The sequence below is a fragment of the Poecilia reticulata genome, chromosome 7 (assembly GCF_904066995.2).
Source record: "Poecilia reticulata chromosome 7, P_reticulata-male-v2, whole genome shotgun sequence".
Lineage (NCBI taxonomy): Eukaryota > Metazoa > Chordata > Actinopteri > Cyprinodontiformes > Poeciliidae > Poecilia > Poecilia reticulata.
In genome coordinates, this window is record NC_088836.1 from 1,502,498 (window position 1) to 1,574,586 (window position 72,089).

Consider the following 72,089-nt stretch of genomic DNA (forward strand, 5'->3'; position numbering starts at 1 on the left):
ATTTTAGCTACGCTGGTAGATGCAGAAAGTCCAAAAGGCAGACTGAGAGATGGAAGTAGGGACTGAGGGGCCTGATGATAAAAAAAGATGGGAGGAGGGGGCTGTTTTGAATTTTTTCCCAGCCTGTTGCATGTGGTGACTGTGCAATTACTGTAGGTTTAGTTTAAGTACTGTATTGCTGCACAAAATGAAGGATAGATATTTATTGTGTCCAGAAGGAGCGTTTTTATCGCTTACTTACTCGATATCAGGTATTAAAGAGTCTAAAAGCATTCCAGCCTATGTATTGATCAGTATTTAAAGACCAATGGCATGCCATTTCACTTGTTTTTTTTAGATGTACTTGCTTGTGTTTCGTTTTATTTAATTGTGTGGAATTCAATTATGTCAGTAATTGTTTCATTGATAATCAGGGCATGTAAGGGATGGAGTAACTAAAGCTAGCTAATGCAAATCAGGTGAAAATGTAGACAGACACCAAGTCACAGCATTAAGTACTGAATCACTTAAAATAATAATATATATTAATTAATCCAAAGGTTGAAAGTTTGCCTTGTATTTTCTGAAATCTGACTTTTAAATTGGCTCTTTGTTTGTTTGCTGTGTGTTCTAATAGAAATACAGTGATTGGTCCATTCAGTGTTACACAAAGTACTGTAATCAGTTTGAGGATAACAAAACAAACAAAAGGGATTGTTTTGAGAATTGAAACACAGTAACATTAGTTTACTGGAGATTTTATTTTCTTGTAAATAATACGTAACATTGTCAAAGCAGAAGATTGTTCAGGCGTTACAGAATAATGCTATAAATCATATTGGATTATTTTTATGGAAGTAATATAGTATATAAAACATATTTTGTATTGGTGACTGTGCATTTGAAGAGATGCTGCCTGCCTGTTTCCAGCATCGCCGAATCTTCAGCTTGGATTTTTGGTTGTTAAAAATGTTCTTCATCTAGAACCTGTGTAAACAGAAACCTTTAAACCTTTACACAGGTTTCTGTTTACAGCCTGGTTCCATATTGGCATGTTGTTATAATCTCACCTCTTTACCTGGAGCTCGACTCATCCATCAGTTTACATAATCAGACATGGAGATTTTTGTATCGACGTATTTTCCTGTATGATCTCTGCTGAGTAAAAACCATTCAGTGATCGTAAAGTGGTCTGTTAGCACTGCAGGTTGCTAATGAGTGCAGCATGTTGCTATATCTGGACAAACTATTGTCTAATTCTGATGTTTTCTTTTGTATATATACTTCTGCAATTTTATGTTTGTTGAAAATAACTGTACAAAGAAATTCTTTTTGTTGAATCTTTCTAAAATTATTGTAAATGGAATCTTAACAAGTTAGTAAATAAAATGTTCTTGCCATGACAGTTTGTCTTTTCTGCTGGAGCTCTGTCTCCGTTTTCCTTCAGTGTCCCACCCATTTAAACTAATACCCATTACTGAACTCTGAAGGGAATCAGGATGGCTACATCTCTGCACTTACTATATGATGCTGAGTGAGTGCTGCTGGCCTGACGTGGTTTCTTCTTTCACCTCTTCTGCTGAAGCATTCTCTATTCTCCCTGTCTATATTTTACATTGTATGTTTAAAGTAGGTTAGCAGCACATTGTTCATCAGTGGGATGTTTGTAAGACTGACTTTTGTTCTTGTTAAATAGTACTCTTTCCACTCAGTTATTTGTGGTTTTAATACCACAGATTCAACGGATTTTATTGGGATTTATTTTTGTAGACCAACAAAAAGTAGCACATATTACAAAAAGGAGAAAAAACTGATATGCTTTTCTGTGGTTGATTATTTTCCACAAATCTGAAAAGTGTGGCATTTGTGATCATCTTCCTTAACTCTAATTCCCCTAAAAAAACAGCATCCATTTGCCTCCCGAATGTCACAACATTACTAACTAATTGATTAATCTCATTAAAGGGTGTCGGCATGTCATTAAAAAGTCTTAAATTCACACATCTAAAGCTAACGCCTGGAAATCTCCATTAAAACAGGTAAACTGCCCTTAAATGTGTTAATCACTTTTGGTGATGGCGGGTTATTTAACATTGTGTTCTATGTAGTCTATTTTTTCTTGTGAAACATTTTTGTCAAATATTTCAGTCACTTCATTGTTTTGTGACTTGAGGCCGTTGAGGCTAACATAGCAGAAACCATTGGTTCTGGTTTCTGCAGTGGAAACGGAAGAACTAGAAATTATGAGGGGCCGTTTAGGACAAAATCTATGTTTTGTCTCTCACACAAGACTAAAGACTCATGCTCGCACACAAATATATAAAAATTGCACATATATACTAGTAAAATGTCACACACGCATACAATTTTTCTCTCACACGCATAAGGCCGCTTACTTCGGCTCTAAAGTCGGAGTAGAGCCCTTAGTGAACCGACGAGCCCTTGAGAAGGGAGTGGTAGAGAACGGCTGGCCGAAATTAGCGTTCATAAATCGGATTAACCTTGAACTAAACGGCTCACACCGTGGAGCTCCAATATCCAACTTGAAGCTAACTTCACTGTGGTATTACAAAAAATGTAGTCCCTCTCACATACAAAAAAATGAGTCTATATTTTATAAGTTTATATGTGCAATCTTGGTTTTATGTATGCGTGTGAGAAAAAAAATGTTTGCGTGTGTGATATTTTAGTTGTGTGTACAGTATGTGAGCAATTTTTGTATTTTGTGTATGTGTGAGAGAAAAATTGTATGCGTGTGACATTTTACTAATATGTGCAATTTTCATATTTTGTGTGTGCGCGCATAAGTCTTTAGTCTTGTGTGAGAAACAAAACATAGATTTTGTCCTAAACGGCCCCTCATAAGAAATATTAGCTTGCTAAAACAAAAACTAGCTAGTTAGCAAGCTCTGGTTTTTTGCATCTATCATAAAATATAATTAATAAAATATAAGTGCTTAAAATAATCTATTGAAATGTTATTTTCCGTGCTCATCTTTCTAATTGGCTGCCAGTCAAATTCTCCAAGCTGCTTGCACCTCAAGTTAGCAAAAGATACTTAATCTTTACATGCAAGGGCGTAGGAACGAGTCTGTCATTGGGGGGGATGCATATTGGAAACCTGACAGATCAGTAAATAGCTTGAGCAGAAATATCAAACGTTTGCGCCATCAACACGTCAGTAATGCGTTACTCTAATCTGACTCTTGTTTCAGTAACAAGTATTCTAACACGTTACTATTTACAATCCAATAATCAGATTAAAGTTATGCGTAGTATAATGACTGTCATTCCAGGATGAACACTCACTTTAGCATTTGCCTCACAACCAGCAAGATAAACACTCTGGTAGCACAGACAGGCTAACAGATTCTGATATATCTTATTGGTCAAAATGCATTGATATAAATTGACTGATAATTGAATTGGTTCTACCTCTTTCTGAAGCCAAAGTAGAAAACAGCTCGTAAAATAGGACTCAACCATTTTAAACTCAATACAGCAGTATGACCAACAAAAATAAAGTCTAAAAAACAAGTTTTGTTCTTCTTGAACATCTCTCTACATCAGTGCAACAATTTGATCTACAAAATAAATCAAAATGATACTTTTCATGTCTAACAGACCTTTAGCTCCTCACTGTTAACTCAGTCTCACTTCCAGCTCTGCATTAAGTAACTTACCAAACATGAGCCATAAAAACACTGAAGCAAAAAAAACTAAATGTTTTTTTTCCCTGTCATTTTCAGCCACAAACATTTAACTAAAATATCTAGTTATGTGTTTCTGTCTCTGCCTCCCTCTGACTCTCTGCAGCCTGATGTTGGATTCATGGATTTACAACAGACACTACAGTGATGTACTGTAATGTCAGAATGTGAACTAAATATAAAAAGTATGTTTTTATCATACAGAATGAGAATTTAAACAACGTAATTTTCAGATGTTTACATTATTATACATCTCAACTTTATTTACTGTGTAGCAAAAATTTTCACTAATTTATTTTTAAACCTCTCCTCAAGCACTTTTCTTATTGTCTCCATTAACCTTATAGTGTGGAAATAATGAAAATAATATTGAAACTTTGAAAGAAATCAACCTGACATCAGTCTTCACCTGTTCTCATTTCTGGTTTTATTGAAATTAATATAATTTTTATATCTTCATACTCTGAAACTGTGAAGGGGGGGGGTGGGGGGGGGGCTCTGGGGGGGCTTGAGCACCTGCCCCTTTAAGTGCCCTTTTGGTCAAATCTTTTTTATTTTTGGTATTATTATTTCCTAAGCCCTCTTCTGACACACAATAACATGTACTAAAATTATTTGTTTTTTGTTGGGGGTTTTTTTTGTACAACATAATACCTTGTTACCTTTGACCTGTGATGCATGACGCAGTTGCCTCTCGTGCAGTGAGATGAGGCGGCTAACTGGAGCTCAACGTAGCGAACGTTACAGATTACAGAACAGTTTTTGGTGAATTAAAAACAAAAAACGTTTTTGGTGAATAAAGTGAAGTAGACTTGCTGCTTGTCAGATGACGGAAAACGTTGAAGTATCGTTTCTGCTTCAGCTCGGAGTCGCACTTTAAGATTTGCCCGTGATGCATGACCCAAAATTGGGTTGAAACTCATAACCCAACATAAGGGTTATTGTACCACTATAGTTGGGTTAAAATAATTTAAAAAAAGATTTATTTTAAATTTCGCTATATAAAAACAGGATTAAAAACCATATGAATTTAAAGCTTCTTTTATTTCCACGTGATATATAGAGTCAGCAGATTTCACTTACAAAAGTTACAAAACATAAGTTGTTTTAAAAGTATATAGTTAAATCACTTTAACTCATTTGGCTACGACTCCAGAAGTATCTGTTACTACACATTAGACAACATTGCAAGTAAAAAGTCTGTTTTAAAGAAAACGACAAGTAAAACTTTCAGCCATTAAACAAGGAGCATTTTTAACGACACTTTAGCATTTTTTCTGTCTCCCTGCATGAGGACATACGGGTTCCATGTTGTCATATTTTGTAGATGCCTCACCAGGTTTGTCCCAACCTGATGGAGAGAGAAGACAGAAAAAACAGGCAAGATATATATATATATATATATGTTTTTAACTTGCATTGTTTCAAAATGAGCTTCATGTAGCACTGAGGCTTAAATACAATTTAATGTACTATAGTTAATTATTTTCACATCTTTCGTACTCCTGCTAATTTATATGCTTTACTGATATGCATATCAATTGACATGCATTGTGTCCAGAAAACCATTTTATCCCAATACAGGACAAGGAGAAATCTGTCACAAAAATATTAGTAGCGCCATCATTTGTTATTGGATATATCTATTAAATACGACTTAAAATAAAGATTAGAAAACTGATGTTTGATAAATTCTCCATGATACAAATCTATAAACAGTTTAGTTTCTGTTAGTTCTGTCAAGATACAAGAAAGGGTGAATATCTACTTATATTGGTCAATCGTTTTATTTAAATATGCTGTAGGAGCCGTAGTTTGACAACTGTTATAAATATCACCATGTTTTTAGAACACAGGGGATTAGCTCAGTTTTTGTCTCTTGTTTTAGGAATTGCAGCGGTTGCAGTGGCGCCACAATAAAGGTACAATAAAGCTGATAAACAGGTGAAGAACCAAACAGAACCACTTCTGACTGTTCGCAAAGCCAAACATCCAATAAAAGTTCCACCAAGACACTACTGAGGCACTGGGGTCATGATCCTAGACACAGGCAAAAGAATCAAATGTATTGATTGTTCTTGATTGTTTTCCTCTTTCACCAAACAATTACAGAGATCAAACTTTCATTTGTTCTCATGCTACCACTCTTAAAAACCATCGGCCCCAAACCCAAATGCCTGCTGGTCCTTCTCCTGGCCCCTGCACTTATAGGAAGTGGACTGACCCACATTACTTCCTGTCTGAATTTAGAAAATAAATAAGAAAATAATAAAACAAAAAAAATCAAAGCAACAACTACCGTCAACTATCATTCCTTTTAAAACTAAATCGATTTTTAAACATTTGAACATGTTAAGTTACGAACAAATATGATTGAGGTTATATTAAACAACTGAATTTAATTTACTTGACAAATTGGGCCCTTCATCTTTTTTTTCCAACAGCCGTATTGTAGCAACATCGAAGCTCTCTGTCAGAGCAAGCTACCGTAATAAACATTTTAAATAACCATAAAAATAAATATCAAACATCCATCCATCCATCTATTTTCTTCCGCTTATCCGGGGTCGGGTCACGGGGGCAGCAGCTTCAGAAGGGAGGCCCAGACTTCCCTCTCCCCAGCCACTTCTTCCAGCTCCTCCGGGGGAATCCCAAGGCGTTCCCAGGCCAGCCGAGAGACGTAATCCCTCCAGCGTGTCCTGGGTCTTCCCCGAGGCCTCCTCCCGGTGGGACGTGCCCGGAACACCTCACCAGGGAGGCATCCAGGAGGCATCCTGACCAGATGCCCGAGCCACCTCAACTGGCTCCTCTCGACGTGGAGGAGCAGCGGCTCTACTCTGAGTCCCTCCCGGATGACCGAGCTTCTCACCCTATCTCTAAGGGAGAGCCCAGCCACCCTGCGGAGGAAACCCATTTCGGCCGCTTGTACCCGTGATCTCGTTCTTTCGGTCATGACCCAAAGCTCATGACCATAGATGAGGGTGGGAACGTAGATCTACCGGTAAGTCGAGAGCTTTGCTTTTTGACTCAGCTCTCTCTTCACCACGACGGACCGGTACAGCGCCCGCTTCACAGTAGACGCTGCCCCAATCCGCCTGTCGATCTCCCGCTCCCTTCTTCCCTCATTCGTGAACAAGATCCCCAGATACTTAAACTCCTCCACTTGAGGCAGGACGACCCCCCTGACCCGGAGAAGGCACTCTACCCTTTTCCGGCTCAAGACCATGGCCTCGGATTTGGAGGCACTGAGCCTCATCCCGGCCGCTTCACACTCGGCTGCGAACCGCTCTAGCCAGAGCTGCAGATCACGTTCCAATGAAGCCAACAGGACCACATCACCCGCAAAAAGCAGAGATGCGATCCTAAGGCCACCAAAACGGATCCCCTCAACACCTCGGCTGCGCCTAGAAATTCTGTCCATAAAAGTAATGAACAGAATCGGTGACAAAGGGCAGCCTTGGCGGAGTCCAACTCTCACCGGAAACGAGCCCGACTTACTGCCGGCAATGCGGATCAGACTCTGACACCCGGGCCCTTTGACAGTCCGTATCAAAGGGCCCGGTACCCCATACTCCCGGAGTACCCCCCAAAGAGCCCCCCGAGGGACACGGTTGAACGCCTTCTCCAAGTCCACAAAACACATATAGACTGGTTGGGCGAACTCCCATGCACCCTCCAGGACCCCGCTGAGGGTGTAGAGCTGGTCCAGTGTTCCACGACCAGGACGAAAACCACACTGCTCTTCCTGAATCCAAGGTTCGACTATCCGACGGACCCTCCTCTCCAGGACCCCTGAATAGACCTTACCAGGGAGGCTTAAGAGTGTGATCCCCCTGTAATTGGAGCACACCCTCCGGTCCCCCTTTTTAAACAGGGGGACCACCACCCCAGTCTGCCAGTCCAGGGGAACTGCCCCCGATGTCCATGCGATATTGCAGAGTCGCGTTAGCAAACACAACCCCGCAACATCCAGAGCCTTAAGGAACTCCGGGCGGATCTCATCCACCCCCGGGGCCCTGCCACCGAGGAGCTTTTTGACCACCTCGGCGACCTCGTCCCCAGAGATTGGAGAGCCCAGCCCAGAGTCCCCATGCTCAGCTTCCTCAACAGAAGGCATGTTGGTGGGATTGAGGAGGTCTTCGAAGTATTCCGCCCACCGGCCCACAACGTCCCGAGTTGAGGTCAGCAGCGCACCATCCCCACTATAAACAGTGTTGGTGCTGCACTGCTTCCCCCTCCTGAGACGCCGGATGGTGGACCAGAATCGCCTCGAAGCCGTACGGAAGTCTGTCTCCATGGCCTCTCCAAACTCCTCCCACGCCCGAGTTTTTGCCTCAGCGACAACCCGAGCCGCATGCCGTTTCGCCCGCTGGTACCCATCAGCTGCTTCTGGAGTCCCACAGGCCAAAAAGGCCCGGTAGGACTCCTTCTTTAGCTTGACAGCATCCCTCACCGAAGGTGTCCACCAACGGGTTCGAGGGTTGCCGCCGCGACAGGCACCAACAACCTTGCGGCCGCAGCTCCGATAGGCCACCTTGGCAATGGAGGTACAGAACATGGTCCACTCAGACTCAATGTCCCCCACCTCGTTCCCAGCAGACCCTCACTACACGTTTGGGCCTGCCAGGTCTGACCGGCTTCCTCCCCCACCACCGGAGCCAACTCGTCACCAGGTAGTGGTCAGTGGACAGCTGCGCACCTCTCTTCACCCGAGTGTCCAAGACATACGGCCGCAAATCCGATGAGACGATGACAAAGTCAATCATCGAACTGCGGCCTAGGGCGTCCTGGTGCCAAGTGCACATATGGACGCCCTTATGCCTGAACATGGTGTTCGTGATGGACAATCCGTGACGAGCACAGAAGTCCAACAACAGAACACCGCTTGGGTTCAGATCGGGGGGGCCGTTCCTCCCAACCACGCCTCTCCAGGTCTCACTGTCATTGCCCACGTGAGCGTTGAAGTCTCCCAGTAGAACAAGGGAGTCCCCAGGAGGGGCACTCTCCAGTACCCCCTCTAAGGACTCCAAGAAGGGTGGGTAATCTGAACTGCCATTCGGCCCGTAGGCACAAACAACAGTCAGAACCCGTCCCCCCACCCGTAGGCGGAGGGAGGCTACCCTCTCGTTCACCGGGGTGAACCCCAACGTACAGGCGCCCAAATGGGGGGCAACAAGTATGCCCACTCCAGCCCAGCGCCTCTCACCGTGGCAACTCCAGAGTGGAAGTACGTCCAGCCCCTCTCAAGGAGACTGGTTCCAGAACCAGAGCCATGCGTCGAGGTGAGGCCGACTATTTCTAGCCGGAACCTCTCAGCCGCGCACACTAGCTCCGGCTCCTTCCCCACCAGAGAGGTGACGTTCCACGTCCCAAGAGCCAGCTTCTGCAGCCGAGGATCAGACCGCCAGGGTCCCCTCCCTTGGCTGCCGCCCATAGCACAATGCACCCGACCCCTTTGGCCCCTCGGACAGGTGGTGAGCCCATCGGAAGGGGGACCCACGTCTCCTCTTCGGGCTGAGCCCGGCCGGGCTCCATGGGTAAAAGCCCGGCCACCAGGCGCTCGCCATCGTGCCCCACCTCCAGGCCTGGCTCCAGAGTGGGGCCCCGGTGACCCGCATCCGGGCGAGGGAAAACGCAGTCCAAAGTTCGTATTCATCAGAAGGGGTCTTCGGGCTGCACTTTGTCTGGTTCCTCACCTAGGACCTGTCTGCCTTGGGTGACCCTACCAGGGGCATAAAGCCCCAGACAGCATAGCTCCTAGGATCATTGGGACACTCAAACCCCTCCACCACGATAAGGTGGCAGCCCAAGGAGAGGAATATCAAACATGTTTTTAAAAAAATCAATTTATTTTTAAAATCCTATTTACGTTGAAACTTTATCTTCTTTTTACTTACCATGTCTTATTTCAAAGTAGAGAAGCCCGATATGCAACGTCTTGTTAAAAATGGAGGCTTGTGAAGAGGGGCGTGGCTTCTTCCAAGTTTCGTCTTTAACCCAACCGATTGGTTAAATCTACCGAACCCCTGACCCGACAGACGTGTTCAAGCTGTAAACCTCCGGTAAATTTCTGACCCAACTCTTGCGTTATGAATTTTGACCCAATATTTGGTCAAACTAACCCAACCACCCAACAGCTTCAACCCAGAAATTGGGTTATGAAAATAACCCAGCATTTTTTACTGTGTAAAATGTGTAAATTGGTGTTCGAAGAGGACATATTTTTAAGCGTTTGCATGGATGTTTGTTTCATTATTATTTCCAGTGAAATCCAGTCCTAATTCATCCTGACATACCTTCTGGTATCTATTTCTCATAGTGTAGAAGCTGCACATATGAATATTGCATAGCGGTGCATCATTCAGTAAAAGCTTTTATTGTAGCGGCTCTGAAGTTGAGTAGAGAGAAGCGGGGGTTACACCAGGCTGTGTTTTTAAGACCAGAGCAGATTCTTTTAAAAAGTAGACTAAAGTAGACTGATTTCCTTCATATTGACAACTTGTAATGATTTATTTTGACAATTTTCTGCATCAGCAACCAGAACAGAAAGGCTGCTCTGCATGTTGGGTTTGAATTTATATCCTAATGCACGTTTTGGTCATTAAAACCATTACTTCTAGTTTGATCATGACTGTATTTCATGTGCATGCCCCCTGCTGTGCCCGTCAGGCTGCCGGAAGGGAAGATAAGTAGACAGGAGGACACACATTGGGTTTCTGCAGGGACCGACACGGACCGCATCCGGCAGCAGCAGCAGCAGCAGCAGCAGCAGCTCCAGCAGCAGCAGCAGCAGCAGCAGCAGCAGCTCACACCCCTCAGCCGGTGATGCATCCCCGCGGCAAGGACACCGACAACTCCTCCTCAGAGTCGTCTCGACTTTAGGATGGTGCAGAAATCTCTCAACGGCGGGGTTTACCCAGCTGAAGGCGGAGAGAAAAAGCACAAAGTCGGCTTTGTCGGATTGGACCCCGGCGCTCCGGAATCGACCAGGGACGGGGCGCTGCTCATTGCGGGCTCGGAGAGCACCAAGCGGGGCGGCATCCTCAGCAGACCCAGGTCCAGTATCTCCTGCGGGAGACCCAGACCGTCGAAGAAAAATGCCAGCTACCGGAAACTACAGAGTTTTCTCTACAACGCGTTGGAGAGACCGCGGGGATGGGCGTTCATCTACCACGCTTACGTGTAAGTGCTGTTCCAGTTTTATTCGGCTTTTTTTAAATGATTCTTTTTTGTGTCGGTTATCGTGGCCTTTCTGACTGATTCGGGGGGGGAAGCTTGGTGGAGTTTGGGGAGTCCATGGCGCATATCAGGTTAAGTGCAGCCAGTCAGTCTGTTCGCTGTTTCAGCCTCCAGTTCTGCTCCTTCATGCTGATTGTCCTGATGCGGCAGCTTTCAGCACCGCTCTGTGCGGCAGCTTTCAGCACCGCTCTGTGCGGCAGCTTTCAGCACCGCTCTGTGCGGCAGCTTTCAGCACCGCTCTGTGCGGCAGCTTTCAGCACCGCTCTGTGCGGCAGCTTTCAGCACCGCTCTGTGCGGCAGCTTTCAGCACCGCTCTGTGCGGACAGCTCCGGGCCGCCGGTGCTTCTGTCCGAACATCGCAGAGGTTCTGCTCCGGCATGACTCACTTCTCCAGCTGCCGCTTTCTGCAGGCAACCTGAAGCTTTGTGGGGTTTAAACGGCTACAAGCACTTTAGTTCTTGTCTTTGTGATAAAGTTGGTGTGGGATCTTATTTCCTGTTTATGGTTTGTTCTGATCATGAAGAAGACAAGGCTGTTTATTTATGTACCTCCATTCAGTATTAGTGGCTGTTAGGGATTAGAGTTTTAAAAAAAAGTTTGACACTGCAGGTAAAGAAAGAAAATGTTGTTTTGAACAAAGAAAATAACTCATTAAACAAACAGTTGGAAAAAAACATTAAACGGTAAAATTCTGCACATTTTAGGTTCCCAGGGTGGATCTTGGCTCAAGGAGCAAAGAAACTAAATCTTTCTCCTCACAGCTTAGATCTGCTGCTGAGAACATTTATTAGCTACCAGATCCCTGATGACCTGAGTGTCATGATCCGTGTTTCTGTGTGTTTATTTTTGAGTTTTTCTGTGTGATCCTGTTCCCCGTTGATTGTCTCCCAGGTGTGTCTCGTTCCCTTGATTACCCCATGTGTGTATTTAGTCCCACCCAGGCACGTGCAGAGGGGGGGCAGGGGGTGCTTGAGCACCTGCCATTTTTGCTCCTTGCCCCCAAGTGCCCTTTTGGTCAATTTTTATTTTCTTTTATTTTTTATTTTTTTTGTATTATTATTTTCTAAGCCCTCTTGTGACACATAACATGTACTCAAATTATTATTATTATTATTATTATTATTATTATTATTATTATTATTATTATTATTATTATTATTTATTTTTAATTTTTTTTGTACAACATAATAAGCCCTCTGGTCACCTTGTTACCTTTGACCTTTTGCCCGTGACGCATGACGCAGTTGCCTCTCACGCAGTGAGATAAGGCGGCTAACTGGAGCTCAACGTAGCGAACGTTCCAGATTACAGAACAGTTTTTGGTGAATTATAAAAAACATTTTTGGTGAATAAAGTGGAGTAGACTTGCTGCTTGTCAGATGACAGAAAACGTTGAAGTATCGTTTCTGCTTCAGTTCGGAGTCGCGGTTTAAGCAGAGAGGTAATGAAATACAACAGACACTGACAGGCCTCTGCGTCTGCCTTTCTCTGAAGAACTACTGAGCAGGAGGAGACAGCCAGGTGAGGAGGAACTGTTCTTATCTATCGATTCACTATTTTTATCATACAGACATTAGGCTGTTGTTGGTGTGCTATTAGCTAGCTGCTAGCTAACGACTTTGTTAGCAAAGCTAGATAACTAAAAAGCTTCATCCCTGTATCATTAATGATATCAGTCATTCTTTAGTATTTATTATGCAATAAGGGCACATCGCCCGTTCTAAACCGATCATCTCCATAATGGATATATGTCCGATCATCTCATTTCCTTTGCTGCATAATGTACATTGCATTTATTCCAGCGTTGGGTAAATGTATCTAGAAGGAAAATAACACTTAAATAAAAGTCCAACAAGGTTATTCATTTAGAATTAAAAATAACTCACCCTGAATTACCATGATAGATATAATGAATGTAATAAAAGTGTGTAATTAATGAAGGGGAAAAAACTCATCCAGACTTTAAGTTTAGGCTTCACAGAGTATGAAGTTATATTTTTTCCCAATTATTCAATGGGGGGAAATTTTATTTTACTGAACCTCAGTAAAATAAACTTGTAATCAAAACTTTTGGAATTGTTATGATTTCTTTTTTTTTTTTAAAAAACAAATCGTTTTGTTTAAAAAACTTTTTTAAATTAAATAACTCATTTTTGTCTTGTGAACATAAAGTTATTTGCCAAACAAACTTTTATTTGCACACATCAGAAATCTTTTGTTGTGATTTTAGGCCCCGCCCACAACATCATGTGAGAATCACAAGCAAAACTTTGAGTCACAAACAAAAACTTAGAATATTAAGAAAAGATTTCTGACATGCAAAATAAGTTTGTTTTGCAAAAAACATGCACTTCATCAGACGAATGTGATTTAAATGTTTACAAAAGTTTTTTTAAGCAAAACTCAGGTTTTCTCATGGTGACATGCATTAACAATTGATTTTTTTTTCTGCAGTTCCACGTTAAAGTTTGATGCAGCTCTTCTTTCCTGAATGGACCATCTTCATCTCCACTGCAGCAAACAGGCAGATCTTTTGATAGATTACAGTCACTAAAAGGTTGCTTTGTGCTGTTGTTTATATTTTTAATAGTGTAATTCTGTAAAGACAAAATATGTAAATCAGAGCTAGACCACCAGCTCTAATTTACATATCTTGCTAAATTGCCGGTTTGAATATTGCAAAACTTTCCCATAACAAAATGCAGAAAGAAATTACTAATAAAATATCTTACATAGGCATAGTGTTATGCTCTATGTAGAGATTCCCCTTAGCTTTGATTGTATATTTCACAATTTTGTAATTTATCATTGTTTATTAAACTTTGAAAGCTGAGAGGCTTTGTTAATATTTTGTCCTAAAATACGGTTGGATGTGCCCTTTTTTTTTTTGAGCACCTGCCCCCTAGTTTATTTTCTTCCAGTTCACAAACATGCATTACTTTATGTGGCCAATCACAAAATTTCCTCATAAAATACATCACAGTTTGTTTGTGATATAAGAAAATATAAAAAGCTCCTGAGTGTCTTCATGTTTAAACCTCCTGTGGTTTGTATTTGTACAGAGCTCAGATGAACACATGCTGGGATTTGTTTCAAAGCGTCCGCCGCTTTTTGCTTTGGTCAGATACTGAACTGTGATCGGCAACCAGCAGAGAAAATGGCCACAGCAGAAATCAGGCTCCCTTGGGATCCTGGAGACCCCACGCGCACAGACACACACACACACACACACACACACACACACACACACACACACACACACACACACACACGCACTACTGGGGGACTTTTGAAATATTAACGGTTTTCTGCTCCAGTAGCAGCAAACAGCATTTTAACAGCTGCTTTGCTCTCTGGCAGACCGTTGCTGACCAGTGTTGTTCTTTGTTTGAATGTTTCTGTTTCTAATGGGATTCAGGTGACTAAAATTTGATCTTACTGGTAAATGTAACTGAACAAAGCAGCGCTGTCACAAAGTGAAGCTCCACACAGAAAACATTCAATCTCAGTCTTATTCCAAAGGATTTCTGCACAGCAAACCACAACTTTGTGCGTTTGTTTTATGAATTATTCATAGCTTTCACACTTCATTTAATCTTCCGACTTGCTGCTTCAGCCCCGATGATTTATAAAGCTAGTGATGGGTCCGGCAACACCGATGCGTCGGCGCATGCATCAAGGACCAAAACCCGTGTCGGTGCGCGTATTGGTTTCAGCAAGTCATGTGACCGATACAGGAACCATTTTGAAATGACATTAAAGCAGGGGTGTCCAAAGTGGGTCCTCGAGGGCCGGCATCCTGCATGTTTTAGTTCTCTCCCTAGTGGTTGTAACAACCTCCTCATTAAGTCAGTGTTCTGCTTAGGCCTCTAATGAGAAATCATTTGATGCAGGTGTGTAAAACCAGGGAGAGAGGATGCCGGGCCTCGAGGACCCACTTTGGACACCCCTGCATTAAAGCGTCAAACTGTGTTTATAAGGAAGCGAATCTGTCAAAAGCATTTGCCAAACAAATTCTTGATCTTTTACATTGTCATCTACGGAGCAGCTTCAAAGGAAATGTTTCGGCAGTTTGGGACCATTTTGATCTTATATTGGAAAATAAATTTGTTTTCATTTTTGTCGTTTGATCCGGTTCTTGTCAGTTTCTACTTGATCTATCTGAACCCAAATTCAGCTGAAACTGACTTTTAGTTTACTTTCATATTATGTTCTGCAGGTTAAGTGTCACATATGTTTAACTAAACTGTCTTATTTAAATAAATCCACCTTTTTAATGTTGAGGCATTATGAGGCCAGGCATGAGAATGAAGTCTCAGATACACCCAGATAAACTTAGAAATACAGCCAGTCTACAAATGACTCAGTTGCTTTTTATAAATCGTTTCATATACAGTGAACCATCGCTGTAACGCGGTTCACTTTTCACGGTTTCGCTCCTTCGCAGATTGTTTTATGCAGTTTTTTTTCCACAGTGTTCTTCGTCCTGATTGACCATATGATTGGTAAAAACAGTCTCCGCGCTACCTGAGTGCCAATAACGTTACGGTGTTTAATACAGATTGGCCACTCAGGAGATGGAAACTGAAACTTTCAATGTCTGCTGGAAAAAAAAACTGTGGCCAGAGGCAGAACAAAACCCAACCAGAGGCTCGTTTGACGAGATCCATCGATCTGCCGTAGATCCAGCTGTAAATCTGGCGGGGCGGGTTGGAGGAGACGCTTTAATGACATGACTGCGGATCACATGGACCTTACCAAGCTCCGCCCAGAAACGCCCCTCGAAAGTCTCACGTGACTGCATGTCTCACAAAGAAAGCCTCGCTGTGCTTAGTTTCTATGTGTAATGTCATTTCGACTGACTCTCTGCAGAGTATTTCTGAGTCGATTAGTTTAGCATTTCTGTCGGATTTTCAAAAAATATCAGCCACAGCAATGGACAAGGGAACCAACAAGTTCATGTCATCTTTTTTGGACGACATCAAGGTATTTGAGCCACTCGATACCTCTAACATTGTGCGCGTCACAGCTAAATGCTACCGGTCGATGAGGAAAACAGCAGATCCTCACACCCTCAGCATAAATACTGTATAGCCATGGACAAGATCACTGACAAGATCACTGACTGACTATTGTTCTTGCAAGGCTGGGTAAGTCGGACATTCATGGTTTTGAGGGTGATTTCTGTTGGCAAATGTTCGTATGTGCCTAGGCCTGATACATGGTACTCGGAGGCTAACACGATTAGCGTGGCTAACACAATTACAGTTTAGTAAAAAGCCTTTTCAGGTAAAATAAAATCTTTAATGCATGTCAGATACGGTATACATTGCATATTGATCTGTTCACCTAACGTAAGGTTGTGTAACAGACAGGCTTCAGGATATAGAAGTTGTATCGGTACTGCCATTATGCTGTACTTGGCTAAAAGGTTTTCATAATGGATGTGTTTATTATTGACTTTCTTTTTTTTCATTCACTAAACACAAAGAAAGCAAAGCAATAATACTTACACCAGCAGACACTCCTTTGTTCTTATTGATCCTACACAGTTGAGCTGCAAATGCGGTCGTGCACAAGCTTTGATCCAAGCAAGGCTTTCTGTTTCAGATTTTGGAAATCTGTGAATTTTAGTTCCACAAACACGATCAGGATACCTGACATCGCCTGAACAGATACCCCACTGACGGTGGAGAACCATTTTTTTTCAAGTCCTGACGCAAAAACTTTCTGCCGGTCTGCTAGTCCACAATGTACATTAGCATGAGTTTACTACTGTAGCTTGTGTTTGTGAGACGGTCACGCACGTGGTAGCTGCGCTGTGATGTAAAATGGCATTAGCCAATGAAACGCGGTCCCTGTGGTAAGGTCCATTAAGGCCCGATTGATGCACACGCACATCCCCTGACCTGAAAACAGGTTTTGTTCTTTGGTTTCAATGTAGAGTATTTATTTATGCTGTGTAATAACTGTAAAAAATAAAGGTAACTACTTCACGGTTATTTTCTGAACGCAACCCCTAAGAAAAACAAGGGTTCGCTGTAAAAGTAATGTTTACTTCATTTTTTTCTACAGCAGGAGAAGTTTTGTCAAAAAAACGTAACAGGCTAAATTTCATAATGTTATAAAAACGTTATTTAAAAAAAAATAAAAGTCTGGGGGGGGGACAGTCCACAAGCATCCTCATTCCAAACACATGTACCATAAATTTTCACTTTATGGTTCATGTTCACATTATTTATTGACTGTATATTAAATATATTTTAAATTTAACTGAAGATATAACATAATACAATATATAATATTCAATAAAATACGAATACTTAAATCTTATTGTATAGACTTGGTCATCAAATCTGTTTTCTCATTTTAAAGTCTGTGACGTCCCACTAAGTGGAGCACTGGTTTGGTACAAACTCCATTCTTGTTGCTTTGTGTGTCTGTAGCTTGTAGTTTTTTTTCTTTTCTTTTTTTTTTGTTGTGTTTTGTCATCTTTTCTGAGAGCCAGCCTATAACTCCCTCCAGGCAGAAAATGGACACAAGGCGTTCTTCGATAGTTACTGGCATTTAATAACTATGTCGTGAGAACTGTACAAAGCATAAATACATTTTTACACAAAGACATTTACATAAAGAAAACATTTACAATAAAGTGGCTTGACTTACAAAAAACAGACTCATTACGTCATTAAAAACACGTGGCTAACAAACTCGACACATTCTTAAAATAAACATTCTATTTACAAACAAAATGTGATATCTTCACTTCCAAGAAGTAGAGTCACTCTCAGCAGTTGTCTTTAACTTCTTTATTTGGCCTTGAACACAATCTACACACTACCGGTGCTAGCTCATTCTGCCCTAGCCTTTCTTGCTCTCTCTGCTTCTATCTTTCCACTGCTCCCTCTAGTGGTCTGGGGGGTAATCCAACGAACCTTAATGAGGAACTACCTCAGTATACTACAAAAACTAAAATACAAACCTCATTGGCCGCTTCAACATGAAAGGGTTAACACAGAAACTCCGTGTAGCCTCTTCTTGCAATCCAGCTACACGAGCCTTAGTGCCTCACCAAATCTCTCCATCAATTAAGAAATAAATAAAGCATGCTGCCCTCTACCGAGTGCGGCGTGTAACTAAAAATATGTGCCTAAATGAAACGACAAATTAAACATTGGTTCCACTCCGGTAACCTTTGCACAACTTATAATAAACATAAAATATTTTATATCACTTTGTCTACACCAACTTAAAATCATGAAATTAAACCAAACTGTATAACTGCCGCCGATGGCAGCCACACAGCCTCTTTTTTCTGCCAGGATGTAACACTAACTTTACAAGCAGCAGCAGCAGCAAATATCAGGTTTTGTTTGATAAGCAGAGCCGTAGCACTGTTAATAATAATTCATGTTTTCAGCTTATGTACAAACTAATGGTAGCACTGCAGCAAAGCTAGCTGCCATGGGAAGTTAGAACAGGAGTACTTATACAGTCTGGAAGAAGGTGGAATTTGTTTTTATTCATTTCTAGATACAGAAAAATATGTGTGTTTCCTGACATATGTCTTGACTTTCCCCCTCTGAAATGTACAAATTCGTTTCTAGAATTCAGTTGCTTGGGCAGCTTTGAATCTGAAATCAAATGTGATTTTTAAACAACAGTTTAACAAAAGTTGTTCAAATTTATGTTGAATTTTATTTTTGTAAACAAGTTAATCTTAGAATGCTTCTATAGTGTCACATAATCTGAAACAGAACTGATGTATTTTAGATCAGATGCTAAAAGAAAAGCACTGAAAAAGCTTTTTCTAACCTGAAACCAAGCTTCTTCAGCATAAACGAGATAAAACCTCAAATCTCATGTTCTAAAAACTGTTGGAAAAATCTAGAAATCTTGGTCTGGATGAAAAAACATTGAAAACCTAACTGCTTCAAGAGTTATGTTTATGTTTGTGTTTTCTGGTTATGCGGGAACCATTTTGGTAGATATTTCTCATTCCTCAGTCAAGCCCCGCCTCCTGCTGGTGATGCTGTGTATTACACCGAGGCGCCCTTAATGTCAAAGTCAAAATCAGGTTTTATTGTCATCTACAGAAGCTCAACGAAGTTCGTCTCAGTAGCCCATCCAAAGACAAGACAAATAAACACCATAACTCATGGGTAGACGTGTTTCCCTTTAAACCAGGGGTCCCCAAACTATGGCCCGCGGGCCGGATCCGGCCCGCCTCCACATTTGGTCCGGCCCCCTGAACAATACCAGAGAGCATTCAGATTTGTTTTCATTACCGTATTTTCCGGACTATAAACCGTTTATATGTGGATTTTTTATTCAACCACCAGGGGGCTCTTCAGCAGGAAGTGAATCATTGGAAGTCACGGTTACTTGCACGCCAACATTGAGCCCACAAGCAACAAAATGAGTAAGAAACAGATCAGATGTCTTTGGAAAGTTTCTTTGCAAAGGAGAAAAGGCCCAGAGAAGAGACAGGAGAATGGATTTATCCCGGACCGGTAGGTGAGTCCCACATTACAAGCCGCTCTGTGTAACATGCGGCGACCGGCTGCTAATGAGGCAATGAAGCTTCAAGCTGCTTCGCCACGTAGAGACCAAGCAGGCTGTGGATATCAGCAACACGTCGGGTGTTATTGTCTCCCATCACTCCCAGATGGGACCGTCTCATTGCAGTGAAACAATCTCAGGGCTCCGTTAGTCAGTATCGTGAGTTAAAATTTTCAAGAAAGTAAAATGTTCATTTTTATGGCGCTTCTGTTATTTTGAAGGGATATATAAACGTTACCATGGCGAACAGAGTGAGCGTTTGGGCAGTGGTCGAGAGGAGATGAGTAGAGCTTGTGAGTCTTAAGTCTGGTTTAGACGGAAAGATTTAAGAATTATCGGCTGATTCTCCAAACCTCTGTGACCACAGAGCTGATAAAAGTCCAACAGGTTCGATCGGTTCTTGTCTCCAAGGCAGGAGCAACACGAACCGATTCCAGTCACAAACATCCCGATTCCAGACGATAATCCAGTAAAACCCCCAACATAGCGGGAATTTAGAATAACCAAACACGGATGACGATGTAGAAGCAATAGTGATAGTTTGTGGAGTCATTTTAAGAAATAAAAGATGTAACAAAAAGAAAAGGCGGTGGATAAAAGACAACAGGAGCAGCCGCTCTATTTACTACACTATGATTTGGAGGTGACTATGTTTTTTCATAGTTAACATTTTTAACTGAATATACATAATAATGACCTTTACATATAATAATAAACATTTCCACATATCATCTCCTATATCCACCGGACTCTCAGTTGCGTGATATGTCAGCTGTTTGGGATTCTCCTCTGTTCTGACGTCACCGCGCTTTCTGATTGGCTACCTGTCACATTCAGCAGGTCGTATTTTCGTTCCAAGTCAGGGAAAACCCCAAGGCTGCGATAAAAACTCCAAAACAATCCAAATTGGGCAGAAGCCTTATCTGACTGTTAACCCCTCCCCCCGGGACGCAACAAAATGTCCACGTCTTGACCGGTCCGCGGCAATAAAAAGGTTGGAACCACTGATTTAGCACATGCTAGTAGCAACACGAAGGATCAGAACTTTTACTGTTACAGTTACCGTTCGGAAACTAATCAGTTCAGTTAAATCTAATCTTGGCAACTTTCAACCATAATAAATGTGATATTCAGTTGACCTGTTATGACTCAGATTTTGGGTGTCCGCCCCCCGCTGCTGCTGCATCGTTGTGGAAAACCGGCAGAGATATCTGTGGCTTATAAGTGTATGTTTACTGGTTAAAAAAAAAAAAAAAAAACTTTGGGGTTGTGGCTTATAGTCCGGTGTGGCTCATAGTTCGGAAAATATGAACTATGATCCTTCCTGGATTTTTTCTGTGAAGAACCCAGAGGGGGTTATTTGATTTTGCTTTCTGGAAAACAATATATATTTACATTTAGGCGCTCCTGCAATTGTCACACTTTTTCTGTTACAAACTGACTCCGGCCCCCAACCAGAGAAGGGAAAAGTTATGTGGCCATCACAGGAAAAAGTTTGGGGACCCCTGCTTGACTGTCAGATTATTGATCTGGTCAGTGAGTGTACTTAGCTCCTTTTTTTGTATATTTCTGTGCAAAAAACTAAATTTGATCAAATAAATTAGAAGTTTGGTTGTATAGCACGTGTCTGTATACTGGAGTAGAGAATCCATTAAATCTTTGTTGTAGTTGATTCCGAAGCTGTGGTTCTGGATTCCACTCAGGGCCGTCAGACATCACATGAGATCATCTGTGTTGCTCTGTGTGTGTGTGTGTGTGTGTGTGTGTGTGTGTGTGTGTGTGTGTGTGTGTGTGTGTGTGTGTGTGTGTGTGTGTGTGTGTGTGTGTGTGTGTGTGCGTGTGCGCGCACGCGTGAGTGTGTAAATAAATCTGTTGTTGTGCATTTACACATTTTCAGCCATCGCTCTGATTCTGTCTTGGCCGGTTTGTTTTGAACTCCATGACTGTTTGCTTTGTTAAGATTCTTATACTGAAACCGTCTGCATTTATTTGTAAAGAGAGCCATGGGTTGCGTTAGAGGTTAGAGGTCACGGCTGTTAAAGCTGATGCATTAAGGTTCATAAAGTCATATTTTAGGAGAATCTGGATTCTAATTCTCCTCAGGAAATGTCTTCTTCTGCTTCTTTTCCTGTCATTATGTCATAGATTAGAATCTATTTAAGAGAAAACAAACTGATCCAGAAAGTCAGAAAGTTTAATCTGAATCTAAATCTTGACCTTAATATTTTCTTTTTTTTACTGAAAAAATTCCATTCATAAAAATCTGAAGACTATATTTGCATCTGAAATCTCTCCAGTTCAGTTTCCTGCTCTGATTTCCTTCCTGATTGCTGAGTGGGAGAAAAACTTCAGCAAAACCAGATTATCTCAGGTCTTCATCAGAGCTCAACGGAAGAACATGATGGAAACAGACGGTAAGGAGGAGGCGAACTGAGACTGCAGTTTGTGATCAATCAGTGGCAGCAGAATCATGTTGTGTTTAGTGAATGTGGGAGGCAGATTGAGGACGTGATCCAGTTCTACGTTTTGCTGAGCTGGCGATCTGAAGAAGAACTGGGGGAAGAAATAAAGGCGAGGACAAACAGGAGACAGATGTTGGCTGTCATAGGCCGAGGGTTTGACTGAGTGTTTCACAGGACAGAGGTCGGCTGTGAGGAGCTCTAGTCCTGCTGCTCTGCTGGTCCTAATAAAATAAATTATATTATCTAGTCTTTTTATTTTAAAAAAATTCTACAAAATTTGCATTTTCTCGGTACAGTAGTTGAGTATTAAAACTAATATATCCTTATGTATTTGATTTTTTTTTTGGTGGGGGGACAATTTAGACTTTTCCAACATCGGGGGGTTAGAATCCCTGAGTTTTCTGCCCATGCTTTACCAAACCAACTTTATTTATAAAGCACTTTAAAACAACCACAGCTGATACAAAGTGCTGTACATTAAAACACAGCATAATAATAAAAAACAAATAAAAAAAACTAAAAAATAAAAAAAAACTCACAGATTCAAAACAAAAAACACAATTTAAAACTAGATCCCGCTGGAGTTGAAAGCCAAGTAAAATAGATGAGTTTTAAGACGAGCTTTAAAAGTGGACAGTGAAGGGGCCTCTCTGACCTGCAAAGGCAAGTCGTTCCATAACTTAGGGCCCATGACAGAGAAGCCCTGACCCCTCTGAGCTTCCTCCTGGATCTCGGTACCTCCAAGAGCAGCTGATCTGCTGACCTGAGAGACCGATAGGGCATGTAGGGGTGAAGAAGCTCAGAGAGGTAAGGCGGGGCAAAATTATGTAGAGATTTAAAAACAAACATAAGAATTTTAAAATGAATCCTAAAATATACAGGCAGCCAGTGAAGTGAGGCCAGGACAGGGGTCACATGCTCCCTCTTTTGAGTTCCTGTCAAAAGTGGTGCAGCAGCATCTGAACCAGCTGCAGACGACTGACTGACTCCCAGATAAAGTGCGTTACAGTAATCCAATCGAGTTGAAATAAAAGCGTGGATCACTGTTTCAAAATGCTGCCTGGAAAGAAAAGATTTCACTGACGCCAATCGCCTTAAATGATAAAAGCTGGACTTAACCACAGCTCTGATTTGGCTGTCCAGTTTGAAATCACTGTCCACCTTAAAACCAAGATCTGTAATAACAGGTTTAAAATATGCCCCCAGGGTCTCAGGTCAACAGAGGAGGACTCACAGGAGCCACTGGGTCCAAACACCATCACCTCTGTTTTGTTTTCATTAAAATTTAAAAATTTCAAGGCCAACCAAGCTTTAATATCACCCAGGAGATGTTTGATGGAATGGACATCCTTCTGCTTCAGGGGCAAATAAATCTGACAATCATCAGCAGGCACGTGCATAGGGGGGGCTGTGGGGGCTTGAGCACCTGCTCTTTTTGCTCCTTGCCCCCAAGTGCCCTTTTGGTCAATTATTATTTTTTTAAATTTTTAATTTTTTTTTGTATTATTATCTTCTAAGCCCTCTAAGCCTTGCCTCTAACGCAGTGAAATAAAGCGGCTAACTGGAGCTCAACGTAGCGAACGTTCCAGATTACAGAACAGTTTTTGGTGAATTAAAAAAAAAAAACGTTATTGTTGAATAAAGTGAAGTAGACTTGCTACTTGTCAGATGACAGAAAACGTTGAAGTATCGTTTCTGCTTCAGCTCGGAGTCGCGGTTTAAGCAGAGAGGTAATGAAATACAACAGACACTGACAGGCCTCTGCGTCTGCCTTTCTCTGAAGAACTACTGAGCAGGAGGAGACAGCCAGGTGAGGAGAAACTGTTCGTTTCTATCGATTCAGTATTTTTATCATACAGACATTAGGCTGTTGTTGTTGTGCTATTAGCTAGCTGCTAGCTAACGACTTTGTTAGCAAAGCTAGATAACTAAAAAGCTTCTTCCTTGTATCTTTAATGATATCAGTCATTCTTTAGTATTTATTATGCAATAAGGGCACATCGCCTGTTCTAAACCGATCATCTCCATAATGGATATATGTCCGATCATCTAATTTCCTTTGCTGCATAATGTCCATTGCATTTATTCCAGCATTAGGTAAATGTATCTAGAAGGAGAATAACACTTAAATAAAAGTCCAACAAGGTTATTCATTTAGAATTAAAAATAACTCACCCTGAATTACCATGATATATATAATGAATGTAATAAAAGTGACATTAATGAAGGGGAAAAAACTCATCCAGACTTTAAGTTTAGGCTTCACAGAGTATGAAGTTAAATTTTTTTCCAATTATTCAATGGAGGAAAAAATTTACCTCAGTTAAGTAAAATAAAATTGTAATCAAAACTTTTGGAATTAATGATTTCTTTTTTAAAAAACAAATCGTTTTGTTTAAAAAACTTTTTTAAATTAAATAACTATTTTTTTGTCTTGTGAACATAAAAAGTTATTTGCCAAACATAAACTTTTATTTGCACATATCAGAAATCTTTTGTTGTGATTTTAGGCCCCGCCCACAACGTCATGTGAGAATCACAAGCAAAACTTTGAGTCACAAATGTAACCCGTAATTAGTCAATTAGTCAGACTTTTATTTTTACGGGCCCACTTCCTGTCTTGCCCCCAAACTCTTCAACTTATTTAAAGCCCCGCCTCAGCGCAGTTTAAAACACCACCTGTTCCACTGTGATTGTGACTGACTGGCTGTTGGCGTCTTGCTGATCATCTCTCCTTGGAAAATTCACCCAAATCTCTGAAACTGATTTGAACTATTGAACTGTGGCAGTTGTTACCTGGGCTGTCACTGAGATTCACAGCTGATCGCAGTCTAGCACTCTCTGCTCAAAGGTCGGGTTTTTGTGATGGATCAGATTCTCAGATCCTCTTCTGAGCAAAGGATGGCGAGCAAAGGACAAGAACGATCTTTTGAATTGATTTATTTTGAATTAATTTGACCCTCATTGTGTATTTGTAAATGTTTGTTGTTGTTTTTTCCCCCTATCATCAATACAAAAACACCAAAACTAAAACAGTGATTGTGTCTTCATTCACACCTCAGGGTCCTTCAAGAACCATCTTCTGATGCTGCTTTTGTAGCCGCAGTTAGCTGCGTAGCCCATAACTGTTACACAAACAAAAACTTAGAATATTAAGAAAAGATTTCTGACATGCAAAATAAGTTTGTTTTGCAAAAAACATGCACTTCATCAGACGAATGTGATTTAAATGTTTACAAAAGTTTTTTTAAGCAAAACTCAGTAGGTTTTTCTCATGGTGACATGCATTAACAATTCAATTTTTTTTTTTTTTTTCTGCAGTTCCACGTTAAAGTTTGATGCAGCTCTGCTTTCCTGAATGAACCATCTTCATCTCCACTGCAGCAAACAGGCAGATCTTTTTATAGATTACAGTCACTAAAAGGTTGCTTTGTGCCCTTGTTTATATTTTTAATAGTGTAATTCTGTAAAGACAAAATATGTAAATCAGAGCTAGACCACCAGCTCTAATTTACATATCTTGCTAAATTGCCGGTTTGAATATTGCAAAACTTTCCCATAACAAAATGCAGAAAGAAATTACTAATAAAATATCTTACATAGGCATAGTGTTATGCTCTATATGGAGATGTTTGTTAGCTTTGATTGTATATGTCACCATTTTGTAATTTATCATTGTTTATTAAACTCTGAAAGCTGAGAGGCTTTGTTAATATTCTGTCCTAGAATATGGTTGGATGTGCCCTTTTTTTTTTGAGCACCTGCCCCTTTAGTGGTCTCTGCACGGGCCTGATCATCAGCATAACAATGAAATGAGATCCCATGTTTCCTAAGTATAGAACCCAGAGGCAGTAAATAAAGAGAGAAAAGCAGAGGGCCCAGAATTAAGCCATGTGGGACACCATATGGCACTGAAGCAGCAGATGATTCAGAGTCACTAATCTTCACTGAAATTGTTCTCTCCTCCAGGTAAGACTGGAACCATTTAAGAACAGTGCCATCAATACCTACAACGAGCTGTAATCGCGATATTAAAATGTCATGGTCTACTGTGTCAAAGGCAGCAGTTAAGTCAAGTAAAATCAGAACAACATGGTGACCAGAATCACATGCAAGAAGGATGTCATTAAAAACTCTTATTAAAGCAGATTCTGTGCTATGAAGAGTTTTAAAACCTGACTGGAAAACCTCTAAAACCTTTAAAAGAAATAAGTTTTCCTTTAACAGATAAAACCAGTCAGTGGCTGGTTTTATTAAATAATTTCTGTGTTATCACTGCTGTGTCATTTATGCAGAAATAATCCCTCAGAAAGTCATGAGTTAACCCGACGCCGTTGCTGCATGTTTGTGTGTGTGGTCAGTAGAAACCTTCTCCATATAGTCCTGCTGGGTTTGTTGCAGTCTACATTTAGTGATAAGGCCGTTTGGCCCGGCGACGTTGTGCTGAGCGCCACAGATCGATGTTTCACTATGTGCAGCCCAGAAGGAAAAGCAAACGGTTCAGCAGCAACAGCAACCCTTCGCCCTGACCAGCCTACCGTCACATTCCTGAGGTTCGGACAACAAGTTGATGTTCATGTTTGCTGCAGAATTTTTTAGCTGGACAGACGAATGAGACGTTTTTATGTTTAAGTTCGTTTTTGTTTGAAATGCTGTTGGCATAGGATTTACTGTTTTTTAAGCAAAACTGAACTTATAATGATATTAATGTTAATGAGATTTTTATCATCAATCCATTTTCAACACCAGTTCATCCTCTTCAGCACGCTTCACCCACATTGATAATTCAGAAACTATAAAAACCCATAAAAAGTTGGAATTTTCTGTACTGATAATTTTACAAATTATTCTTACTATACTGATGATACTTTAACAATTATTTTCCTTAAATAAGGTGTTTTAAAAACAAAATTGATTACTTAAGATATATTATTATATTTTTTGGTCGTGCTCAAGTTACCATGGAGCTGGAATGCTAAATCCTCTTGCCGAGCTAGCATCCTGTGCTAATGCTAACACTCACATATAAATATGCAATCGAAACTAAATAAATAACTTAGGTAATGCAAAAACATTACCTAAGTGGGACACCACAAGCACCATACACCAACCATAAAAGATGGTCCCTGTTACCCAAGGTGGTTCTTGATCTCGAGTGAGAGTTCATACCCTTTGAGGTACCTAAAGGGGCTGAGAACCATTCATGGGGAGCCCACAGTCTTTAAGAGTGAATCACCAACTTAACACATTAAGACCTATTTATGTGCTAAAAGCCAGGCTAACTTTTTCCCTGTTCCTAGTGCTATGTGAAACAGCTAGCTGTAGCTACAAACCCAACAGGGATTTATCAAAGTGTTGCCGCAAAAATATCTTTCTAGTTCACTTCAAACAATTTTTCAAGACTTTGATTTGACTCCGCTTTCCACTTAACGATGACTCCAATCTTTTGGAGCCGTGCTCAGCTGACGGTAGCCTGATGGATAGTCGGGGTGTGTGGAGGCGCTGGAGGTAGGTTGTCCCTCTCCACTATCTGCAGGCTTCCTCATTAGCAGCTGCTAATGAACTCAGCAAGGTCGAGGTAGGAACAATTTTCATCTTGCAGCCAGCCGCGTCTTCTGCTGCATTTCATAACGCCTTCCTCCCTGGCACTTGTTGCAATTTAAGTGTTTCACAAACTGAATGTTGATTTTTCTGCTGACTTTATGAAATGTCTGCCTGGTGACATCATAGATACTCAGATAATGAGTATCTTATGTATTTACAGTATCACAAAGTGCAAGGCAGCAGTCTGACAGCAGTGATATCACTCTACAAAGCAGTGTTTGGTTTTAGGGAAGTCATAGTGACAAGTCTGAGTACTGGAAATGAAAGGCTGTGTTTCCAGACTGCAAAACAAAAAGTCAGGACCAGCAGACAACTCAAGGGATTCAGAGAATATACACAGCAGCAAATTCAGTCAATTTAACACCACAAAGCATGTTTCTTTTATTAGCAAGCTTACTGTGCCCATTTCTTTAGCTGAATTTATGAGAATACCTTGAATGACACAGTTTGACATACATACTGTTAATTTTAATCAGAAGAAGAATTAAAATCTTATGACTCGTTTTATTCTCTCTTCTGCCCGGATTCCTTGATGCCGTCATTGTATCAGCTGAACCATAAAGACAAAGACAAAGGTTTTCCCAAGTCCAAACATAAACAACACTTATTAGACAAACAACTAATGAAACTGACAAAACTCAATAAAATCACAAACCAGCATCCAATTCAATATTTACCTCACTCCACAGACATCCACACACCAAACTTCGGGGAACCATTTCACCGACGCACCGTTCCCCGGAGACAGCATCACAAGTAACCCCGGAGTGATCTGAAGTTAAGGTTCCGGGTCCTATACTTTTAAAGGGAGGGCGTGTCTCCCTTCTCTGCTGTATTCTAATTTAGGGGACTGTCTTTAGCTAAGTTCATTTAAATCTAGTTGACTATGTTCCAGTAAAAAACAGTTTTTAAGATCAAAGAAGTGTTCTTTTCTTTTGAATGAAAACAGATGTTTTTTATGACCCTGTCCTGAGAGGAAGCTCTACTCTGTTGGCAGGACCAGATTGTTTTACACCAGCTATTCAATCTTATCAAAGTGGTCAAAAGGTTAAACTCACCCATAGAGCCACGACCCCCTGTGAATGCCTGCTGAGTCCACAAAGAGACTAGCTGTGTTTTAAATTATAGAGAAATACAAGCTAAATTATTTAAATTCAACTTAGTGTAATATGTTTCAATAGAACTATCCTACTTAAGAGATTACGCTGATTGAACCATGGATATAATTTGGAGTGAATTTCCTTATTTAAAATACTATTAATTTGATCTAATATTGAACATATGGTTAAGTTTTTACAACTAGCTTATTTTAAATGTAATAATAATAATAATCAATTTAATTTGTACCGCTCTTTTCATTAGAAAAAATCTCAAAGTGCTACACAGTGCAACTAAAATCGTAGATAAAATCAACATCATAAAAATCATGTGGAGGCAGAATAGGTTTGCTTAAATAAAAAAGTCTATAAGCCTCTTTTGAAGTCATCCAGTGGTTGTGGAGCTCTCAAATAATCCGGGAGAGAGTTCCAGAGACGGGGGGCAGCCACAGCGAATGCCCGATCTCCCATGGTCCTTAATCTGGATCGAGGAAGGTGGAGGAAGTTGCAGTCTTGTGATCGTAGAGATCTGCTGGATGAATGTGGAACGAGAAGGTCCTTCAGATAATCCGGTGAAGTTCTGTATAAACACTGATGGGTAACGAGAGCAATTTTATACTGAATTCTGTAGGTGACAGGAAGCCAGTGAAGATCATGGAGAATCGGTGTAATATGGGCAGATTTATGGTCCCTCAATCAAATCCTGGCTGTGCTGTTTTGAATGTATTGAAGCTTCTGAAGATGTTTTTTATGGATTCCAACGAACAGAGAGTTGCAGTAGTCGAGCCTGGAAGAGACAAAGGCATGACGAGAGTCTCTGCATCAGAGAAAGAAAGAGATGGATGAATTTTGGAGATATTACGAAGATGAAAGAAACAGATTTTAAATAGATGCTTAATATGATTTTCAAATGTAAGATGAAAATCCATTCTAACTCCAAGATTTGTAACTGTGGTGGAAAGGGGGACGTCTTGTCCAGAAAAGAAAATAGTCGTCAAAGTTGAAGATTGAACCTGGTGAGGTGTTCCGATCAACATGGCCTCAGTTTTGGAGCAGTTTAACTGAAGAAAGTTCTGATTCATCCACGTCCTCATCTCTTCCAGGCAGGTGGTGAAGGCAGTGATTGAAAATGGTGATGATGATGCTCCAGTTCTAATGTAAAGTTGTATATTGTCGGCATTTCAGTGGAAGAAGATGTTGTGCCGATTAATGATTTGACCCAAAGGCAGCATGTAGAGGGAAAATAGCAGGGGCCCCAGGACTGACCCTTGTGGGACACCACAGGAGACAAAGACAGCCTGGGACTTGGCCTTGCCAAGGCTAACACATTCCAGCCGATTGGAGAGGAAAGATTTAAACCAGTCCAGAACAGTGTCACAGAGACCGACCTCCACATGAAGACGGTGTAGGAGGATATTATGGTCCACAGTGTCAAAGGCTGCAGTAAGATCTAGGAGGACAAGGAGAGAAGTAGAACCAGTATCAGCTGCCATGAGGACGTCGTTGGTAACTCTCAGCAAAGCGGTCTCAGTGCTGTGAGCAGAACGGAACCCAGACTGAAATTTCTCATACAGAGAGTTTTGTTGTAGGTGGAGCTGCAGCTGAGCAGCAACAGCCTTTTCCAGCACTTTTGACAGGAAAGGGAGGTGAGAGATTGGACGGTAATTGGAAAGAACATCTGGATCCAAGGTAGATTCCTTTAGAAGAGGTTTGATGATAGCTGTTTTAAGAGGCAATGGAACATGACCAGATTTCAGGGATTTGTTTATTATTTGTATGATTAGTGGGCTTATTGCAGCATGATTAGATTTTATGAGTGATGAGGGGAAGGGATCCAGGGCACATGATGATGGCTTCATTTTCTTGAAGATAGTCTCCACTTCACTCTGAGCAACATCGTCAAAGCAGCTCAGGGACCCATGATGTTCCAGGGTAGATGCCGGTCGTAGATCAGGGAGGCTGTGGAGCTGAGATCTAATAGAGTTAACTTTGTTTTTGAAGAATGAGAGAAACAGGTTGCATTTTTGAGTCGAATCCTCAGCATAAGTTTGTTGAATGGGATTGAGGAGATGGTTTATTGTAGAGAAAAGCTGTTTAGAATTTCCCGGACAGCTGTTGATGATGTTGGAATAATACTTAGATCGTGCTTCCTAAAGAGAAAAGGCATAAGCTTTCTGATGTTCCTTATATGCCTGCTTGTGTATAGAGAGACCTGATTTTTTTACACGTCTCTCGATAGCACGACCAACAGCTTTCATGTTCCGCAGCTCATCAGTGTACCAAGGGGCTGAGTGGGAGAATGACACCAGCCTCGACTTCAAAGGAGCATGGAGCTCCAAAAGCTCCTGGAGAGATTGATTAGTAATCCACAGAGTCGTTTGCAGATGAATGATTGACAGCAGTCAAGGAGTGAAGAGCAGAAGACAAAGCAACAGGGGAAACTGGAACTGAATAAGACGTTTAGGATTTGGAGCAGACAAAGTTGAAGGCACTTCTAGAGAGATGACACTGTGGTCCGAGACACCCAGGTCATATACAGATAAGTTGTTGATAGTTACAGTGTCTGTGATCACCAGGTCCAGAGTATGGCCCCCTGTTGTGTGTAGGGGCGTCAACAAGCTTGATCAATATGGATATTTAAATCTCCAAGAACGATATTTTTCACAGAACGGGCACAGAAAGAAGTGAGGAGTTCATGCATCTCTAAGTTAAATGAAACATGTGGTTTTGGAGGCCGATAAAGCAATACAATATTCATCTGGAGAGGGGCTTTGAGATTGAAGGCCTAACATTCAAAAGAAGAAAAGTCCCGAAGAGCCAGATGGACCATTTTAAATTACTGCGGTAAATGACGGCCAGACCACCACCGTGGCCCGTGCAGCGAGCTCTCTGCAGATAGCTGTATCCAGAGGGACAGGCTGCATTCAGGGAACTGTACACATCCGGTTGGTGCCGTGTTTCAGGAAGGCACATGAGGTCCAAATTCTTTTCCAGAATATGGTTATGAATACGACAGGATTTGTTGGACAATGATTGAACATTGAAAAGTTTCAATGTATGGACAAGGTGGAGAAAATGTATTTTCTTAACAATACTTTAGTAGTAGTATAGTATATTTCCTTTTTTTTTTTTTTTTTGCAAAAATAATAAGGAAATAAAAGCTTGGTGTACAGTAGATAATCAGATGATTTCACCTCACAAGTCCGATCTTACATCTTTACTGAAGCTTTCCCCTGTTTCATATATATCAGATTCTGTTCATCTAATGTAGATAAATGTTTATTTATTTTGTATTTTTTAAAGCTTGCTCTGGTTGACATGATGTCATGGAACACACTGAAAAAAGTGAGAAAAGAGCTCAAGTTGAAAGAAAAGCTTAAAATAGACTGGATAAAGTTTGATATAAAGTACCTTTATATTTTTGTATATTCTGCCTTTAATGTTACAGAAGATGCATGTTGCCTATTCTAACCTTAATGTTTTAATTGAGGTGTCATAAGAACCTTCATTATCACCAAAAGCTTAGAGGTTTACTAAGTCTTTTCCTACAGGCTAATAGTGACAGCATATCTAACTACATTGTTGCTATTAGAACTACAGTACCATCTCAAAAACATTTTAAGTTGATTTGATCGGTGGAGATATTTGCAGAGTCAGAGAACAAAGCTAAAGGTTTCATATCAGAAAGTGTAAGACAAAAATAAACTCTTCCATACTGTGGAGGTTGCCACAATCCGGCACAACAATCCGGTCACAGAGCCTTATGAGAAAAACACTTTTGGAGCCTTGCTAACTACAGAACTCAAAAGCAGCAGCTGTTTTTCATTCTTTCAAACATGATCATCAATCACAGCCTCTCCCAGAGTTTAATTTACAAAATAGAAACCATTCACTGAAAACAGAGGTTTTGATACTGGAATTTCTTCTAGAAATTTGTGTTGTATCTCTTGGTAGAAAGCTTTAAACAAATTGCAAATATTTTCTTGTATGTGCTAATCTGATGAGTAGAAAATCCCTTGAGCCGCCTTGTTGAAGCAAACTGTGTTTCCTGTGGTTGAACTAACTAATTAAGTCTTCTCTCTGTCATCTTTTGCAGTTTCTTCTTGGTCTTCTCCTGCCTTATCCTGTCAGTGTTTGCCACCATCAGCGAATATAAAGACAACTCAGAAAACGCTTTGTACATCTTGGTATGTGCCGCTTTGTGTTTTGACCCTTAGCTACAGAAACTTTCAAAGTCTAACTGCTGTAACTGATTCTTGAGAATAGGGACAAAACAGGTCCGATGGATAAAGCACAAAATTTGAATAAAATATACACAAAATATAATTTTTTCAAATATCTTACTAAACTAACCTGGATCAAGTGAGCACAACAATGTATATTTTTCTGGTGTTTGCTGAATATTTTTTATTTTAAACATTGTAGTCGGTGAATGATGCCTGTAAAAGCTCTTGTCCAGGAGCAGAACTCAATACATTATAATAGTTTAAAATAATTAAAGAAATACTAAAATTATATATTATGACAATTAAGTATAAGTAGTCATATAAATACAGTAATTATAAAGGTATCAATAAATTGAATTAAAAATCATTTTTATATATTTTCCAACTCAGTTGAAATTTGTCCCTAGTTTTTGTCAACACCGTCAGACATGAAAAGAATGTAGAAAAAATCAGGCATTATTGGGGGGCACCAGAACTTCTGAGGACCCCATGACCTCTTCCTTTCTCTTCTTTTGCTAAGAGGGCTAGTTAGCTCAGGTTAGCTTATGTTATTCTTAAGTTTATTCTTCTGTTTTATTCCTAAGTTGCTCGTCACAACCATGATGTGTCAACACCATAACTGACAATTTACAAAACTTGGATTAAATTTTGTGAAACAAAAGCTTAATTTTGGAATAATGTAAAGATTTCATGGACCTGATGAGCTACAATATGGCCTCCTTCAGAATAACATCATATAAATTGAGGTAGTTTGGTATTTGGTCAACTCAGTCAGAGTTTCTGAGACTCCTTCAGTGCAATTGTTGACAATCTCGCTTAAATGTGCAATTAATTCATTTTAATGTATTTTACATAAATTGCATTACTTCACATGTATCAAGTATTTCTTTTTACTCACTAGTTTGTCACCACCTTCAGCTCTATGTCAACTCCATCAGATGGACTTTTTGTTGTTTTTTGTTTTAAATATTTTTTTTGTTTCTTGAGAACCAATTGTATGTAAAATGAGTAAAAATATCACTAATAAGGTATTTTTAGAATAATTTTATATTTATTTTTGTCATATGGTGATGCCAAAGTTCTGGGTCAGGTCGATTAAAAATGTAATTTAAAACAAAATGTTGCTACTGGGAGCCTGCACCTTAGCATCTTTACATTTCCAAAACATTTTTTGTCATATTTGCATACATAAGGTTGAGAAAAAATTTTTAAAAAAATTGGGGAACATTAAAACCCATTTTGTCCCTATTCTCAAGAATCACTGTGTAAATACTGTGAAAAGCTGCTCCCTCCCTCACTTCTGAGTCTGTTCTCTATTATAGAATGACAACTTATGTAATCTGATCTCATGGATACTCAGCAGGAAACCTAAATAAGAGTAAGACCTGTATCACTGATGTAAAGTCTCATCATAAAAACTAATAAAAGGTGACCTATTATGCTTCCATTGAAAAAAATATACAGTATATATATATATATATATATATATATATATATATATATATATATATATATATATATATATATATATATATATATATATATAAATTCCCTTCTCATCCTCCGCGGGTGGTCGTCACTCTCTCTCTCTCTCTCTCTCTCACTCCCTCCCTCTACCAGAGGCCTGGGAGCTTGAGGTTCTCCTCCAGTATCTTTTCTGTGCCTAGAACTGCACATTTCTGGACTGAGATGTCTGATATTGTTCCTGGGATCTGTTTTAGTCATTGCTCCAGTTTGGGGGTGACTGCCCCGAGGGCCCCGATGACCACAGGCACCACTGTGGTCTTCACCTTCCAGGTCTTTTCCAGTTCCTCCCTGAGGCCCTGGTATTTCTCCAGTTTCTCCTGCTCCTTTTTCCCGATGTTGTAGTCACTTGGTATTGCTACATCCACCACAGCGGCTTTCCTCTGTTCTTTATCCACCACTACAATGTCCAGTTGGTTCGCCATTACCATTTAGTTATAGCATTGAGGCCAATCATTGCCGATCAGCTGGATTGACTGTTTATTTTTTGCATTAGTTATAAATGCTACTATGTGATCTGGCAAAATTAAAAAATGATCTGGCAATAAATTCACCTAATTAACGTAAACATGCAAAATACTTGCAGGCACAATACAGCAGCTACACAGTCAAAAGAACAACTGAGAAACCTGCAATCAGTAAAACAATATTTAACCGTAGGACCAGTGGTGAAAGTAGGGGGGTACAGTTGGGTACCGCTACCCCTAAAAGATTTAGCGGGGGTATGCAGTACCTGCAAGAGAGGGGAGCGGCTGTCTGCTGTAAAGAATCAATGGGTTCACTGTGCAGCCGTGACTGATTAGTTTTTCAAGAACAATCTAAAACACGACTTAATCAGTTAATAAGTAGGATTCCCCCGCCCCCCATTTCATATTATTTCGGAACTGATGAAGGTTCCAAAAGTAGTTTGGAATCTTGGCATCTTGCTTTGAGCTTAGAGTCTGAGAGGCTTTTCCTCTATCAAACTATTATTTTTTTGCTTCTTATTTAGTGGAAATATTGATGTTGATGAGACTTTCTCCAAAATAACACTTTTCAACCTTTATAGCTCCACTGTTGAAAATGAGGCTCTAAAGTTCACAAATGACAGTGAAATAAAATCCAGTCCAATATCTGGTTTGAGGTGATTCCTCTGGAACCTGTTGGAAGAAAAACATCCCAACTTCAGAAGATGTGCTTTTAACTTAACAGAGCTCTGTGGTTCCTCCTATCAGCATGAGAGTCAGGGTGAGGAGGCGCCATGTTAGGAAGATGAAGTGGAAGCTGGAGGATCTTCAGAACAAACAGGTCACGATGCTGGGCTACTGATTATCTCTCTGTCTGGACACAGGATCAATAGAACCAGTTTAAAAGCTAAAATGAATGGTTATATGCCAGACATGGAAAACTGGGATGCATCCATGCCATGATGTTCAGGATTTAGGTTTCATGGCATCTCAAGGTGTCAACATTGCAGCCAGTGGGCTGAGGGAGGAAATACAGCTTTATTGTGCAAGAGCTACCAGCTTTTATCGCTTCACAAAAAAATTCATCAGCACAGAAACTTCAAAGCACACAAAAAAGCTTATTATGGAACCCTCCAGGGGACATGGGGAATTTTTTTTTTCTTTTGCGTTACCTCTTAATAATCTACTGATCAGTTCATGCGGCATAATTTAACACTGTAAGCCCTACTTATGGTGGTCGCCGTACGTTCTGCTTTAATATAAAGTCATGTAAAGTTTTTCCATAAATATTAATATCTCATGAAATATCTGACGTTTTATATCTTTTTCTTTAGTATAGAAATGCACCACAAACCTATGACATAAACAGAAACTTTACGTAAGTAGGAAAGAAATAAAAATACATCCAAACTATTTGGACTATTTCTGAGTTATTATCACAGGGTAATCAGTCATCTGATTGTGTCTATTGTTTTCGTCTGAATGGTTTAAAGAGCTGCTTTCAGTGCCGTTCCATTTTAGCCTTAACAGACATAAACATGCAGTAAATGAATCGATTTTCAATCAGTTTTTTTGCACCAAAGCGTTAATAATAATAAACACGTTTTCACTGAGACTCTGTAAGAGCCATATGAATGAAATAAGTTATTGATCTGACACACCCACCACCCAGGTGTCCCTGGCTGCTGGCTCTGTGTGTATGAGGAAGCGGGTGATCGGTGGTCAGTCCTCGCAAAGTTTGGAGCATGATAATAAAAATTTAATAAATCGATAATTGTGACAGAACAAAGAAGAGATTTGGAGTTGATTGATACACGGACAGATGAGATTTTCTGTGTTTTATAGTAACAAAACGTGTTCATTTCTATAAACACGTTTAACACAAAATCATTCTTAGATAAGGGGACGTTCCTCTGCTCAGTCCAGCATATTTTGAGCTCAATTGTACATCTGTGAAAAGCATAAGTTGTCATGTCGGGTGTGATACGGTTAACCCACATGCAAGAACACAGGCAGGAGAAACAGAAAGGTTTAACAGGTTTATTGTGAGCTGGAAAAAAGGACTGGTTCGAGCGGCGGGCAGCGGCACCAACAGCACACTAAGAACAAGAACAGGGAAGATGGTGAGTTTGAGGCAGCGGATGTCCAGATCCGGGTGCTCGGGTAGTTTCTGCAAAAAACAGAGGTCAAAAAAGGTCGGATTACTAAGCAGAACTAGGAAGACACAGGTTCAACGAGGGCTAGAGGGCCACGAGAATACCATAATAGTCAACAAACTGGCGTCCAAGTGTTGGTAACCGCCTCTCTTAAGCTGCCGGTTAGGGTGTAATTGCCGACCGGTGTGTCGGTGATGTAAAAGGTCTGTCCCCCATGCAGCCATCTCCAGGACTCCATCTAGAGGAGAAAAACAAACCTGACCTCCACCCAGAACCTAACATAAGTGGAGCCTCCTGCACAACCAACAAGGTTTGTGGAATGTAAACCTACAACAGAACATTTGTCTTTTCCAGCAGCCTTCAAACACAACAGTAAAACCAGCTGACCAAACGTGCTGGAGCTCCGCTTGGGTTGTTAGGTTACAGGCAGGGCTTGGCTGGGGTTGCTAGGTAACAGCACAGTGTAACTCAACAATCAGGAGGTTTTTGAAATGGCAAATTTTTCAGACATTAAAAACACTAACTTGTTGCTAAAAAATTATTTAATGTATTTTTAATGCTCTTGGTCAGTTTTTAGAAGCAGTTGAGACTAAAATTGAAATATAAAAACATGCAAAATGTGAATACTGCTCAACAAATCCTCTTTAAAATGAAAGCCTCATAAAATACAGAAAGGGCATTTCTGTATTTTATGACCATGGGAAACGGTCCTCCTCAACACTTCTTAAGAAATTGCAAATAAACTCAGATTTATTTGCAAATTACATTTTTTTATTATTAAAATATGTAATTTTTAATAATAAAAATTACATATTTATTAAGTAATTTTGATAATTACATAATAAATGAGCATTAAACTCTATAGCAGTCTGGTAGACGAGCTCATTTCTCTTTTCACCTTCATATTCACATCACAGACTTCATGCTGTTCCCTGGTTTTTCATTTGCTTTGCAGGAGATTGTGACTATTGTGGTTTTTGGAGTTGAGTATATTGTGCGGATATGGGCCGCTGGATGTTGCTGTCGCTACAGAGGATGGAGGGGGAGGTTAAAGTTTGCCAGAAAGCCTTTCTGTGTCATAGGTGAGGAATCAAGTTTGTTTTGCCATTTATTTTACCCTGAACATAACTCTGACTTTTTGTTTTTTTATTTTAATGTTCCTCTCAATGAATCCTCGAAGAACGTTCACAATAGTCTTTTGTTTTATAGAAGAGGATTAATTATTATACACTGATATCATCTTGTGGTTGTCTCCTCAGATATAATGGTGCTGATTGCCTCCGTGTCGGTGCTGGCAGCCGGATCTCAGGGGAATGTCTTTGCCACCTCGGCCATCAGGAGTTTGAGATTCCTGCAGATCCTGCGTATGCTTCGGATGGACCGCCGTGGAGGCACCTGGAAGCTCCTCGGATCTGTCGTTTATGCCCACAGCAAGGTGAGCTAGGTGTTGAAGCTGCAGTACATAACTTTATAAAATGTTTTTTACATATTTGTTCAAACTGTCACCATGTCCTGACAGTTTGTTATGAGAGGTAATCTGTGAAAACATCGGTCTCCTCCACCTCCTCCCTGAGCTGCTATTGCAATCTGAAGAAATGCACCAAAAACAATCAATCAGACCCAAGTGGAGAGTCTTAGCGCTGTCAATCATCTTCATGCACTTGCTGCTCAAGGTGGAGAAACGATTCTTTTTCCACTGACATCACTGGCCATGCTAACTAACCTTAGCATTCACAACAGACTATGCTAGCTGCAGGCTAGCATAGAGCAAGAGGATAAGGGGAGGGGAGATGATCAGCCACATGAGATTGTGATTAACAGCGCTAAGACCCGCCTCCTGGCTATGAATGGTTGTTTGATCAGTTAGCACGGGAAGAAGGCTGAGGAGCTTGATTTTATTTTATTCTTTTTTTTTACAGAGTAACAAACGGTCACGACATGGTGACAGTTTCAGCAAATATGTAACAAAATATATTTTTTACAGACATTAGCTGTAAGTGTACAAAAGGATTTGTTTTTATGTATTGAAGTTTTGTATTGAAGTCAAAAGAAGCTGAGCAAAGAATGTCCTTCAAATATAGTTTTGTTTTTGAAGATAAGGCGTTGTTTCTCCAGATATTCATCAATTTATTTGATTCATCATGTTGAGAAAAAGTTTGTTAAATGAACACATTGTCTGGAAATAGTGGCTCAGGTAGCTGGACCTTTGCCGGAGTCTGTTTCGTTTGAACCCTGTCGTATTGGGATTTGGGTCTGATTTTACAGTAATACTGGTTTTATTTTCTCAACATAAAGAGGGCAGCTGGTATTCAGAGGAGTTAGGAACTAAACTAAATGCCTGTGAATAGCTAATCCATGATTACTTGAGACACCTTCAAAAAATACTTACAACTGTCTATTTTAATGGTTCAAACACCAAATATACCGTAACATACGTTAGCACTAGCACAGACGCTAATACCTGCTGTCTTCCTTATCTCCTCTCTTTGAGGTTCAGCCAATCAGTCTCCAAGGAAATGAATGGATTTTCTGCTTGGTAAATACCAGCCAATAGCAGCACTGCACCAATATATTTCAGTTTCCTAAACCAGTGTTTCCCAACCCTGGTCCTCAAGGTCCTACATATTTTAGAGGTTTCCCTGCTTTAATGTGCCTGATTCAGCTGATTGCAGTTCAACAAACGCCTGTTAATCAGTCATTGATTGAAATCAGCTGGGATGAAGGAAGGAAATACCTAAAACATGCAGGACGCTGCTGCTATTTCTATGGGAGGCGACAAGTTGAAGCAGGATGTGTGTGACCAAGGGAAATAAAAGGGCTTTGGGCTCACATCATTGTGTCCAATATTATCATGTGCTGATTGTTTTACCAGTTTACAGTAGCCTCCTGTCTTGATGCCACTTTATTGCTTTATGTCCCCTGATGCTCACCGTACCGTTTCCCCCTGCAGGAGCTCATCACAGCCTGGTATATTGGTTTCCTGTGCCTCATCCTGGCTTCCTTCTTGGTCTATTCTGTGGAAAAAGAGTCCAATGAGGAGTTTGAGACGTACGCTGATGCTCTGTGGTGGGGACTGGTAAGGCAGAATAACTGTGCTGTTATTATAGAGCGAAATGGGGCCATGACGTTTGTTCAAAAGAAAAAAAAGAAATTGAAACTGAAAACAGTTTGAAACAAAGAAACTGGAACTGAAAAATGTTTTGAAGCAGAAAAAATGTGAATGATGTTTTACAAAGAGATCTCTTGATCAATATACCTGAATTAGATTAATATCTTTTGTCCATCAGATCACGCTCACCACCATTGGTTACGGTGATAAAGTTCCCAAAACGTGGAATGGACGCTTGCTGGGAGCTGCATTCAGCATGATAGGCGTGGCTTTCTTTGCCCTTCCTGCAGTGAGTGTGTTGGTTTGTGGGGAAAGCTTTAAACCCAAACGCTGACTGAGTTCCTGTTGATGTGATGCTGCTGCTTTATGTCTTCATTAGAGACCGAAGATCTAGTTCTGTCAAGGGCATTTCTCTGGATGTGCTTTCATGAAGGTTGAATTTCTCCCCAGAGTAAATCACCTACAGTTTCACTCCTTTCAGTCCAGTACTTCAACATTTTTAGTATTCAGTTAAATTCTATTTGTTTTGGTTTTTTTTTTATCAACATGGACCCTTTTTCTTGACTAGTGTTCCTTCTCAAACCTTCTGATCTTACAGAATGAATTCATTTATATTTATTACACTGAGGCAGATGTTACAGGTCCCGGGTGTCAGGACTGCTGTAACAGTGATGACACACAATCTGAAGAGAAAATAAAGAAAAGTCAGCAATGACGACCAAGCCCTGCTATTGACATGCAGATTGAGCTTTTTTTTCAACAGACAAACCTTTCACAGTGTTTAATGTTAATGTTTTACATTGCCATGATCTCATAAATTTGGTGTATTCCCCTCACAGGCAACAATGAACCTCACATCACCCGCTTTACTGCATCTAGTAACTGATTTTAACAGAATAACATTAAAAGAAAACAAAATAAAACTTGTCCAGCATGGAGACGTTAAGATTTAACAGCCCTCAGAGCGAGCCAACGTTAACCTCGCCTGAGAAAACTGGCCAAACAAACAGTGCACAAAAACCTAACTAAGCGACATATTCTGGTCAATTAGGATGTTAAGTATCTTACACGATGGTTTTGGTGTTTTCTTTTAACCATATACTGACCTGAAGAGAAAATAAACAAAAGTCAGCAATGACGACCAAGCGCTGCTGTTGACATCCAGATTGCGTTTGATGCAAACCGGAATCCATCATAAAACCAACCTGGAAGCTTAAAATGTAATTTAATTGTTTTAGAAAATACAATAAATACATATTTTTATGTATATAAAAATATTTCAACATTATAAAAAAAACAAAATACTGTGGTGGCATTTTTTTAGGTGCACCACACGGACTAACCCAAAAATAATAACCTTTTTCAACCTTTATAGCTCCACTGTTGAAAATGAGGCTCTAACATTCACAAATGACATTGGAATAAAATCCAGTCCAACATCTGGTTTGAGGTGATTCCTCTGGAACCTGTTGGAAGAAAAATATCCCAACTTCAGAAGATGAGCTTTAACCTAACAGAGCTCTGTGGTTCCTCCTATCAGTATGAGAGTCAGGGTGAGGAGGCACCATGTTAGGAAGAGAAGTGGAAGCTGGAGGATCTTCAGAACAAACAGGTCATGATGCTAGGCTACTGATTATCCCTCTGTCTGGACACAGGATCAATAGAACCAGTTTAAAAGCTAAAATTAATGGTTATATGCCAGACATGGAAAACTGAGATGCATCCATGCCATGATGTTAGGAATTTAGGTCTCATGGCATCTCAAGGTGTCAACATTGCAGCCAGTGGGCTGAGGGAGGAAATACAGCTTTATTTTGTAGCAATTCAAGAGCTACCAGCTTTTATCGTTTCACAAAAAAATTAATCAGCACAGAAACTCCAAAGCACACAAAGAAGCTATATATATATATATATATATATATATATATTATATATTTGTTTTGTTTTGTTTTTTTGTTTTTTGTTTTGTCATAGTACCCCTAAGAATTTAAAACTACTTTCACCCCTGAGTACAGCTGATTATTTTAGGGTGTAACATACTTTTTCTTTCAGATTAAACTCTACCTTTTTCTTATTAGGGCATCCTGGGCTCTGGCTTCGCCCTCAAAGTTCAGGAGCAGCACAGGCAGAAACACTTTGAGAAGCGCCGTAACCCTGCAGCGGGCCTCATCCAGGTATCTGTCAAAGAAAAACTTCATCACAACATATTCAGACCAAATTCTGTGTTTTCTGCTTTTGATTGAACGCTGAAGTAAAACTATTTCCCTGCAGGCTGCCTGGAGGTTTTATGCCACTAACCTCTCCCGTACAGATCTGCTGTGCACTTGGGATTTTTACGAGCAGACTGTCGCTGTTCCCATGTATAGGTAAGAGATGGCTTACAAGCGCAGCTTGCTTACTCAGCGTTTTCTGAAAATCCTGTTGTTTTACTGTATCACATTCTGCTACCATTATTGGTGTTGTAAGCACAGAGGAACGCAGACTATCCTTTTCCCATTCAGAGTCTTTCTGTGGGGTCAGGTGTGGCTGTCTGTTTGCCCAGCGGAGCCTTGGCAGAGATATCTGTCTGAAAGACATTTTAAAAGACGATTCTCCCTGCAGCCACTTTGAGAAATTAATTTGATGTCCAGTGCTGCAATGACTCAGCAAAAAAAGCATTTAGCTTCACTTTCACACAACAGATTTATGACTTTGAAGGTGTGTTGAAAATATCTTGTGCTGCTTCTCACTTTAAATCGTAATTTGAGGTGAAAGGTGATGGTTAGACTCCAGATTTGATGTGATAAGCTTGAAAGGACCCTGAAGCCAAGCTTTAAATTGGTTAAACCATCTTAACAGATTGATGCAATCCTATTTCTGTGTTCCCAGAATCATCCCACCACTGAATCAACTGGACCTGCTGAGGAATCTGAAGGGAAAGTCATTCAGGTAGAAATATAATTTATGTATAATATATGTTAACCTGCCAGTCATGTTTCTGGACTGTGAGAAAAGCATTTGAACAGTGACAACATGCTAACTCCATGCAGTAAACACATTTAATCTAATTATGATATTTGGCAAATCTCATGTTTAGAAATGTACATTTCTGTCATTGTCACCCATTTATTTATTTATTTATTTATTCATTTTATTTTATTTTTTATAGTTTTGGTTAACTACATCAGACTATACTTATTCACTTTTTCCAAAAATACAAACCAAAATGCTGTAAGCAGATATGAAAGTTGTACTCCTGGCATACTATATTTCACGTTTAGTTTTTTCTTTATATTTGTAAACAAAGATGTTTTCTCAATAAAAAAAAATTCTTGCAGATCCACATGTTGTGCTGTAACTGCGGGAGTTAAAATTTCCCTGGTCCAATAATTTGTGTCCTCTTCATTTGTTTTTTCATTTGTAGCTCTAAAGAAACTCCACCCTAACATCATGGAGTGATGCTGATCAATCATTTACTAATGCAGAGAAGCTGCAGCTGATAGCTTGTGCCTTTCTCTCCTTACAGGAAAGATTCTCAGGCAGAAACCTCACCCAGGTTTGTGAAATGATTCCTTTCTATTCCCCTCTTTCACCTTCCTTTGGCTTCACTTCAATTTGGCTCTTAGATGCTGCTGAGGCACTCTTCTTGGGGGGGCAGTGTGTGAAGTATATCTGTGTGTGTGTGTGTGTGTGTGTGTGTGTGTGTGTGTGTGTGCGTGTGTGTGTGTGTGTGTGTGTGTGTGCGTGTGTGCGTGTGCACGCGCGCGCGCGTGTGTGTGTGTGTGTGTGTGTCAGACACGATCGTGGCTGAGCGATAAGTGCCTCCTTCAAGAATGGTCTTGCTGCATTTGCTCTCTCGCTCAAAGATCAGCTCACTCTGGCCTCTCACAGCTTTACGAGATATTCACAGGGTGACCAGATCCCAAAGAACTCTGTGAGACTTTGTGTATGGAGGATGGGTGAGCAAGGCAAGGCAAGGAAAGTCTGAGAAAAAATTTGTCTAATAGCGCCACAGTGTGTTGCAGTTTGGCAATGACTTCAGCTACTACTACTGAAGCAGCAGTTATGTTGTCAGTTATAGACAAATGGCATCATGGGTAACAATTTTTTATCTGTAGTTTGAAAATAATACTGAGCTCCTTTTATTGGGCTGCGGATATGACTGTCACTGCTGTCTGCTTGGCACCTTGTTGAATCAACATGTTTACGACTTATTTTGAAGAGAGGAAGCAGATGCCTCTGTTGTTAGGCAGAGTCGACTAGTAAAGACCTCTGGCTGTTGTCAGCTAGCTTCTTAGCTAGCTTCTTAGCTAGCTGACAAGAGTTTGTTACCAAAACACAGAAGTTCCCACCACTTCAAACATTTTGATCTTGATCAAATAAAACCAGTGAGAGACAAGATACAAATGATTTTTTAGCGCTATTAGAATATGGTTACAGACTAGCTGCTTGCAATGCTGCAGTTAGCATTTGATTTTTAACTTAAAGCTAAATTAGAAGGCTACTTTGCTATACTCTCCCTTGAAGAAGAGATTCTTAATCCAATGGTAACTTCCCATTAACGTCAGTTTTTATATAGTCAGAACTTCATAGATCATAAACTTCATAGACTTCATAGATCTAGAGCAAAATATTCCACAGTGATTACAGATTACCATGTAAAAGAGTTTGTTGGTTTGTGAAATCTCTGATCAAACATGAAAATTTAACAACATTGCTAAAATCTTATCTTCTTCATGATGTGAATACAATTCATTATCTCCCTTTATTAGTGGGTGCAAAACACCTTATTTAAAAAAAAATTAGCAAACAAAAACCAGAACGTGTGGCGTGTATGCAGTCCTCTGTAATCTGACACCCCTCAATAAATTCTTGTTTGTAAGTGTCGTCTTGCTGCGTTGCTTCTGAAAGGTGGAAAATGTTGATCATTTCTGAAATTGTATGAGAAGGTATTAAACTGTTTTTCAGTCTCACATAAGAGGGGCACCTGGCCACCCTAAATATTCACAAGGAAGCTGCTCTTTGACCCCCGCCCCTCCAGCTTCCAGCATTGCCTCAGCACTATTTCTTTGGATCACTTTAAGAGCTGCGCTTGAACTGTACATTAGTGGTCCCCAACCCCCGGCCCGTGGACCGGTACTGGTCCGTGGACCAATTCGCACCGGGCCGCGCAAGAAATAATTAAATATTTCCGTTTTATGTATTATTTGAGTCTGGAGGATCTTTTATTTTGAAAATCCTTTAACCGGATTCTCTCGGTTACTTGCGCGCAAACATTGAGCCACAAGCAGCAAAAGGAGTAAGAAACAGATCAGATGTCTTTGGAAAGTTTCTTTGCAAAGGGAAATAGGCCCAGAGAAGAGACAGGAGAATGGATTTATCCCGGACCGGTAGGTGAGTCCCCACATTACAAGCCGCTCTGCGTAACATGTGGCGACCAGCTGCTAATGAGGCAATGAAGCTTCAAGCTGCTTCACCACGTAGAGACCAAGCAGGCTGTGGATATAAGCAACACTTCGGGTGTCATTGTCTCCCATCACTCCCAGATGGGACCGTCTCGTTGCAGAGAAACAAGCTCAGGGCTCCGTTAGTCATTAGCGTGAGTTAAAATTTTTACGAGAGTAAAATGTTCGTTTTTGTGGCGCATCTGTATCTTATTTTGAAGAGATATGTAAACGTTACCATAGCGACCAGAGTCAGAGAGGGTTTAGGCTGTGGTCGAGAGGAGATGAGTAGAGCTTGTGAGTCTTAAGTCTGGTTTAGACGGAAAGATTTAAGAATTGTCGGCCGATTCTCCAAACCTCTGTGACCACAGAGCTGATAAAAGTCCAACAGGTTCGATCGGTTCTTGTCTCCAAGGCAGGAGCAACACGAACCGATTCCAGTCACGAACATCCCGATTCCAGAGGATAATCCAGTAAAACCCCCAACATAGCGGGAATTTAGAATAACCGGACACGGATGACGATGTAGAAGCAATAGTGATAGTTTGTGGAGTCATTTTAAGAGATAAAAGACGTAACAAAAAGAAAAGGCGGTGGATAAAAGGCGACAGAGCAGCCGCTCTATTTGCTACACTATGATTTGGAGGTGACTGTTTTTTCATAGTTAACATTTTTAACTGAATAAACATAATAATGACCTTTAGATTTAATAATAAACATTTCCACATATCATCTCCTATATCCACCGGACTCTCAGTTGGGTGATATGTCAGCTGTTTGGGATTCTCCTCTGTTCTTACGTCACCGCGCTTTTTGATTGGCTACCTGTCACATTCAGGCTGTATTCCGTTCCTAATCAAGGAAAACCCCACAGGCTGTGATAAAAGGACCAAGACCACCCAAATTGGGTATATGCAGAAGCCTTATCTGACAGTTCACAACCCCCCCCCCCACCCGGGCCACAGCAAAATTTCCAAGTCTTGACCGGTCCGCGGTAATAAAAAGGTTGGGGACCACTGCTGTACATCACTGTTTTTGGTCAAGAAAACATGTGAAATAATTGACGATGTAGTAACACTTTATCATAGCTAACCCCTTAGTTAGATAATTCCAATTTTGTTGAATACTGGAACGTAATAATAATAATAAAAAAAACAATAATGAAAATCATTTAAAAAAGGATAGTGAATTAAATTGAATTTCACACTGTGGTTATAGTAAAGTGTTACTGGCATCATATTATGGCACACTCTGGTGTTTCTGTGACTGTCTCCACTGCTGTTGTATCTTTTTGTGTCTCCTCTACTGCCCACCACTCCAGTAATGAAAATGCACACAAAGACAGACTTTGTGGGTGCTGCCCAAGAACTCTTAGGTATAGTTGCTGCACAGATTATAACAAGCTGCACTGCAAGTTCTTGTGTTTCCTTCATTCCCCACCTTGTTTCCTTCTTTCTTTGAACTAAAGCTAAACCGAGATGGCTCAATGATGAGTACATGTGTTTTTAGGTCAAGATTACTAGATGACTAGATGATGATAAGGATGTAGAAGTGCTGTCAGCGATCTGTACATAAGAATCAAAAGCTACTCTCCCTCAACCTTTCACGTGTTTTTTCCCTCTCAGAGACCATGCAGATATTCACCCCCTGTTTAGGTCCCTGCCACTGTTGATTTATGGTTTTGTTTAGTAATGTCTTTATGCAGTTAATTTGCTTGCTGCCTTTTTTTGCCAGATCAGCCACTGTGAAACTCTGTTCAGCAGGCAGCTGCACACTGCTGAGTGCCTAACAGCTCCAGAGTATCTGACAGAGCATACAGTATCAGGGTGATTTATTTTTATTTTTTGCATGATTAGTGTTCACTTTTTTTTGTTTTGCGTAGAGTGAGACCACAGCTGCAACTTTGCTTCACATGCATGCCTGCTTGTAGCTTTCTTGCTGCTTGCCTGACCCACTCAATGCTCCACTATGCTCGTATGTGGACATGGCTCCTTCTGCTGTAGGACTTTGGCCTTTTTGAGTTTCTTCAGAGGTAAGAAAAATTATCGCAAGTGCTAATTTATCAAAGGTTTTGCAAAAAAACAACAAAGATAAATACATTTTGTATCGTGATTTCATTTGGGTGTGATGTACAGCAATAACTCAGTCACATTCATTGAATATTCCTTCCTTGCTCTGCGTAGTCGGAAAGCCAGTCTGAAGGACAAGGTGTTTCCCAGTCCTTCCAAAGCCCCAGTGGCTAAGGGGAAAGCCCCCTCTCCAGGGGCAGAAGACGGCGCTGAAGCCAGCCCGAGCAAAAGCACCAAGAGCTGGAGCAGAGTCCGAGGAGGCGCCTCTCGCCAAAACTCAGATGGTAAGAAAACAAAATGCAGTAAAACTGAATAACAAAGAGTGCTAAAGTGCAGCTGAGATGAATATAGTGTGCAAGATTTTCAGTGATTTTTATTTAGATCAGGGGACAAAAAGTTATTGGTACTTTTTATATGTTAAGCATGACTGATCTCATGTCACGCTTGAAACAATAGACTGTAGGTCTGTTTGATTGAAATGGTAATTCCGCTTCAATAGAATTTGAATTTGTATAAATTGGTAATTTTCCAGAAGAGTTATGGATTCAACACATTCAAATGACACAACTTTTTATGAACCGTGATGCTGGAGGGACGATGTCTCTCAGCTGGCCTGGGAACGCCTTGGGGTTCCTGGAGGAGCTGGAAGAAGTGGCTGGGGAGAGGGAAGTCTGGGCCTCCCTTCTGAAGCCGCTGCCCCTGCGACCCGAGGATGGATGGATGGATGGATGGATGGATGGATGGATGGATGGATGGATGGATGGATGGATGGATGGATGGATGGATGGATGGATGGATGGATGGATGGATGGATGGATGGATGGATGGATGGATGGATGGCTGTGAGAGCTGGTGGAGCCGGCTGCACGCTGTCTGAAAAACAAAAACAAACTGTCACTTCCTGTCGTCTTCTCCTGCACAATTTACCCCAGTAATAACTGCGATACGAAGAAAATGTTTTGATCTTACTGAAAAATGCTTTATCGAAAAAAGGTAATTGCCGTGTTCCCACAAAGCAGATTTATTTTCAGAATTTCAGTTTGCTTAGTTTCATGGTCAATGGAAACGCAGCTACTGATGTTGGAGGAACTGGTTCAGGTGAAGAACATGTGGAGGCCAGACAACACCAAACCCATTCAGATGCTCCTCTGGTGCAATAATTCATATTGAAACAGGAAAGTCCATCCCTGCCCTGTCTTAAGAGTCATAAAACTGTCTAAAACGACTGTGAAGAAACATTAAAATTGTTCCTTGTAATGGAACCAAGCGGCCAACCCAACTTCTGAAAACACGTCTACGTAAAAAAAAAAAATTCTACTTTTTCGTCTTTTCTTGAATTTTTGAAATAAAAAAAGTTTATTGTTTATTAATGACTGAATAATAATAATAAAAACGCATACATTTGGATTTATTTTTCTTGATTGAAGTATACCAAAGTTGTACTAAACTGGCATGAATGCTTATGTAACCCTGGTTTTTAATATCATTACATCACTAATAGTATATGTTAGATTGTAAAAGTCACGAAATCACTGAATGGACATGCAGAAAAACTATTGAGAAAATTTGTCATTTTAATGTATTCAATTTTTTCCGTTGAGCACTCATGCCGCCCCACTGGCCTTTCTGCCCTGAGTGTTCAGCCATATCAGAGTCAACAGCAGTTCAGCGTTTTACCAGCTCAAACCAGGAAGCTGTGGACATGGCTAACGGGTTAGATTATTCTGTCTGTTTAGACCTGAAACCCCATTAGAAAAAGCCATCTTCCTTTAAATTAGACATCAAATATTAATTATATTATTCAATTATATTTTAAGCTTGATGGTTTCAAAATTCACAGCTTCAGAAAAATGTTTTCCAGGTTAAAGGCTAAAATGGCTGTTTGCTACACTTTACATCCATGCATCATCCAGGACACTGTCCACAAATCTAGAAAGATTCTTCATCATCTCTTTACATTTTCTGTTGAACAGTTTGTACCAACTCTCATCAGCTGTATGTTTTCTTCTTTCACCTCATGACATGTTAAAGTGCTGATTGAAATGCAGGATGAAGACTTTGGACTGAAGAGTTCTCCAGGTTAGACAAGTCACCACGACATGGCTTGAGTTTTTACCTCTGATTTAATCTGTAAATTTCTTTAGTGTGTAGTGTTTTGTAAATTTATACCAACCAGTTGATCGCCATTAAGACAAGAGGCAATTTAAACCTGAATCAGAAACTATTTAATGGATCCACTTGCATCCATGTTTACCACAGATTAGTCTACCATTGTCATCCAGCTACGGAATCCATAACAAATCTTTTCCCCTCATGTCTCTCCTCTTTTTCTCTTTGCAGCAATTGAAGGTTTAATAAGTAAGATATTGGAAGTATTTTTATTGGTTGGCTTCTACAGAGAAACTATTAAAAAAAAACAAGAAAAAAATTTGGCTTTACCCATTTCTGAGAAAACTGCATGCTGAAATTTGTTGACTTGACCTGAACCCCTCTATAATTTTCTATTATGTTTATTTTCTCCTTGTTTTGACTGGAGGCTGTAAAGCATGAGTATAACTGAGAGCATGGTATGATTTTAATACCTCTTCACAATATTGGAAAACACATAATTATGAAGCTTGTTTTCCCCCCCAGCAAACTGAGGCTAAGCTAACAGTGGGTTCAAGTCAAGCATTAAGACAAACTCACACAGATATGTTGTAGTCAAAAATTCTGCTTTATTTTGCATGAAAAAGGCCCCATTTTCACCACAAAAGTTTCAACTTATTTCTGCAGTTAGGTCTCGACACCTTTATGACACCTTTAGCATGTTTATTTTAGCCTAGTGACTAAGCTAAACATGTGAAATCCAATGCTGACTGTGCTAATCCAATAATTGGTGGCGGGAAGAGAGTAATTGTCATTAAAGGTCTCAGTAGCTTCCTTTATCACTCCAGCTCTATCCTTCAATTCTGCTCCACATAATCCTTTACTCTGTGGTTCTCCTCAAAGCTCGCTCATTGCATTTACAGCAGGCTTACTGGCTTAACACCAAAGTGTAACCTGTAAGGATAAAAGCAAGAGCCACGCTTTGCTTCTGTTGCTCATAGTTCACATACGAGAAAAGGTAAAAATATTCCCTTTTTGTCTTTGCTTTCCAGAGGCGAGCCTCCCTGGAGAGGAAATCGGTGATGATAAGAGCTGCCACTGTGAGTTTTTCACTCAGGAATTACCTCCAGGACTCAAGATTACTGTTAGGGCTATTTGGTAAGGATTATCTTTCCACAGCATTTTATTTTGACTTTTTACTAATGCTAATAAAATGGGCTAATAGTAGTTGTGGTGGGATGAGATAAAAAAAAAATTATTGAGTTAATGGCAAGATCTGTAATTCATTGATCAGCAATTAATTGCATTTTAGTCAAAAAACATATATTGACAAAGTAAGCAATGTTTTCACTTTATTGAATAAATAACAATAATTATGAATAAAATAACAAAGATGTTTATTGTTTTTAATCTGTTATATTTAGATTATTTAGCCACCAAATTAGTTCTGTTCAGATTTCAGGAAGTGTGATCATTCATGTAACTTCTTTGAAAAAGTACTTCTTTGTAAATGTGTGCTGCCGATGCTGACATTAGTGTTGGGGACGTTTGTGCCACTGCAACATGTTTAGCATCGAGTATTTAATGCTTGAATAGTTTTGTAGGCCAGCTCCTTTTATCAGAACCTGTACACAGTAACAGTCTTCTCCAGCGTTCCATCAGATTGTCTTTTAAAGCAAAAATTAACCTCAGTGAGTCAATCAAAGCGGTGCAACAGATTTACAGGCGTACTAGAAACAAGTGAATACAAGGGTTCTACCACTTCACTTTTGTACATAAAAATAAATGTCATTAATTTCATTTAAAATTTTTACGTGTTAAGATGTATGTGATGAATTGATACATATTAACACATTAGAGTGCTAGCCTTAAATATTAGACATTGGTAGATTCCTATCACCAGCCTGACGTCCCTCCCAGTTCAGCCCTGTCCATCTAAAACCCAGTCTGAACCTGGTGGTCTCTGCTCTAGTTAGTTTTTTTCATGTTTGAAATAAATGGCTTCTTTCAGTCCAAACACAAACAAAAGTCCAATCACACCTTTAAAGCTGGTCTCTTTAAATACATTGATATTTTGAATAGCAAATAAATTCACGTGGTTTGTGAAAACAAGGTGTCATCCCCCACAGTGTCATGAAGTTCCTGGTGTCAAAGAGGAGGTTCAAGGAGTGTCTGCGGCCTTATGATGTGATGGACGTGATTGAGCAGTACTCTGCAGGCCATCTGGACATGCTGTGTCGCATTAAGAACCTGCAGTCCAGGCAAGTACTCTGTGGACGGCTTGGTGTGAACACGGTTGAAATCTGGACTTTACAGCGGATACACACATGTTGTGATACACACGCCATTGACCTGCCTGTTTCATTTGTCCAGCTACATGTGCTGTATTCAGATCTATATCTGCAGCTTTTATCCAGCACCACAGTAGTTCACTCCTTCACAAAAGTATCCAGTGTAACATTGTCGTCTTTTTGTTTTGTATCAGTTTTATCAGCCTCCTCAAAACGCCCCGAAGGTCTAACATGCACAAAAAATATATTCCAGCAGTGAAATGCATACACTTCATCCATGCAGCAAGTCAGATTCACTGTGTCCCTGTGTGTGTGCGCGCGCGTGTGTCAGAGGAATATATTGAAACTTGTTCTTCAAAGCTGATGTGATTCACACGTTGCTTCACTTTGCATTGCACTCATATCGTCTCTGTGTGCCTTACCAGGATAGATATGATTGTGGGGCCCCCTCCCCCAACAACACCGCGCCATAAGAAGTCCACTGAAGGTCCTAGGTTAGGTTAATAGACTGCACCTTTTGACCATTTATCAGCATTTACTCTCTGTGTACCATAGCTCAAATATTGGAGCAGTTACGTGCTGCATTATCATTTTGACTGATGAACCCCTTTTGAGCTTCAGCCCCTTGATTTGTCTCATTACATTCCCAAGATAACAAATGTTATTTATTTTTATTTTTTATAAGGTCAAATGTACAGTTTTCTTTGTTAAATTATACTCTTTAACAACCTGCCACCAATAAGAAGAGGAGATACAAACCAATTAGTTAAAACTAATACTTACATATGTTAATGAGCCAATGGCCTCACTCAACAGGGGTTTGAAGTGCTAGATGCTTGTTCTCCCAACGGAGAGACAGATGAATAGATTCCCCCCTTAGGATGCAATGGAAATGAAGCATGACCAGCCCGGCAGAGGCATGCCCAGTGATGCACTTTGGCCTCAGACTGAATATGTCTTTCAGGCTTTGTTCATACTTTGTCTCATAATGCATGGATCCACACATTTCATTGAAAGCTGCTATTTTTTAAAACGGCGTCATTTACGTGGAGCTTGAAGACAAAATTCTTTTTTCATTTTCTCATGTCAGACTCATTTACATCTAACTTCTGAAGTTTTCTGGGTGACGTGGAATTGTTTGCTTTATCCCATCTGACTAAACGTTTTTTTAAACCCTAGAGTTGACCAGATTGTTGGTAAAGGCTCCAAAGTGGATGGAGAGGGAGCGGAGGACCAGAGCATGATGGGACGACTTGTCAAAGTGGAGAAACAGGTGGGCGTGTCCCAACTGTCCACCAGTTCAGAGACCATCTACACAGTTCTTTGTGAAAGTATTCATACCGTCTAAACTTCCTCACATTCTGTTATACAATGCCAATAAACATCACTAAGTCCAGCGGATTGTGTGACATGGCTAAAAAAGTTTTCAGTATTAAAGAGGCAGTGTTATGTAAAGTTGACTCTTCTGAGCTTTACATCATAATTTTATTCCTTCATTAAAAACATACCTGGAGTCCATGTTTGAGAAATGCTTGAATCTCCCATGGCAACCATTCAGGGTTGCCTAAATGCTAGCTCCTACTATGCTCCGCCCATTTACCCAAAGCTCCTCCTCCTTGGAGCGTCACCCAAGCTTCCTCTTGCCCCATTCGGCTCCTCCAGACTAGCAGCAGCAGCAATCAGCAAACACCTGGTGGAACTGCTCTGCTGATCTCATCATACGAGCTAGTTCTCCATGAAGCACTGGTAAAAACATTAACACTTTATGGAGGAATGTTGCTGTGATGACGTGCTGAAGGAAAAGTGTCAGAAAGAGCAGGAGCTTCTTAAAGAGACAGAGGCCCAATTTCTAGGCATGAAATTACAAAGTCAAATATAAGTAATTTTTTTAATTTACAGCATTTTTGTAACTGAAGGTAACATAGGTTCTTGACAATGTGCCATTTTAGAATATGGCACATTGCCCCTTTAAGAAGGTATTTGTTGGTTACCTTGTTCCAATTCTGAGTTGTAATATTTGTATTGTTTTCTTCTTCCTGTAGGTTTTCTGCATGGACAGGAAACTTGATTTCCTGGTCAATGTGTATGTGCAGCGCATGGGCATCACTCATTCAGAAACAGAGGCCTTTTTTAACTCCAAGGAGCCGTACCCAGCACCGCCTTACCACAGCCCGGAGGAGATGAAGGAAGAGAAGGACGAAGACGAGGCGACCAAGGTGGAAAAGAAAGCCAAGACATGTTCCGCCATGGCAGACGTCTCCTGTTCTGATAGTTCTCTGGAAAAGAAAGATCCTTTACTCGGTCAGTCTGTGGTGCGGTCGGTTGGCACTCCATCCGGCAGCAACAGCCGTCCCTCCACTTCCTGGCAGCACCAGCTGCAGCACCCCCTCAGCCAGCCTGCATGGGGCAGCAGCATGGCCAACACCCCTTCGCCCATCTTAGCCGTCGGTGACCAGTCGCCCACCGTCTTCCGTTTGCCTCCACCGCCCGCGTCGACACATGACAGGTCGTCCTCGGGCGCGTGCAGGAGCGGCAGGGAGAGCAGCTCTCAGGGCAGGTGGCGCCACAGGAGGCACAGGTGTCAGCACGACGCCACGGCCGTGGAGAGCGACACCTCCTTCTCCATCCCGTCTGTTGACCACGAGGAGCTGGAGCGCTCCTTCAGCGGCTTCAGCATCTCTCAGGCGAAAGAGGACTTCTTTGGGCCGTCTTTCTTTGCGGGCTCAGGAGGAGGAAGCGGTGCAGCGGCTGAAGCTGTAGGCGGACGCTCAACCGCCGTCCGACCATTCATAGCTGAAGGGGAGTCGGATACTGACTCGGACCTGTACGCTCCGTCGCCGCTGTCCTTCACCGGAGAGGCGTCCTGTGGTGAGAGGGGCTGGCCGGGATTGAAGTAGGCCAGAGGACTGCTCTACCCATGCTGGAGGTCACACATCAGTGCCAATACGAGATCATCAGACCTCGTGTCCAACCGGCTTACCGTCCACTATGATGATGTTTTAGACAATTCTGAGTGGATTCACATGAGAGGCTGTGCATTATGACAGAGGTTATGTTACTACAAGTGATAGTCAGATGACCTTCGAAAAATCTGAAGTCATGTTTTCTCACTTTTTCTGTTTATAATCAAACATTTCACTAGTATTGACTACTGACAGCTGCTTCATATATTTTAAAATATTGGATAAACGTTGAGGCCCTATCAATACCAACACCGATATTTGGCAAAAAGATGATGTTCAACTGTGCTGGCAGTTCAAATCCACAACTGTCAGCATTTCTGGATTTGGAAAAAAATCCTAAAATCTCCATTAATGCTTTAACTCGATAGTTGGAGATTATTCCAACATTTTCCTCTATCCTCTCTAATATTTCTTTCTTATAAACTTCAAGTGGAACTAAAAACGTAAGACTGAGAGCAAATGGTAGCCAGTGTCAAAGCAAAGGATGGCTTGAATTTGGATGTGTTACTGTTGATATTATTGCCTCCTACTGGCACAACTGAGGTACTACAACGTTTTTGAATCCCAGATCACAAACGCAGATTTTTTTTCTTCATCAGTTCATAAAATTACGTGGAAAAGTTAAGACCAGACATAAGATTGATGAAGATTGTATTAGGTAAAGAGTGAAATATAAACCTTTTGCACTCTGCTGATATCTGAATATGATTTGATTGTCAAAGTTTTTTAAAAGTTCATAACGCCATTTTCTTTTTACATTTTGCATTTGAAAAAGAAATACTGAGAGTTTGTGTAATGCAAAGTTGTTGGCATAATGTCCTGTAAATTTCTATACCTTTGGATGACTTGAAGTATTATGATGCCAAACCTGTTGCTATGGTAATTGGTTAGATTCTTGCAGAGTAAAAACAAATATGCTTGCTTACAACATGGTTAATTCAGCCTGCAGTAAAAAGAAAAAGACATAGAAGCAACTCCCCTTAAATTAATGCCAATGTTTGCACAGCGGTAAAACAGAGAACCTCCTGCATGGCATGTTAAACGGTTGATTTTAGGACTGTTAGGTAGACTACAAACCAAAGCAGCAGCAGCAAAAAAGACACCTCAACTACGTTGTCTGCAGAGACAAAGGGGTGAATAAAACATGAAGTAAAACATGATATGCATGCACGAGTGGTTTCAAGCCTACGTTTTTAATGCTCCTAAAAGGCTTTGCTTGATTTCCAATCATGCAAATGCTGCCTGAGCTTGCAAAATTCAAAAACCAATACAATGTTTTTGGGCAGACTTGAGTGCAAAGTTAAAAAAAAAAGGGCTGAGTTTGATGCAGCTTATAGATTTTTCTGGGTTTCACACCAAATAAATCCTTGAAGTTGGATTGTGTAACCTTACTCAGACATGATGGTGTTTATCCTGAACTCCATTGATCTTTCCAGTAGATTTTCTCTTGCTACTTTGGTTCTGCAACAAAAAAAGGAAATGCAATAAAAAAGCAAACAGGGCAAATGAGAACCATCTATAAACACTCAAAGCCTTATTTTCAACCGGCTCCATTTTATAATTAAATCAATCATTTCATTTTTTAATGTTTTGTAAAAGAGGTGACAGTTGATCTTCAGTCAGTCTGATTTAAAAAACAGATTAAACATTTTCATTTCAATTCAGTTTAAACATGCAGCATTTAAGGATTTCTGTCATGAACAGCTCCTATTCATTATAACCAACCCCCAACATTTTAACATTAATACTCTAACATGAACATCATATCAAGAAATATAATTTATTAGAGACTGTTAGTACAAAGTCCACCTTTTACCAAAAGTAAAATAAAGACAAAAACCTGCAGGCATGTTTTTTAATAGCAAATTGATTCAATCTAAAAGGTTTTGGACCTGAGAACGGATTCAAGTTCAACACATGATGTAACTGCTGCACCTTCATCTTCTTCAAGAATAAAACTTTGTACCTTACTGAAAAGTTTGAGTTTTATTGCTTCTACTTTAAATCCCTGATCACAAGGACGTCTCCATGGTGCAATAACGGAAATGTTTCACTAGATGGCGACAGAGAACATGACTTCAAACGGTACCTGCAGACCAAAAAGTTAAACCACGAACAACATATTTTGCTGCCGAGGAGCCGGACTCTGTCCGTATTTTAAAGGCTCATGTTGAGTCATTCTGGAGACTGTTTGCACACAGCACATAAACAGAATATGAAATAACCCACCTTAGTGGTCTGGGACAGTTCTTCGGTTCATTGCCTACAATACACAACTCTTTGGGAATCAGCTTGCTGGAACTAAAATAAATGTTTCCTCTGTATTTTCACCGATTTAATTAAAGATACAGTAATGCCCTGGAGACAAAAATAATCTCTTCTCTGTTCAGGAGTCGTTTTTTTTCTGCTTGACTGGTTCATTGGTTAGAATTACAATGTTTTCCAAAACCATTCACACTTTTAACTTTTTCTACATTTAGTCACATTACAAACGTCAGTATATTTTATGTGCTGTCAATCGATTAAATGTGTTTTTAAAATGAGATTAACTGATAGATATTTTTGTGACACGCAATAATTATGAAGTGGAAGGAAAATTATGCTCAACTTAAAATCCCACAAACCATTCAGTCCATCTTCCAAAAACGGACACAGTTTGGTACAAACTGCAAACATAAACCTCCATTAATCAAAGCAGCAAGCAGAGCTCTGGATCAGCTGCAGAGATTCACGGCTCAGTAGTGAGAACCTGATCTTTAAATCTGGACCAAAACCTGTCAGGAGTCGGTGGAGGAGCTGACACTGATGTGGAGGTTGGCCTTCCAGCCTCAAACCAGAGGCTGCAATGGAACCGCTACATTGATGCATATTTAAATGTTAGAATGGCCTAGTTCGAGTCAAGACCTCAAAATAATTGCAAATTTGTTTTATAAATTGATATTCACAAATGATCTCCATCCAATTTGAACAAGATTGACCAACTGCTCAATCTTGAAGACAGCTGAGTCAGTCTCTAGATGTGTTGAGCTTGAAAGTGTGGCCACCATTTTATGACTTTATTTGTTAAAGTTTTGAATACACTGCATCATTTTCCTTCCATATTACATAAAAGCCCAAAAGGTTATTTGATTTCTATTACTGTTGTAGGTACAAATTAAAGGCCAGGTTCACTTTTGTAAGCTTAACAAACAGACAGACAAACCAAGCCTTTCAAACGACCACTCTGGACTGAAAATAAGGTTTAAAATAATAATTTCTAAGAAGAGCTGATTTTTCCACAGAAGGCCTGAAGAGTCTGGCTCCTTGGAGGAGATGTGGTGTTTTATGCTTTCATCAATAAAACAGGATTGATGTGCCCCTGTCACCTGACAGATTTTATAAAATGATCCGGAAATGGAGTGAGACATTTTCATGCTTGACGCTCATCCTCAGCCAATCCGCTGAGTCCATTTCGAGTTCATAAAGGTGATGCAAACATCCACTGATCTGTTCATCTGTAAAAACTGAAGGACATGAAGAGTTCATCTTGTCATCTCTGCAGATGGTTTGATCACCGTTCACAAAAGGACAAACTGTGCATATAAACATTAATATTAATGTCTTATTGGAATATTCTGATACTGATGTATGATGAGCATATTACAAAGCACACAGCCGTTCCTAATTTATTTAATAAATTATTTAGAAATATCAATACATATTTATATAACTATACAAACATAATTAAATAATGATTAATACTGAATAATATATATTGGATACATGTTTATATGTATCTATGTATATACACACATATATAGCTATATGTTTTTCAGCAGACGAGTTCTAGCTTCAGAGATTCAGCAGCTGAGATTGAGTCCAAAATCCGATATGAGATTAATCCGTGCTGCAGTGAATCCGTCTCTCTTTATAGATTCTCCCTCTTCTTCCTCACATCGTGTCTTTAGGAAACTTTCAAAACAAAAATGGAAGATTTGGGATGTGTCTTACTAGTGAGAGAATTACATATAAATAATAGTCTTTACCACCTGTGTAAACTTTGCTGGTGAATGTTATAACATATAATATAAGTTTTATAATATGTGTTATATTGTTTAATTTCTAATATAGGCTCTTGTGTCAGATAATCTAAGTCAATGTTAGAGAATAATAATTTTTTTTAGATTTACAGAATCTCAGTTAGCCTTCATAGCGGCTGAACCCATATTACACCGAGCACTGTAGCTAATATTAGCTGGTATCTCGCCAGTGGACATAATACAGTAAAGTAATATTATAATGACAATATATACACAATAATATGTCCATCATACTTGTGAAATGTTGTCTGTGGAGCCCTCACATCAATAATCCATCGATCCGAACAACAATATCCCTCAGTGCTGAGGCATCTTCTGCTGTTTTGATTGAACAAAGTAGGAGGGACGACCGCTCCAAGATGGCCGCCGTATTTCCTGCGTCGGAGTAGCCAATGCGGGGTCTACTCTTATAGTATGTCTATGGTTGTTGTAACAGCCTAACTAAGCTATCATCTACTGTACTTTTCTAAGATTTTCTTTTGGCAAATTCTCTAATCTCGGTTGGACATGGATGAAGATGGAGGACTTTTTTACGTGTATAGACCCTACAGCTGCTGTACTGAGAGGTAAGTTTAAAGTTATCTGTCTTTCTAAGATAAGCTAACTGAAGCTAGTTAGCATGTCGTGATATGCCAATTTTCATTCGCGGCTAAAGAGCAGCTCTTGTGAATATGAGCTTTGAACAGTTATTAACCACAATAGCTGTGGCTTAAAAATAATATCGACACGAGTTCTTGGTAGCTTCCGTTTTTTAACATAGCTAAGATGGCTTCTCATTCGTAGCTTCTGATTCGGGAAATGGTTAAAGGGAAATTCCGCCTAGTATTTCACTAACTGAGGGTGTTTGATGTGCTGTAATTTAAAAACTTAAATGAGTCTAAAAGCCTAGGTTAGATATTCCACACTGTTACCAGGATATTTTAAATACTATTTTTGATTGGTGAATTTAAGTAGTCCTAGTTTGATTTAATTAAAATGACTGTCTTGCCATCTTGAATTCATGTAATATTGTAATTGAGCACATGAAGTAAAATAAGCCTTGTTTTATTTTTCATTGGATTTTTGCCTTAGCATAAGAACCTTAAGTAAAGCTATGACGAAATATATACTGCTCAAAAAATAAAGGGAACACTTAAACAACATAATATAACTCCAAGTAAATCAAACTTCTGTGAAATCAAACTGTCCACTTAGGAAGCAACACTGATTGACCCTACGAGGGTCCCCGTTGTCAATCAGTGTTGCTTCCTAAGTGGACAGTTTGATTTCACAGAAGTTTGATTTACTTGGAGTTATATTGTGTTGTTTAAGTGTTCCCTTTATTTTTTTGAGCAGTGTATATTTTAATCCTATGCAGCAATAGAAATAAACTAGTTTTAGGCATATATATGCTGATTTCAAGAAATTCAGTGTCAAGTAACATTTTCTTTACTTGAGATTATTTTTCTCAAAATAAGATAACATATCTTACTCGTATAAGTAAAATTGGCTTGTTTTAAGTAAGAATACACTAATTTTAAGATATTTGTAGGTTCATCTTGGTTAGATATTTTTTCTTGTTTTAGAAAATTTTGACAAGATAAATTTTCTTGTTCTGTTGGCAGATAATTTTTCTTATTTTAAGAAAATTATACGCTATTTTTGTACTTTTTTTTCTTGTTTTTGAAAGGGGACTTATAACAAAACAACACCAAAGGTGTTTTTCTTTTTAACATTCCTGACAGGGACAGGTTCAGGAATCAACACTAACGGTTTAAAATAGCGGTTCTCAACGTGGGCGGTACCGCCCCCCAGGGGGCGCTCAGAGGACGCCAGGGGGCGCTGGCGGACATCCTTACAAAAGGGGGGCGCTGGGATGCCTTTGGGGTGCGTTTGGTCGAAGGTAAACTTTACACCTTAAATGAACAACAATACCAGTTTAAACTTTGAGCAACGTGGTAAAACTGTATTGTGTAACATTAAACCATGCTTGGCTGCAACTGTATCAATGGCAGCTCTTCTTCTTCTATTCAGTGTTTGTTAGCTTCTGTTAGCTTCTTGGCGCAGCTCCGTTCTCCTGCTACTGGTAGCTAAAATCACGATACCCTCACTGTGTATCCCTCTGAAAAATGAACCCATTTAAATAAAGAAATCAAGAAATCCCTCCATGAGTGATACCACGAAAGAGAGCGTTCATTTTATAGCGTTAACACGGAGCTGTAAGTGGTCCGGTATGAAACAGGGGTGATAGAACAACACAGCACTTTTAAATTTCAATAATCAGAATGCAGAAATTGTTTCCGTTGTTTTAAAAGGTTTATGTCAGTCTGCCTTTTCCCCATCGATACGCTTCCTGACCGCCCTGCACCTTAGGGGATAAAAAGAAAAGAAAAAAAAGACTCGCATATTACGCAAAACTGAAACAGGAGAAGCGGGACATAAAACGGAGCGACGAACTAGATGTGAATTATGGCATAAAAACAGTGAATCCGATGCTGAACAGTGAAAAAATCAACACATGATGTGAAACACATGACGATTAGAAGAACAAAATGCAAGAATAAACTAAGAAACTAAAGACAGAGGAATAAACTGGTATGGCAAGACATTTAGAGCAATAATTAATACAGAGACTGTATGGCAGGAATAAACAAACACTATTTCCAGATTAAAGGTAAAATAATATTGTTGAAGTGTCATGGGTTTGTTGAGACCACATCTAGTACTGAGAATAAATATATCTTACAAACCATAACAGTTAAGAACTGATCACTTATTTATGTTTTTAATTAGATTTGATATTTATTTCTTCAATATTATTTTTCATGTCAGTGTTAATGTCATGAGGCTGATGACTCCATGACACTTTCAATTTGACTCATTAGGATTTGATTAAGAACCAGATTTGTTCTTTGTAATTTCTGTCCATCCATCCATTTTCTTCCGCTTATCCGGGGTCGGGTCGTGGGGGCAGCAGCTTCAGAAGGGAGGCCCAGACTTTCCTCTCCCCAGCCACTTCTTCCAGCTCCTCCGGGGGAATCCCAAGGCGTTCCCAGGCCAGCCGAGAGACGTAATCCCTCCAGCGTGTCCTGGGTCTTCCCCGAGGCCTCCTCCCGGTGGGACGTAATTTCTGTCCAGTAAAACTATTAATCTATAATCAGTAGACAGGTCTATATAAAGATATAATCCATGTTTCTGTCTCATATTTGTATGGCATTAAAAGGATCTTTAACTTATGTTTTTCCACTGAAAGCTCTGATTTGCACAATAAATGCTATGTGGGGGCGCTGTGGAGCCACGAACTAAGATGGCAGCTTAAAGTGGATGCTCCGTGTGACCTGCACCAAAACTTCAAAAAACCCAGGATTAGAAACATAATCTGGATCCGAAAATGTCAAAATCGACCACTCTTAAGGACTGTGATATTTTCACACGAAAACGCAGTTCCCAAAAACCAGCTAAAACTGATACCTCGGTAGCGGATCAAGACAAAGAGGGGGCCGCTAGCATTGATAGCATGTGTGACCTTACCACGGTGCTAGCTGAACTTCGGTCGTTGCATTCAGCGTTCGGTGGATTTGGAATGAAATTGGACAGCATAAATAACCGTATGGGTGAAATCACGAAGTCCATCCATCGAGAAAAACATAGCAGAGATGAAGCAAAATGTGGCTGCTAATGCTATTAGACTGGAGGAAGCTGAAAACAAAATCGTGTCGGCGGAGGAACTCTTAGAAACTAGTACGGCTAATCTTGCCAAAGCCCTGAAGCGAATATCCCACTTGGAAGCCAAGACCGACGACCTGGAGAACCGAGGCCGAAGGAAGAACCTGCGCCTTTTTGGGCTCCGGGAGAGCGCTGAGGGTCAGCGGCCTTTGCTGGAGTTTATACGGGAGATGCTGCCGCGCTGGCCGGAGACCGATAGATCCTTCATCATTGAGAGGGCCCACCGCACCCTAGCACCTCCAAAACCGAACCAGCACAGAGCCGTCCTCATCCGTTTCCTGAACTTCCAAGATCGATAATTTGTTTTCCGCTCTACAAAACAACGCAACATTGAATGCGATGGGAATAAACTTTTCTTCATTCAGGATCTTTCAGCAGAAACCATCCGGCAGCGAGTGGAGTTCGATAACATCAGGAAAGCTTTTGCTGAAAAAGGAATGTTCCGCGGGTTTCAATATAATCCATGCAAAATGAGGATGCTCCACAATGGGAAGATACAGCTGTTTTCGTCTCCTAAGGAAGCTGGGGATTTCCTCCGCACTGGACAGGACTGACTGTAATGGTGAGCGGTTCAATTCCTGAACCACAGAATCAGCTGCTTCTAACTGTTAGCTGTTTTTCTCTACCTCAGCTGACATAATATCCAGTTAACTGTTGATGTATGTATAAGTCATAAGCAGCTACGGAGCGACTTTGTTTTTCTTTTTTTTTCTTATACAGGATAGTTCAATATGTTTGTATAACACTTTCAACAAATACGTTTGTACTTACCGGCTGTGTAGGTCATATGAATATGAAATCTTTTTGGTTAAAGCCTCTCAGAAGAGGGACTTTATGGCTACTTATGGGTTTGCTGTATTTATGTTCTGACTGTGGTGTTTGGTTCACAGGCACCACTGTTGCTTTTGAAGTGAGTTTCACAGTTTAGCTACTCCTCTTATTTGTGGATTAGCATAAGCCCCAATTTATTAATCTAAGTAAGGGAGGGGGAATTTAAGGGTTATGTGTCTGTTTCAGGGTTTTCTTTTCTTATTTAGTTGCTTAATTTATTTTACTCAAATCTCTGTGCATTTTACATTAACTCAGCATCATCTACTGTCATTAATATTCCAGAAAAAAACAAAGTATGGAACAAGTTAATATCTCTTACATAAATATTACAAGCTGGAATGTGAGGGGACTTAGGAAACGAACTAAACTGAAACAGGTTATAAACAGGATTAAGCAACTTAAGTCTAAGATAATTTTTCTTCAAGAAACACATTTAACTAATTGTGAGATAAAGTTTGTAAGAAATAGATGGCCGGGCCAGGTGATACATGCGTCATATAATAATTATGCAAGAGGTGTAATTATTTTGATCCACAAAAGCATACCATTCCAAACCGTAAAAACAATAAAAGATTCAGCTGGTATTGTTCAGGGTAACATCCTCTCACTTACTTTAAATTTAGTGAGTTTATATGGCCCAAATGAAAATAAGCCAAAATATTTTGAAGATCTGTTTCTTACTATATCTACCCTTCAAGGATTTTATGTAATTGGAGGAGATTTTAATTGCACTTTAAACCCAAATATTGACCGATCAACTGGCTCAGATGTTTATAAAACTCAAACTAGAAAATTAATAAATCAATATATATTGGATATCAACTTGGTGGAAGTGTGGAGAGAACAAAATCCTGATAAAATAGAATTCTCTTGTCACTCAAGTATGCATAAATCCCGCTCACGTATAGACTATTTTCTTATTTCAAGAGAACTCTTATCTAGGGTCAAACAATGTCAGTATGACAGCATAGTGATCAGTGATCATGCAGCTATCTCACTGAATATTTACATTGAAAATTTTGTGCATAATCCACCTCATTGGCGGTTTCAAGCAAAATGGCTACAGTATCAAAATTTTGTCAAATTGATAGGGGAGAAGATAGATACTTATTTTGAATTGAATACGGATCAGACTTGCGCCTCAGTGAGATGGGAAGGATTCAAAGCATATATCCGAGGTGAAATTCTTAGCTATACAAGTACAAAAAACAAACAACAAAAGAAACAAATGGAAATTTTGGATAAAAAAATCAAACTTTTGGAATTGGACTTAAATGCCAACGATGACCAAATAAAGCAGAGTGAATTGTTACGTTTGAGAACTGAATATAATAAATTATCTTATGAGGCAGCAGCAAAAAGTTTAATGTGGTTAAAACAATCTTATTATGACCAAGGAGAGAAAGTTGGGAAGCTATTGGCGTGGAGAATTAAGAAAATACAAAGTGAAAGAGCAATTAATAGTATGAAGACCCCTTCTGGCAGGGTAACAGTAGATCCATCTGAGATTAACGATAGCTTTAGGCAATTCTATGTGAAACTGTATAAATCGGAGTGCTACCACGCCTCGGAAGAACAAGATATATTCTTAGACCAACTTCAGTTTCAGACACTCACAGAAGAGGCAAGAAAGGAATTGGATGCAAATTTAGCGATTGAGAAACTTTCACAGGCCATGCGGAGTATTAATAGTGGTAAAGCCCCTAGGCCAGACGGTTTCCCCATTGAATTCTACAAAACCTTCAAAGAAAAACTTATAGTCCCGCTCTTCAACATGTATGAAGAAGCATTTAGAAGTGAAGTTCTTCCACCTACTCTGAGACAAGCAATGATCGTACTGATGTTAAAGCCTGGTAAACCTCCTGAGGAGTGATCTTCATTTAGACCAATCAGTCTGATGTGGGTGGACACTAAAATACTTTGCAAGGCCTTAGCAAAAAGATTAGACCCCTTTATCTCGCATTTAGTTCATAACGATCAAAATGGCTTTGTACCAAAGCGTCAAGGGTTTCACAACATAAGAAGAGTCTTAAATATAATTCATGAGAAATGTGAAGCTAAAGATGCAGCTTTATTATCACTTGATGCCCGTCAAGCCTTTGATAGAATTGAATGGTCATATCTATTTAACGTTCTTCCGAGATATGGATTTGGCTGCAATTTCCTCAAATGGGTTAAGCTCTTGTATACAATCCCCGAAGCCAGTATTTGGACAAACAACGTGGCCTCCAAACCTTTCACATTAGAACGTTCCACTCGCCAGGGTTGTCCGTTATCTCCAATGTTATTTGTCTTAGCCATAGAACCCATGGCAATGATGATAAGAATGCGAACTGATCTATTTGGTATTCAGCTGGGAGACCAAGAGCATAGATTGGCATTGTATGCTGATGATCTGATAGTTTTTTTGACTAGTTTGTCCATTAGCATCCCAAATTTAATGCAACAAATGGAGTTGTTTGGTCAGTTTTCTGGCTACAAAATAAATGATTCAAAGTCCTTTATTCTATTTTTGAACAGGGATGAAAGATTAAACCTGGTTATACAAACCCCATTTATCAATGCAAGTGAGGGATTTGTGTACCTTGGTGTTAAAATCACCCCAGACATTAAAACAATTGTATCAACAAACTATGATCCTCTGGTCAGCGAAGTAAATGAGTCACTAAATAAATGGATGATAATGCCCATATCAATGATTGGCAGAATAAACATGATCAAAATGAATATATTACCAAAATTTTTGTATCTTTTTTAGTCAATCCCTTTGCCTCTTCCAAAACATTTTTTTGATGGATTAAACAGTATTTTTAGTAGATTTATTTGGAATAATAAAAAACCTAGATTAAGACTTCGCCTGTTGTACCTGCCATATGAGAGAGGGGGGTTACAACTCCCTAATCTTAAAGTGTATTATTGGTCCGCCCAGCTGCGTTCAGCCATGTTCTACTTTTCAACCCAAACACCCCCAGCATGGATAAGAATTGAACAATTAGTACCAAACCTTAGATTAAATCTGTATTTGTATTCCGCCAGGCCAAAACAATTGATAAAAATTACAAAAAATCCCTTTTTAAAAAACACAATTGATGTTTGGTATAGAACCCATCAATATATTGGAGATACCCCTTCCATTTCTTCTTTCTCACCTATCTGGGGGAACAGATACTTTGAGGCAGGAAGAGCTGATGGAGGTTTCAAAATCTGGTCAAATAAAGGTGTACAGAAACTGGCAGATCTTTATAAGGATGACAAGCTTCTTACATTTGAGCAATTATGTCAAATATATAACATTTCAAAGAAACATTTTTCTAAGTATTTACAAATTAAACATTTTATTATGTCAAAACACAAACAGATTGAATCCAAACCACCACTGTCATACCTAGAGAACATTATACTAGAAAATGTAGAGAGGTCACATTTCTTTATTTTATGCAGCTTTACTAATGCATGATGAGGAATCCACTGCAGATAGATTGGATGCATGGAGATCTGACATCCGAGAAGAGATACAGGTAGCGGACTGGGAATCTGCATGCATAAAAGCCCCAAAGCAGCCAATTAATACAAGGATACAAGGATAAAACTCCTTCAGTACAAATGGTTGATGAGAACTTGCATAACTCCAGTCAAACTGAACCGCTGGGCACCGAACATCCCAGATATCTGCTGTAAGTGTTTGGTTGGAAAGGGTACTCTCTTTCACTGTGTATGGGAGTGTCCAAAATTACAGCAATATTGGAACTTGGTTACACAAACTTTGTCAAAGATTGCTGGAGTGAATGTATCTGCTGAGGCCAAAATGTGTGTTTTAGGTATTCATCCAGAGAACTGTGTTTTCAATTCCAGACAGTTAAAATTGATTGACTTTGGACTCCTGCAGGCCTCAGACTAATATCTATACACTGGAAAAAAATGGACATTCCGTCAAACCACATGTGGGTGAAGAAAATGGCATCATCTCTGGAGCGACTCACTTATATTGTTAGAGGGAAGGGAGCGAAATTTGAAGAAACATGATCACCGTTGACAGAGTTTCTGAAACACTACAAAGGACTTTAAGAAAACTGCAGAGATTGCTGAGCTTTATTTTTATTTTTTAATGTATTTTATTTTAATTTATTTACTTATTGTTATTATTATTATTTTTATTGTTTATGTGTGTGTGTTTTTTTGCTTCGGGGACTGAGTTATTTAATGTGAATCTGTATTAAGTGTATTGCTATCACTTGTTTTTCTTTATGTTATAAAATTCAATAAATATAATGTTAAAATATAAAAAAAAAAAAATGCTATGTGGGTGAAGTGTTATGGATGATGCTCTGATGTCCCATTCTCCTGAAGGCAGCACAGAGCTGCACCACCAGAAACTGACAAACACTGAAGAGAAGAAGAGTTATGATTAATGTAGTTACAGTTCTATCCATGTTTTAATGTTGCAGAGCTCAGTCGTTTTGCAAATAGTTCAAAGTTTAAACTGGCATGTTGAACATCTTTTATCTGGTCATTTTGTGGAATATTTAACTAGAAAATGGCACAAAATAAGAATATTGTTTCCACTCTGATTGGCTTCTGCTAGGTCTACCAATTTTAACTTGAATGTTCATTGCATTTTTCGTAGACACCTGTGAAAATAATTTCTATTCCCATGACTTTTTTGTTCTCTGGGAAATTATTTTTGATGATAAATATAGAAACAAGCATAAAAATCAAAACATCTACAATAGTGATAGTAATATTAATGATAAAATAATATTGCAAAGTAGCCTACGAATTCTTTGGTGGGGGGCGGTGAGGGACCTGGATAAAGGCTGGGGGGGCGCTGGCCCAAAAAAGGTTGAGAAACACTGCTTTAAAAGAGGCCATTTAAAAATGATAGAACATCCCTGTCATAAATATCATGTGGTTCAAAATATTTTTAATGAGACACCACAGAAAGAGTTGGCCAGAGTGATCTGTGACTGTACTAAATAACATAACAATGTCCTACCCCCACCTATTGCTTCATAATATCAGGCCTCTGACTGAAATAGATTTATTTATGATAACCTACACGGTTATAAATGCAAGAGGATTTTACATCCAACTCCAGCATACGTAAACCTTCAACTACCTGCATATGTTTGTGCAACATTTCTCTGAAAAATGAGGTGTGTGTGTGCATGCTTAGGTGTGTGCGTGTGTCTGTTTAATCAGTGTTGTTATGCAGCGACAGAAGACTGACGTCTTTCTGATGGATGTGAAGAATAAGCAATCAATGAAACCATTACGGCCCTGACTCCAACAGAAGTCTGATAAATATCCAGTGGAAACAGACTGACAGGATGCATGTTGTTTAAAAAACTCTGTTTTCCTGCCTTTTATAAAAAAAACAATTTGTTCCCCCATTACCACCTTTTAGTCTTTCACTTCAGAGACGAAAATAATGCAAAACCAAATGAGCTCAGATCAAACTGAGAGCTTTAATATTAAAAAACAATCTGCTTTTCCAGATGAGTGGAGGAAATAACTGGATGTCCTTGATTTCACTGGCGTTTGTTCTCAGCTCTGCTGGTTTCCATGTAAACACTTTCTTTCTGAATGGTGTTGGGTAAAAATCACCAATATGTCTTCAGTGTCCCTGGAGGGCGAACACAGACAACTGACCTTCGTTCCCGTTCAGCATCAGGGCCGGCGCGGTCATTACTGGTGGAAATAATGTCGGCCAGCATAAATCTCAATTACAGCCATTACACAGTGGCTGCATTTCAGAAAACAAGCCTCTGGAGGAGTCAAGAAGCAATCTGTAATGCTTTACTGATATGTGACTACAGAGGAATAGGACTCTGTACATGAAGCTGTAAATAATAAACATGAATTCATCTACATAGAATTACACTGTGACATAGGAAACACAGCTTTTATGAAGTGATTTATACTACTATAAATATTTCTCCTCAGGTGTAGAGCTAAAAGAGCAAAAGATTCTGGAAGAATAAAAATATTCCAGTCGTGCATCAACAGTATTTAAAAAAACACTCATGCTGGCTGATCTTCAAAGCTTTTACCAGAACCAGCGCGGTCCATCCGCTTATCAGGTCAGAGAGAAAACACCACTATTTTATTGATGCATAGAGAGACTGGAAAAATCAGCTTCATTCATTAGTTTGGATTGCAGAGTGACTGGCTGGCTGTTTGTGAGAAAAACTGAAGAGTCATGTATGCTGCCTGTTTACGTTCATTATTGCTGTGATTTATGATTATTTTGAACACCTTTTATACATCAGCAATGACAAAACATACAACAGTTTAAATAATTTTATGAAAATCACTTTCAGGTTTATCCCTTTATGTGTAACGTCAGCACACATTAAACAGAGCAAGCAGAGTAACAACTGCTTTGACAGCAATAAAGACAATTGTTATTTTTCTTTCTTTCAAACACTGACTCTAGCTAAGCCACATAAATTGAGACTTGGGCCGTGCAGAGACCACTAAAGGGGCAGGTGCTCAAAAAAAAAGGGCCCATCTAACCGCATTCTAGGACAGAATATTAACAAAGCCTCTCAGCTTTCAGAGTTTAATAAACAATGAAAAATTACAAAATTGTGAGATATACAATCAAAGCTAAATAAAAACTCTAAAGTAATATGTAAGATATTTTGTTAGTAATTTCTTTCTGCAGGTCTATTTTGTTATAGGAAAGTATTGCAATATTCAGAGCTGGACCACCAGACATATTTTGTCTTTACATAATTACACTATTAAAAATATAAACAACAGCACAAAGCAACCTTTTAGTGACTGTAATCTATAAAAAGATCTGCCTGTTTGCTGCAGTGGAGATGAAGATGGTCCATTCAGGAAAGCAGAGCTGCATCAAACTTTAACGTGGAACTGCAGAAAATTAAAAAAAAAAATTAAATTGTTAATGTCACCATGAGAAAAGCTACTGAGTTTTGCTTAAAAAAACTTTTGTTTAAATTAAAATCACACATTTTTGTCTCATGAAGTGAAAAAAGATTTGCAAAACAAACTTATCTGCGCATGTCAGAAATCTTTTCTTAATATTCTAAGTTTTTGTTTGTGACTCAAAGTTTTGCTTGTGATTCTCACATGACGTTGGGGGCGGGGCCTAAAATCACAACAAAAGATTTCTGATGTGTGCAAATAAAAGTTTGGCAGATAACTTTTTAAGTTCACAAGACAAAAATGAGTTATTTAATTAAAAAAAGTTTTTTTTTAAACAAAACTTTTTGTTTCAAAAAACAAATCATTACAATTCAAAAAGTTTTGATTACAATTTTATTTTACTTAACTGAGGTTAATTTTTTTTCTTCATTGAATAATTGGGGAAAAAATTAACTTCATACTCCGTGAACCAGAAACTAAACTTAAAGTCTGGATGAGTTTTTTACCCTTCATTAATTACACACTTTTATTACATTCATTATATCTATCATGGTAATTCAGGGTGAGTTATTTTTAATTCTAAATGAATAACCTTGTTGGACTTTTATTTAAGTGTTATTCTCCTTCTAGATACATTTACCTAATGCTGGAATAAATGCAATGTACATTATGCAGCAAAGGAAATTAGATGATCAGACATATATCCATTATGGAGATGATCGGTTTTGGATGGGCGATGTGCCCTTATTGCATAATAAATACTAAAGAATGACTGATATCATTAAAGATACAAGGAAGAAGCTTTTTAGTTATCTAGCTTTGCTAACAAAGTCGTTAGCTAGCAGCTAGCTAATAGCACAACAACAACAGCCTAATGTCTGTATGATAAAAATACTGAATAGATAGATAAGAACAGTTTCTCCTCACCTGGCTGTCTCCTCCTGCTCAGTAGTTCTTCAGAGAAAGGCAGACGCAGAGGCCTGTCAGTGTCTGTTGTATTTCATTACCTCTCTGCTTAAACCGCGACTCCGAGCTGAAGCAGAAACGATACTTTAACGTTTTCTGTCATCTGACAAGCAGCAAGTCTACTTCACTTTATTCACCAAAAACGTTTTTTTTTTTTTTATTCACCAAAAACTGTTCTGTAATCTGGAACGTTCGCTACGTTGAGCTCCAGTTAGCCGCCTTATCTCACTGCGTGAGAGGCAACTGTGTCATGCGTCACGGGCAAAAGGTCAAAGGTAACAAGGTGACCAGAGGGCTTATTATGTTGTACAAAAAACCCTAACAAAAAAACTAATAATTTTAGTACATGTTATTATGTGTCAGAAGAGGGCTTAGCAAATAATACAAAAAATAAAAAAAATTGATCAAAAGGGCACTTGGGGGCAAGGAGCAAAAGGGGCAGGTGCTCAAGCCCCGGTAGCACCTCTCCTCTGCACGTGCCTGCTATTTCGTATAGACTTCGTCCTTTAAGGCTACAGACCATAGACATACTATAAGAGTAGACCCCGCATTGGCTGCTCCGGCGCAGGAAATACGGCGGCCATCTTGGAGCGGTCGTCCCTCCTACTTTGTTCAATCAAAACAGCAGAAGATGCCTCAGCACTGAGGGATATTGTTGTTCGGATC

At 39.8% G+C, this 72,089-nt stretch overlaps 2 protein-coding genes across 13 annotated transcripts in view; both read left to right on the plus strand.

Annotated features, from left to right (window-relative positions):
• Positions 1–1,384, plus strand: part of prex1 (phosphatidylinositol-3,4,5-trisphosphate-dependent Rac exchange factor 1) — a 134,057-nt gene extending 132,673 nt beyond the window's left edge. For both annotated transcript variants that reach the window (XM_081608565.1, XM_081608566.1), the window contains one exon: positions 1–1,384. This exon is cut by the window's left edge and continues 529 nt beyond it. The gene's annotated coding sequence lies outside the window, so the exon portion shown is untranslated.
• Positions 1,385–10,159: 8,775 nt separating this feature from the next.
• On the plus strand, positions 10,160–56,925 carry kcnq2a (potassium voltage-gated channel, KQT-like subfamily, member 2a). Of its 11 annotated transcripts, XM_081608568.1 has the most exons (19): positions 10,180–10,871; positions 32,750–32,840; positions 37,961–38,087; positions 38,265–38,440; positions 39,956–40,081; positions 40,293–40,403; positions 42,193–42,288; positions 42,386–42,480; positions 42,983–43,042; positions 43,620–43,649; positions 46,859–46,912; positions 47,721–47,890; positions 49,638–49,685; positions 49,947–49,964; positions 50,747–50,852; positions 51,824–51,955; positions 52,411–52,479; positions 53,165–53,258; positions 54,028–56,925. In XM_081608568.1, the coding sequence occupies exons 1-19, from the start codon at positions 10,573–10,575 to the stop codon at positions 54,880–54,882; spliced, it is 2,757 nt and encodes a 918-aa protein (XP_081464694.1). In that variant the 5' UTR covers positions 10,180–10,572; the 3' UTR covers positions 54,883–56,925. The 11 variants fall into 11 exon arrangements, with proteins under 11 accessions (XP_081464700.1, XP_081464702.1, XP_081464701.1 ...); XM_081608569.1 differs by lacking the exon at positions 49,947–49,964 and having other exon boundaries at positions 10,181–10,871; XM_081608570.1 differs by lacking the exon at positions 46,859–46,912 and having other exon boundaries at positions 10,182–10,871.
• Positions 56,926–72,089: the final 15,164 nt, after the last annotated feature.

Excerpts from the sequence above, each read along its gene's own strand:
- kcnq2a (XM_081608568.1), top strand. The coding sequence starts at position 10,573 with ATGGTGCAGAAATCTCTCAACGGCGGGGTTTACCCAGCTGAAGGCGGA. Across the intron at positions 32,841-37,960 it reads AAAACGCTTTGTACATCTTG|GAGATTGTGACTATTGTGGT; the intron begins GTATGTGCCGCT and ends TTTGCTTTGCAG. Across the intron at positions 53,259-54,027 it reads TTGTCAAAGTGGAGAAACAG|GTTTTCTGCATGGACAGGAA; the intron begins GTGGGCGTGTCC and ends TTCTTCCTGTAG.